The sequence below is a fragment of the Mya arenaria genome, chromosome 4, assembly GCF_026914265.1.
Source record: "Mya arenaria isolate MELC-2E11 chromosome 4, ASM2691426v1".
NCBI classification, from domain to species: Eukaryota; Metazoa; Mollusca; class Bivalvia; order Myida; family Myidae; genus Mya; species Mya arenaria.
The window spans coordinates 20,854,264-20,915,211 of record NC_069125.1 but is presented as its reverse complement, the minus strand read 5'-3'; the positions used below and the strand labels follow the sequence as shown (position 1 = coordinate 20,915,211).

General features: G+C 35.5%; 1 protein-coding gene across 3 annotated transcripts; it reads right to left on the bottom strand.

Annotated features, from left to right (window-relative positions):
- Positions 1-375: 375 nt before the first annotated feature.
- LOC128230404 (calumenin-like) lies at positions 376-60,636 on the bottom strand. 3 transcript variants are annotated; one of them, XM_052942633.1, is made up of 8 exons: positions 60,508-60,636; positions 52,881-52,992; positions 48,934-49,061; positions 40,218-40,408; positions 33,713-33,870; positions 25,222-25,282; positions 11,921-12,156; positions 376-4,246 (listed from the first exon to the last, which is right to left on the bottom strand). In XM_052942633.1, the coding sequence occupies exons 2-8, from the start codon at positions 52,980-52,982 to the stop codon at positions 4,142-4,144; spliced, it is 981 nt and encodes a 326-aa protein (XP_052798593.1). In that variant the 5' UTR covers positions 52,983-52,992; positions 60,508-60,636; the 3' UTR covers positions 376-4,141. The 3 variants fall into 3 exon arrangements, with proteins under 3 accessions (XP_052798593.1, XP_052798594.1, XP_052798595.1); XM_052942634.1 differs by lacking the exon at positions 11,921-12,156 and adding an exon at positions 11,470-11,666; XM_052942635.1 differs by lacking the exons at positions 376-4,246; positions 11,921-12,156 and adding an exon at positions 20,983-24,001.
- Between the last annotated feature and the right edge of the window lie 312 nt (positions 60,637-60,948).

The window sequence follows — 60,948 nt, the reverse complement described above, 5'->3', positions numbered from 1 at the left end:
TGTTCACTACCAATTGTTTACAGACGCATGGATGCACGGACGACGTACAACACGCCATCGCCTTTGCCCAGTAGAGCTACAAACAAGGATGGCAAAAAATCACCTAAATCCACTTACGATTCTCACCCTTGAAATTATGAAACATCTCCCTTCTTTGAAATGGATTAGAAAAGGCCAAGATGTAGCTAAATAACAAATCACAATGATATTTTTGACAACACAATTGCTATTTTCATAGGAACTGCAGAGGTTCGAGTCGCATGCATACATAAGGCCCCTGATTGATATGCCATCATTTCAAAGTCCCTCTGATCTGATCCGATGTTGTCAGTTCTTTCACATATATAATGATGACATAAAAGCAAACAAGTCAAAGAAAATGAGATTTTTATTAAAAATTAATGTATCATGTACAATCATTATTGACATTTAAGGTATCTGCCAAAGTTTTTGCTTAAAAAAAGCCAAATCGTAGCACCTGTAAAAGTCAATTAGGTGAGAAAGGTGTCCTTTTATCTCAAGACTAGCTCGAAGGAAAACTCATATCAAAAGACTTAAAATCATGACTAAGGAAAGATCATTTCCATAACAAACATGAAAGAATATCTGTTTTGGCAAAAACACTTGAAAAAAGACAAATGTAAATTTGGCACAACAAAAATACTTCCACAATGCCAGACACTCCTGGTACTAAATTATGCTCTGCGCCCCATCATGTACCATCAGACAATTGACTGGCAAAATGTGTATCCTTGGAAGTTCTGTTATCCCAACATAAGCTTTTAAGGTTCGAATCTCACCCAAATCAGATTTTTTTTGTCAATTTTATTTACTTTAAAATTCATAATACAAAACTTTGTCAGTCAATTAATTATCCAACGATACTTTGGTGGCGTTGACGATATTGAGAAAAAAAGCAATGAAATTATCTGAACCAAGTTCAATATTGATTTTGATCAAATATATCTGAATGGCAAAAAAACATGCGAGTAGTTTTGATTGAAATCCGCTGTGACCAGTGTATACTACAAGAGGGCATAGATGGCCATATATCACTCAACTGATGGGACAAAGGGTTATAAAGTTATTGATCAGACAACATGGTGGATACCTCTCGCAACAGGTGAAACTATAACACTTCCTGTTTTTTAAACGGGCTTATTAAAATATGAAAAATGTGTATTCAGTGAAAGAGTTACAAAGGGCCATAACTCTTACAATATTTAAGTTAGAGTTATATAGCTAGAAACAAAAGTGCATTTTATTACTTTGAATAAGTTCATGAAGTTTGAAGTTAAGAAAATAAAATAAATAATTTTGATAAATGGGTCACATTAGGACCATTTCTGTGAAATTATTTGTTTTATATTAATCAACATGGGGGGGAAGGAATTTGACAGTGAAACACCTATGAAATATTTCTGTGAAATTATTTTAAAATTGGTCAAATAGTTTCTGAAGAAAAGGTTTTAAAGTTTTCCATATAGACATAAAGTGAAAAGTAGCCACACCCCTGGCAGCCATGTTTTTTTTTTTACAAATCAACATGAGGTGAATGTGTTTGATATGGGGTAGCCTAAAGAATATTTCTGTGAGATTATTTTGAAATTGGGCCAAAAGTCTCTAAGAAAAAGACTTTCAAAATTGTCTTTAATATAGGGGCATACACTGAACAGTTAAGCCCCACCCCTAGCAGCCATTTTTTTACCTATCAACATGGGGAGAAGGAATTTGATAGAGGGTCACCTAAGAAAAAAAAAATTGTGAAATAATTTTAAAATCAGGCCAGTGCATTCTGAAAAGATTTTTAGTTTGCCATATAAACATAAATTTAAAAGAAGCCCCATCCCTGGTGGACATTTTTTTTTATAAACATATAGTGGAAAGATGCCCAACCCCCTGGTGGCCATGTTTTTTTATAAACATATAGTGGAAAGATGACCAATCAACATGGATCGAAGAAAATTGATACAGGGCCACCAAAGGAGTATTTCTGTGAATTCATTATGAAATCTAACCAGCGTTTTTTTAAGAACATTTTCATTTTATTTCTTTTCGGTTGCCATGGCAACCAGGGTTCTTTTTTAAATCACTTTTATTGAAATCTTGTGGAAGAGTACCACCCAAGGAACATTCCTGTGAAGTTTGGTTGAAATTGTCCCAGTGGTTTCAGAGAAAAAGTTGTTTGAAGGAAAATGTTGACGACAAACATACAACGGACAGTCACCCTATCAAAGTAGCTACGCTGAGCACTTTGTGCTCAGGTGAGCTTAATACAATAACATGCAAGCACATGTAATATAACAATCACTAACACTACAAAATAGCAAATATAAAACAAGTATGGCTAAGGAAGCTTTGTTCGGTAAAATAAGCTACATTGACAAATTGTAAAATAAACACAATAACATATCTGGTGGATAAATACATGGACTATAAATGTCAAATATATTAATAGTAAAAATTTTGTTTTCAAAGAATGCGCCTACCAGTGATAAAACCCTACAAAATCTCTAAATAGTTATTTCATGCTTGAAAAAAAAGTTGGAAAGTTAGTACATACAATTTAAAAAGTAGAAATAATACTTTCCCTACAAAAAAGCATGTTCATATAATCTATTACACAATGCTAACTCCATAACAATACTTATTAATGAAACCACATTGTTTACATATGTTACTGAAGTTTTCATCTTGATGCAACAATTTCAATTTTATTTCAATTCATGTTATCCTCTAAAACATGAACAAACCACCAGTCAGTGTATATGAAAATATCACAAAAATACCTGATCAACTACAATGTCAACTTTTAACATACCTATAAATAAAATAAATCATTGTCGGCAACCACGGTACTTTATTCTGTTATCCTTCATAAATACCGTGGGCCAATTGAATGACAAAATTTCGTTTTAATATTCTATACATGAGGCAGGGGAGAAAACTCTTCTTCCAATGAATTCGCATTTTACAATTTAATATCCTTCAATAGCACTGGAGTGTCAGTCATCTTCATTGCTTAATGCATAAGTAATGTAGCCTTTCAATCACAACTAAATACACTGTCAAATCATCTGAAGTTCTGATAAATAAATCTGGCTGTATTATAGCTATTTTGATAATTTCAAGGGCCATTATCCAGTCATGCATAAGCAAATCTGGCTGGTTTTCCAAAGGAACAGTCATTTAGTCAATATCTAACTACTGTTAAAGTTGAGTAAACATTGGGTTATAAATGGACTCTATTGTGTTCACAACCTCAATCATAGCAATTTCGACAATTTCAAGGGCCATAATCCACTCATGCATGGGAGGATCTGGTTAGTTTGAGCATCAATATTTAACTTCTGTATAAGTTTATAGAAGATCAAGATCTTTTAAACCAGTCATAGTTTTCGAAAGAAACTGAGCTCTCATGGATTCTAACTACTGTGTAACTTTGATTTAGATACAATTAAAACTAAAGACTTTATCGAGTTCAAAAGCAAATATTTATGGACTGATATATAAGGACACCAAGCCATGGCATAAGTTCTTCTGGCCTTTGGCTAGTATAGAGCTACCAAGTATAGACCCTGGATACATGTAACTGGCCATTGGTCAGATTTGACCCATAAACTTGGCTACGATCTTATGGTCATCATTTTCATATTAAATATTATAAGGATTGGTGAGAAATTGAAGGTACTTGTTCGAGTGGTAACAAATGTAAAATATGGCATTTTTTAGGTTCGGTGAATACATGAAGGTGCTAGAGTGTAAACAATGTTAAATATGGCATTGTTAATCAAGGGCAACAACTCTTGACCTACTTGTCATATCTGGCCCATAATCGAACTTGGCTGGGATCTTGTGGCCATATAAATTTTGAACAACTTTGAATAAGATATGTTCAGAAATGTTGATGTTAAAGTGGTTACAAACTAATTGTGGACAACGGACAAATGCTAACCTTAGACAACTTGGTCAGGTGAGCTAATAAATGATTGCATAGTACAGACAATGTACATGTATCAAGCCATATCTAAGTCACTTTCATAGCAATAAAGCAGTAGGCACAGTTTTCCTTGCAGCACTGAACACAATCATGTTTTAACTGGCTTTCACAAACTTAATCTGGGGTTGAGTATTCTTAGGCCTAAAACTCGTCATGTCGAGTCAAAGCATCACCAAAGTCTGTGGCCTGACTGCCAACAAAGATGTCATATTTGTCCAGAATTTCTTGTTTTGTGAGCTTGCCGTCCTGAAAATGAGAAAAAGACAGTATGTGACTATGTTTTAACAAAATGATACAGCTTTCTCAAATTATAAAAGCAAACTTGCAAATGTAAGACAAAATACAATTGTAATGTCAGAATGTAACACATGAATGATTATGATTGTAAACCAACAACAAGAAGCCCAAAAGGGCCTAAGCTCTACTGGCATGGCTTTTGTGGTCATATCAATCTACAGCATGTATGTATGGGTAAAAGGCAACAGACATATAGTTTATGTTTTGTGTTTGGGTTACCTGAAAACGTAGCACGTTCAACATCTGAGCCCAGAATTGTAAGCAGATTAGTTGCTGAACTATTTTAATATGTGCCAAGTAAAAGTCATCTGACAAAAAAAATGCTTTCAAAACTGTACTCATAGTAAAAATTTCTGTAGTTTTAAAAGTTAAAAAAAAGTTGGTCGAAAGGTCAAAGTCAAGGGAATCCTAGGACACCATTGATCAATTTGAACAAACATTCACAATCAATTGTGCTGAGATGGATGCACTAACACACAAAAATATTTTCAAACCTTTCCAGATTTATGTTTACCAAACCTGTGAACCCTGGGTTTGGCCAGTAATGACACCAGGTGCATAACTTAAACATTCACAACCAATTTTGTTAAGATGAATGCGCAAACTACAGAACTTAAAGCTAAAAAATGGCCTTTGGGCTTTTAACAAGAACAAGGCAGAGTAATTCACAAAATCAACTGCAGAAGCAATAAGCAAATTGTCTCTCAAAATCCTAGACTTGCAAATTGTCTCCCTTAACTCTAGACTTGAATTTACATGTACATGTAACCTTGGCTAAAAATAGAATTCGCTCATGCAGACCTGGCTAAAAATAGAAAGCATTTCTTTAAAACTTTCATGGCCCATAATCTAGGCATTTATGGGCGGATCTGACTGGTTTTCGAAAGGAACCGAGCTCTAATGGATATCTAGATACTGTACAAGTTTCATTGAGATACAATCAAAACTGAAGACTGTATCGTGTTCACAACCAATTGTTTACACAATAGCATTTTTTTATACTATCAAGGGCCATAATCTAGGCATGCATGGGCGGATCTGGCTGGTTTTCGAATGGAACCCAGCTCTAATGGATATTTAGATACTGTACAAGTTTCATCGAGATACAATCAAAACTGAAGACTGTATTGTGTTCACAAGCAATTGTTTACAGACGAAGGGACGCACGGATGCACATACTACGTACACATTACCATCGCATAAGCTCTTCTGGCCTTTGGCCAGTAGAGCTAAAAATGAAAGTGAAAAACTGGAAACTTATTGATCTTTATTATTTATCAAATGATTCTCTAAAGAAAGAGAACACTAAGTCCATTACTGTATAACAGTCTTCCCGAAATTGCAAATAGTCTGCCTGTCCACCGGACAAGCACGTTGGAAGTTTCAGCTGGTCCGAAAAAATATTTACCTGTCTGAACAAACATGTCATTAAATAGAACACAAAAAGTAAATTCGTTGAATTGATATCCCCCGCCTGATTGGGCTAAGTCAAGGAATGCAAATCAATTGTTGGTGAAATATATATATATAAGTTTGAGTTTGATTGCAACTGTTATATAATATATTGTTTACATAATGTAGCATTTAGAATTGACCAAGAAACCTAGTTTATGACTCTATTTGACCCAGTTCCAAACTAATCTAAGACTTCATTAAGGCAACCATTCTCATTAAGTTTCATGAAGAGTGGTCCAGATATATTGCAAAAAATATAGCCTCTAGAGTGTCCACAAGATTTTTTTAAGATTTGACCCAGTGACCTCATTTTTGACCCCACATGACCTACTAGTTTTAAACTATTCCAAGATATCATCGAGGCAAACATTCTGATTAAGTTTCATGGAAATTAGAGCAGATGTTTTGCCTCTAGAGTGTTCCCAAGATTTCTGTAAGATATGACATAGTGACCTAGTTTTTGACCCCATGTGACCAATTTTAAAACTCTTGTAAGATTTCATTAAGGCCAAATGTGAACATATCTGACTATTCAATACCATTGTTTGGTTCGGGACACAATTTTTCAGAGATTTCACCTACTGACCTGGTTTCTGACCCCATTTTACCCAGTTTCAAACTATTCAACAACAATCAAGGAAAACAGTCTGATTTAGTTTCATGAAAATCACATTGCCTCTAGTGTGTTCCCAATATTGTTTCTATGATTTGACCTATTGACCTTGTTTTTGACCCATTTGACCCACTTTTAAAACACAGTCAAAATTTAACATTCTGACCATGTTATAGTTAAATAGAAAAAATAGTTTCGGACAAGATTTGACCTAGTAACCTAATTTTTTATCACATGTGACCCAATTTAAAAGATATCCCAGAGTTCATCAAGAAAACATTCTGATCAAGTTTCATGAATATTAGACCAAACATAATGTGTTTAAAAAATTTTTTCTATGATTTGACCAAATGACCTAGTTTTTGACCCCATGTGCCCCACTTTTACAAGCGGTCCATATTTCATCAAGGGGTACATCATGACCAAGTTTGAACATAATCCGACCAATCATTTCCATTCCGGACAAAATAATTCTATTAGATATGATATAGTGACCTAGTTGTTGACCCCACATGACCATTTTTTTTAAGTGGTCCATATTACATCATGACCAATTTTAAACATTACTTGACCAATCATTACCATGATATGGTTCCGGACAATATTTTTCTAAGATTTGACCTAGTGACCTAGTTTTCGATCATATGTGATCGAGTTTTATTTACAATCAAGAGTTTATCAAGGAAAACATTCTGATTAAGTTTCATGAATATATGACCATGTATAATGCCTCTAGTGTGTTCCAAAGATTTTTCTAAGATTTGACCTAGTGACCTAGTTTTAGACCCCATGTGACCCACTTTTACAGGTGGTCGAGATTTGATCAAGGGGCACATTCTGACCAAGTTTGAACATTTTCTGATCAATGCCTACCAAGATATGGTACCGGACGGAAGGACAGATGGAATGACGGATTGACGGACAACGCCAAAACAATATCCCCCTCCCGAAACCTTCGATTCAGCGGGGGATAAAAAGACTTAAAAAATAATTTCCTGATTTAATTTACAAAAATCAACAACATATAAACACTAAATGGACATGTCGTTAAGTAAAAATATACCATTAGTCTTGCCAAAAATATTTCAACATCCCCGCCATTTAGGTGTTTTCCGGTTTTCCAATATTTCCACCAACCGTTGCCATTTTGACACCAAAGCCGAAGCATATTGAGTGCTGACGATTTTGATTGTGCCTTGTTGCAAACCAAGAACCAATCAAAACAGTTGTAATCAAATGCCGTTACAGATGGATCATATTTACTCGTTTATCTCCGACAATCAACACCATGATTCCATATCAGAAATGGTCGTCTTTTGGCAATGTTATGTGACGTCAAATATCAATGTGGGATCGATTAACTGCCGCTAAAGCAAATAATCAGTGAATACTTTTCACTTTTAGGTACCTTTTCGCTATTTATAGACGTCACAAAATAGGTCAGTCATCCGGACCGTGATTTACGAAAGAGCTGCCGGACCGGTACATTTTTGGCCGGCACATTTCGGGAAGACTTGTGTAATTTAGACTAGATAACAGTGTAAACCTGTCTTCTACACAGTTGTCCCTCCACCATTACGACCATTCAGAACCATAAACACCACAAACACACTTACACTTGACTGAGAAAAAATAAACATTAAGCAAAACATTGAATATATACATGTATATACATATGCAAACCTTCTTAAAGGTAGTCTGATTACATAATTCTATTTTTAGGTCCAGCGTTATATGGCTTGTAAATTTTGTACCTTTCAAATCCCAGTTCTCATGTTTTAAAGTATAGCATAGAAAACTGCACTGATCCACTTATTAAAATGATGGAAGAGTTAAATAATATATAGTATAGAATAAATCATGAAACTATTTGCATGTGAATAGTTTTGTACTACATTGACATATTGCTTTAACCTGCACATTATGTATAAATATTATGTATAAACAGGTTAAACAAGAGCTGTCACATTAAGTGGTGAATTCCCCCAAAGTGCCCTTCAGTTCAACGCATTTTGCAATTACTATTTATGCCTAAATTCAGGAAGATTTATCATAACTGAAAACTGTGAGGCTGAGGTGTGCTAATTTTTTTTAAATCCCTCTGTGCATAACAAAGTTACAAGCTGGACACAACCAACTACATTGTACGATAAACCTGTAAGTGTGGTCATGACATTTGTGGTAGGGACTTGGGTCTTGCACTTGACAAGTCATCTTAATGTACAAAACAAATATGCCATGTAATCTTGTCTCTGCATGACAAAGTTACAGCCCGGACACCTCCAAGCAGCATTGATGATGATAAACCTGCATGAGTGACCTTGACCTTTAAAGTAGGGACATGGGTCATTCAGTGACACGTCACCTTTATGTACTGAACACATGTACCAAGTAATTTTAACATTTCTCCTTGCATGATTAAGTTACAGCCTTAACACGGAAAACCAGACGAAAGTGCGATTTCAATAAGCCCTTCTTTGGCGGAATAATGAAAGATAGTAGGGTTGCCCTTTTCCTCTATTTTTCCTGCCTGATACATGGGTCTTGTGTGCGACACATATACATGCTATGGTGGACACTTATGCCGTATAATTTTAAAATCTAACCATGAATGAGAAAGATTATAAGTATTTTCCATGGCCGAGAGTGTAAGATAGGTTCATCCCCACCTGAGCGTAGGGTGTTTTGCGGAAACGAGGTTTACAGAGTTTCCGCAAAACACCCTGCGCGAGGGTCTGGATGAACCTATCTTACACGAGCAGCTATGGTAGATGCTTTTTCTCCCACCTCAGTTAAAAATTAAGTAAAAATGTATCTTTTGCTGGAACTCTTTTGTGCTTAGTAAAAATAATTGCGCATGGATATGCGATAATTGTGGTTGTCATGGATATGCGCGCAGCGATTTAGATGATGTTAACAGTCAAATCAGTCTTTAAATAGTTCTAAGGAGAGTGAAGCATTATTTCTTGAAAGGTGTGTGATAACTGATTTGTGGTGACATTTGAAGCGAGAAATAATTAATTAGCGTTCTAGATATTATCACAAGAAAATGTTTCCAATATGCTACAGACGACAGTCTTTAACAAGGGAGGTAACTACAATGTAAAGACCATTAAAAAGAAGTTCCATACGGGCATTTTATCTTCGCCCGTGGGCAAGATAAGGATTTCTAGCATAGCTAAATTATTGGATCTACTTATCTGATGTGGGAGAAATGGATATGACACAAACTATCATAAAGCTGCACACTCACAGATATACCATTTTTACAACTTTTTAATTTTTTGGCTTGGAAAGAGCAAATTTTTGCGTAAATATCTGCAAACCAATGATATAAGATTGCTGTCAAAAAATCAGATCGTAGATTTTCATATTTCCGTTCGAAAATTAATGTTTTATGGCTTAAACCGTTACTAATGGTTCAGGAAAAATGCATAAAACAACAATTTTTGAACTTAAATATAAAAATCTGCAATCTAATTTTTTGTCAGCAGATTTATATAACTGGTTTCCATGGATTTTTGCAAAAATTGGCTCGTTCCAAGACAAAAAATAAAAAAGTTGTCAAAACCTTCAATCTGTGAGAGTGCAGCTTTAAGTAAGGCTTTAATATATAGCAAAACATCAGACAATGAACAAGAAAGATATGGACCAGACTAAAACTGGGACAGACGACAGACCACACTAATTACAGAAGGTTGCTGCGACCCTGACCTTGAAGGTAGGGTCACGGGTATTGTGTGTAACATATCCTCATACTATGGTCACTTCAGACAAATAATTATAAAATCAGACCGTGAATGAGAAGGTATGGACTGGACAAAAAAAAGGATGGACCAACTGGTGGATAAACAGACGGACGTGACGACGTACGTGATTCTTATATACTTTAAAGGAAAGAGAATGACAATGTAGAAGGGTACAAACACAGCCATAACACGGCAATTAAAGCACCATGTGTACAGGGTGTATGCAGGGAAAAGAGGTTTCATCACATCAGTCAATATTATAAAATACAATACAAATTTACCACTAATCTTTCCAGTTAATGCCTCAGACAGTACAAAATATGCATGCCAGACCTAAGACAATTACTATAATACATTTGTCGCCATTTGTCAAGCCCGTCTAAAAAGCCTTTGACACAGAAAAAATACTCTTGCATCCAATTGCAACACAAAATAACATGGAGTAGAACAATAAGCAGATAATTTATATGATTATTATGACATAGCTGTTGGTTACGTTCTACTAAGTGTTATATTTTAAATAGACCTGCACCTCTAAATTTATCTTGTACTCAATTTATCAATGTACTATCAACAGTACTCATTTTGACTTCAAAATGTGACCTTGACCTTCGAGGTATAGTCCTGGGTCTTGTGCCAGACATGCCACTTTATCATGGTAAATCTTCGTGGCAAATTTTTGCAAGCATGGTCAACATACAGGCCAGACAAGCATCATTTTAACCTTTGACCTCTAAGCGTGGCCTTGACCTTTGGGGTACAGACCTAGGTCTTGTACGCTACAAGCCACTTCATTATGGTGAACCTGATGATTTCAACCTTTGACCTCTAAGCATGACCCTCACCTTGGTCTCGTGCATGACAAGCCATCTCATCATGGTGAACCTTCAAAGCAAGTTTTTTTATAATTCTATAATGCATGGTCAAGTTTAAGCACCGGACAAGGATCATTTCAACCTATGATCTCTTAGCGTGACCTTGATCTTTGAGGTACAGACAGGTCTTGTGTGCAAAACTCCACCTATCATGGTGGTAAGTTTTTTGAAAAACCTAAATGCATAGCCAAGATACAGCACGGACAAGGTTTGGTCAGTACAAGTTGACGCGTGTACAAAGAATTGCCATTGTGAGAACTATGTCTCTCTCACCACACACAGGCTTTACAATAAAAAAGGTATAAAAGGTCCTTATTGGAAGGTGCATGCAAATACTTTTTGTTTCAATATTCTCAAATTACTAAGTGACAATATTGTCAACCACTAGTTACATCCATGCAAATAATATCATACTGCAAACACCAGTTAACCACACAAACCTCTTTACAAAGCATTATAAAAGTATACTGTTGCACAAACCTTATTAGCATCAGCCTCATATATCAAATGCTTAGCTTCTGCTTCTGAATGGTCATAATTAGGGGGAATTATCCAGTTTTTCACTTCATCACGATCCATAACTCCATCTCCATTTGTGTCTCGGTAAGTGGAGAACTGAGTTCGCTCTCCTTTCACCCACTCAGGTTCCTCCTCCTCCTTGTTTGGCCACATGTCGCCTACAAACAACCCACACTCAACATGAAATCAAAACTCATTAATATCTCATGTTTTGGTGCATGTAGCCCATGCAAACAGTTACCTTCAGTTTGAGACATTGGTACAACTAACATTAATTTTGAAATGCATTTAAATTGCTAAAAAATGTTCTAAAATCCTAGCAAAAGCATCAAGACCAATGCCTAGACCTGAAGGAAACTGCTACACTTGACCACTGTGCACACTGAGCTAAAATAAGCCATAAATCACCAACCCCATCAGTGTCTGACACAGAGACTAGGTGTTTTGCCTCCGAGTCGCTGATATCATAATTCTCCGGAATGATCCACTGGCGGACCTCCTCTAGATCCAGATGTCCATCGTGGTCCCGGTCCCGGAAATTGATGAACTGCATCCGCTCAGACTCCACCCAGTCAGGTGTGCCGTCTTCATTGGCATCATCATCACCCTCATCATCGTCATCTTCATCATCCTCATCGTATATATCAGCTATTTGCAAGTCAGCAATGTTTATCAAATCACTATACAAATCAGTGATAATAAGTTAATTTTATATCTACCCGGTAATAAGAAACACCGCAATGCGGTTTTCAATACAGTCCTACAGTTTATGCCAGGTTTCTGGATTTTAGCCCATTTTCAAAGCCTCACTTCACAGCTTAGTGTTTATTATGCATGTAACTGCGATAAACAATTTCTGTCAGCAGGGGCCCATTAACCATTCTGCCCTGGTCAGTTTTGTGGTCAGAAGGATATTAATCAGAGTACAACTTCAGTGTGATTTCTGCACAAAAAGTCATGATGACTATAGAAAAGCAATCATTTACTTTAGTTTCAAACTATTCTTGGAAATATTTTAAAAAAAATACCATAACCATTGATTTCATGGCAACAAAATGAAACATTGAAGTACATAGAAAAAAAATATTCAGTGATGTATCATTTGATCTGCCATCAAATTTCAAATAGAACAACTTTATATATGGGATTCTTATTTATACTTCCATTAAAATAACATAAGCTGTCTACTTACTATAAAAATATCAATATTAACCCAATTATACTCATCTACAATTGAATGAAAGAATAGATATTTATGATTTATATAATGTATTACATGTACCGTATTATATCATGCATAGGACGCACTTTTTTTACCCCCAATTATCGTCTTAAAAATGGCCTGCGTCCTTTTTATGCTATTAGAATTTCATCTCTTTTTTCCAAGTCCATTTCAGGTCGAAAATATCGGACCGGGGAAGAACGCGGTAATAGTAAGTATCTGTACTGTGTGGCACCGACGTGAACAACTGACATAGGTAAAATCATGCAAGTTAACACACGCAGAAATATATTGAATGTTTACTTTAAAATGATTTATTGAGAAATAAATTGAAAACAAACACGAGTGTTTACTTTTTTACAAAAGGGACGCTACTCATAAAATCGATGTGAGTCAGCACTTTAACTGGATTGAGTTATAACGGCAACGGAAAATCGGGAAAGGAGGTATTTATCAATTAATCGTTGTTCATGATTTTAATGTTTCGATATTTTACAAAACATTTTGTTGTATGTTACTGTTTTAAAAAAATAATAAAGGAATGTGCATAACGCAAAGTAGCATTATTGTCACTATCAAATCTTTTCAAATGTGCGAAGGTGTGAAAAACACCCGCTGTCTGTCATTAGAAAAACATCAATAGAACGAACTATTGCGATGGTAATACCGTATTGTTGTTTGTTCGCACTTTACCCGAGGTGCCTTATGCTGGCAAGGCTAATTACCGACACGCAATAATTATGCTCACATGCTTTAATCCGCGCAGCGACAACCCCTATCAAAACAATCATTAGTTTTGACAATACACTGTTTTGCAACGGTTGACTGTCATTCAGAAGGCATGTCTGGAGATGCAACGGTTGACTGTCAGTCAGAACTAGTCTATTAAAGCATTTGTATAAGTCTTATATTATGCGTGAATGTTCTCAAAATGTCAAGACATATATCATTGTTGTGTACGTTTAATTACCGAAATACGACGATAATTATCGAAATACACAAGACACTTATCGAAATATGCCTTTTATACAATTTTTGTTTGTTTTATTACTTCAATATGTTATAAATACTTTACCAACCTCAATTTTTCCGCTCCGATTTTGACATTTTTCCGCTGCGTCCTATCTTATATATTAAGGGGTTTTACCCGTTTTCTCAACGATATTTTTGCCTGCGTCCTATCTATGCTAGCGTCCTATACATGATATAATATGGTATAAATATATTTATCCGTGTCAATCAAGCAGTTATAACAAAGTTTGTTATGTATAGGAGATATTATGATAGGACGCTTTTCTGGTGACCTGTATCATGTCGATTTCGATGTGTAAACACGGATACATGTTTACTCACGGAACGAGACGTGATGCAGGTCACCAGAAAAGCACCCTATTATAATATTCCATTTATTATATACCTGCCTATCTAGTTATTCCTTTTTATTTTTCGGTCAAAACATGGACTGGCTTATGTGTATGAATGTGTTACGTACTTTTGTGTATTGAAGTCAAGAGAGGCTACTACAGCGAAACGAAGTTAGAAGTTACAGAATTCACTTTAGGCCACAACAAATTGATCATTTGTTCTACGGATTTTGCCCAAAAAAAGTAGGAGCGAGCGAGCGAAAAAAAAATTAAAATACTTTTTTTTAAATTTCAGGCAATTCAGAGGCGAGCGCAAGGCGAAAAATTAAAAAAATATATAAAAAGTTTATTTCTTACCAAATATATCATGCAATATGTCAAGAAATGCCTTTTAATTGCAAACATAGGTTCTTAGTTTAAATATAAATTAAAAGGTTTTGATTGTATCACATGAAAATCTGTCTCAATATATAAAAAAATGGCAATAAGATCCAGTGCTTTACTATTAACTTCAATTTAAGCATGGATATATTGTAAAGACAACATTCCTCAAAGTAACGTGCAATTATTCGAAGACCAACAAGAAAACTATTGTATTCATCCCGTAACTTAATACTATCACAAAAGAATTTTTTTTTAGACTAGTAAGAGTAATTCATCATTTGAGCATTTTCAAAAATTGGGTCAGGTCTATATTTGAACCTCTTGAAGCAAATGATAAGGTTGTAGTGACTTTGACATTGAGAATTAAAGACTGAGAAATGCATTTTAGAATTTAAAAAATAACTCACCGAAACATGTTCATTTGTTGTAAGTCGAGTGTCCGTGTATTTTAATATAAGTTTTGCACTCAAAATCTGATTTAGTTATTATTTAACACTAAATTTTGAGTACAAAACAATGAATTACTTAAAACACACATAAATAATTATTGCCTTCGACGCTGTGAAACTGTTGTTGTTTACTGAAGACTATAATCCATTGACTATGACACTGATTTTCAATTAAAAATGTGTATTTTACATTTACGAAAACTGAAAGTATCCTGCAAATTAATACCGGAAATAAATAACAACAGTGCGTCCTGCAAAATATTCCCGACGAAAAACACTGTCAACATATATCGGCTGTTTTGCGGTTACCCGGACCTGATTTTGTCCTGACACGAGGAAAGTTTGCTCGCGGGGAATGAAAGCTGGAAATACCTCCAAAAAAGGGCGAAGTCGACGTTGCAGGTTTAAATTTTAAGTTAAAAAAAACTTCAGAAAATAGAGGAAATTCAGAAGTAAAAAAAATAATAATATGCGCGGCGCGGCCAAATAGTATGTGCGGGCGCAAAAAAAAAGTTTTTTTTATTTTTTTTTCGTTTTTCGAATTTTAGGTGCGGCAAATCCGACGAACAAATGATCAATTTGTTGTGGCCTTATTGCGCAAAACAAGAAGAAAATGTTTTAAATTTTAGCAAACTTAACAAATTGCTCTTATGAAAACAATTATTTAATGTCACAGCACAAAAAACAACAACAACCAAAAAACAGTACTTATGTTACGAGTATACAATAATCGTGATTTCCTGTTGATGTAACTCGGCCGTTTTTAACAAAGTGAACATTCGTGGGATTTTTTGACGATCATTATATGCAGAATTGAGGGAAGTTCTTGAGTCAATTGCTATTTCTAACGATGACACGAATTCGCCTTGTTCTTTGTATTGACGAGCTGCTCATGTTTATGATAATGGTACAATTCATTAACCTTGAAATGGTAAACATCTAGCTGTCTAGATACTGATAGATTGGAAGTGTTCTCTGCTAAGACCTTCGTGCTTATCTTCATGTTTCTTTGAAGAACCATGTTCCTGAATATTTACATGCCTCTGGAGCGCGAGTCAAGTTAGATAAATTTATCTATTTATCATAGCAATATCATCCAATTGCAAACAATCTCATAATTATGATGTCCAAAGTTTGTAAACTCTGAAGTCATCGCTTGGATTGAGGTTCGTATGTTTTCCTGTGAAATACATTTTTGATTAAGTTATAATAAGCAGAGTGGAATTCAGACTACCATATTTTTGATATGCATTCAATAACGTTGGGATTTATTATGGGAATATAATAATAATAATATTAATAATAATAATAACAATAATAATAACTATAATAATAACAAGAGATGTTTGTCAAACATTATGCCCCCCCTGAGCGCAATGTTGTCAGGATTATACGGAAATTGAATGAAATATGCATGGACCGAAATGACAGCTGATTTGTCACTGACATTGGATGCCGTTAAGGCAGTTTTAAGATAATGACCATTCAAAGTGTGAGGATAGAGTGTGTTATGACCATGACCTTTGACTCTATGACCTCAAAATCCATAGGAGTCATCAGCTGGTCACCAAAAACCTGAATGTCAAGATTGAGGGCCATGGGTGCAGGCATTGTCAAGTTATCACACAGACAAGCTTTTTTCGTTCAATGTCACTGTGACCTTGATCTTTGACCTGATGACCCCTAAATTCTTAAGGGGTCATCTACAGGTCAGATGCAACTCCAAGTCAAGTTTGAGGGCCATGGGTGCAGGCATTGTCGAGATATCACTCGGACAACCTTCTACCATTTAAGGTCACTGTGACCTTGACCTTTGACCCCTTAAATCAATAAGGGTCATCAACTGGTCAGATCCAACATCCATGTAAAGTTTGATGATCATAGATTCAGGCATGGTTGAGATATCACAAGGAGAAGACTGTGACCTTGACCTTTGACCCCTAAAATCAATAGGGGTCATCTACTGGTCAGGCCCAACATCTCAAGTCATGTTTGAGGGCCATGGGTGCAGGCATCGTTGAGTTATCACTGTGACAACCTTTTATCATTCAAGGTCACTGTGACCTTTACCTTTGGCCCAATGACCCCTAAAATCCAGGCCCAACCTCCAAGTCAAGTTTGAGGGCCATGGGTGTAGGCATTGTCGAGTTATCACTCGGACAACCTTATACCATTCCAGGTCACTGTGACTTTGACCTTTGGCCCTATGACCCCCAAAAACCCCAAAACCATAGGGGTCATCTACTGGTCAGGCCCAACCTCCAAGTCAAGTTTGAGGGCCATGGGTGTAGGCATTGTTGAGTTATCACTCGGACAACCTTATACCATTCCAGGTCACTGTGACTTTGACCTTTGGCCCTATGACCCCCAAAAACCATAGGGGTTATCTACTGGTCAGGCCCAACCTCCAAGTCAAGTTTGAGGGCCATGGGTGCAGGCATTGTCGAATTATCACTCGGACAACCTTTTACCATTCAAGGTCACTGTGACTTTGGCCTGATGACCCCCTAAAACAAAAGGGATCATCTACTGGTCAGGCCTAAGTTCCATATCAAGTTTGATAACCATAGGTCTAGGCATTGTTGAGTTATCACTCATACAAGCTTTAAAATTATTTTACCATTAAAGGTCACTATGACCTTGACATTTGACCAGATGAGGCCTAAAATCAATAGGGGTCATCTACTGGTCAGACCCAACCTTCATGTCAAGTTTGATGACCATACATTAAGGTATTTTTGAGTTATCACTTGGACAAGCTATGGTCTACCGACGGACGGACGGACCAACCTACCGACATGTGCAAAGCAATATACCCCTCTTCTTCGAAGGGGGGAATAATAATAATAATAATAATAATAATAATAATAATAATAATAATAACAACTATGATATAGAAAAATTATTCATAAGCATTCAATTCAATAATGATGTTATTATAATAATCAGATGTGCATAAGTTGATATCAAACTACTAAATTTATCAAGTAAGTGATGAAATACCAAGAAAAAACTTCTAACATAAAATAGCCCAAATCTCTAGACAAGAACAGCTATTAAGCTCAAATTAGTCAGGCAAACAGCTCCCAGCGGGATGGGGTCAAGTGATCAGTTTACAGCTATGGTAGATTAGTTCCACCAATAAAGCAGAGCATCATCTTGATGCTCAGGAGCGGCATAAACTGTAGGACTGAATAATTGACTAAAGAACTTCGGCCTTTGTTGTGAGATTCAGTTTCTACTGTTATTCTTATTTTAAGTAACAGTGACCTTGACCTATAGGCCCCAAATGCTAACCCTTGAATATAGACTCTTCTTACATACCAAGTTTGGTCACTGTGTTTTTTTAGTTAACAGTGACCTTGACCTTGACGCTATAACATGTTTCGTTGCAATATGTCAACCCTAACTTAAGTTATTCAGTACCAACAGTTTTATTTTTTTTAGCAGTGACCTTGACCTTGACCCTAGGGGCCCCAAACACAATCCCATAAAGTGCTCCATAAACTCTTCCTATATACCAAGTTTGGTCACAATATGTTGACCCTAAATAAACCCTAGGGAGCCCCAAACGCAATCCTATAAAAGGTCTCCATAATATCTATATGTCAAACCTAACTAAAATAATTTGATACCAAAGGTAAGTCTGATGCCGCCTGCCTGCCTGGCAGCCAGCCCTACCCCAAACATTGACATATGTCATTCTAATAACTTCGTGAAAACCTGGTCAAAATATTATACATCAGAACATGTACTTCTTTATTTTTAGTATTAGAAAATGTCGGTTTGCAAATGTTGATCGGTCAATAGACAAAGGGGGTCATTTTATTGAGAATCTTGGACTGTTGAAATTTGTTTCTAGGTACTCATTGCTCAATCGTTGGCAACCAAGGTACTTTTCTTCCGTTTCACTTCATAAATACCGTGGGACAATTGACTGACAAAATCACGTTTTAATGAATATGCATGAGGCAGGAGAGACATCTCTTCTTCCAATAAATTTGCATGTTTCACTCAAATATTGTACAATAACTGGACAGTGTCAGTAGCCTCCATGGCCATGTGGTCTTGACTACTGCCAATTATTATTGTATTGAGATGGCGGACACGGTTCAACTCTGGCAATCGCCAGAATATTTTTTAAGCGCAAAGCATCTGGTACTTTACGGAACCAATGAAACTGCCTCATTAATTATTCATGATTACGAGATTTTCCTAGCCAAATTGCCAACTGTACACAATGAAGCATAGCTGTGTGTATCGGGAGTACCAGAGGATGTCATTGCTCAGGACTTGATAAAACACCTCATAGTCTTGTCAGCTTAATAACTCAAAAAAACTTCAGTGGTAGGTTGCCATTGACCAGTAGATAACCCCTTTTATTTTTGAGGTCAGAATGTCAAAGGTCAAGTTAGGAAATTATGGTGCACACACTTAATCAAAAATGGTTTGACCTAGGACCATAAAACTTCAGAAGTAGGTTGTCCATGGCCAGTAGATGACCCCTTTTGTTATTAAGCTCAGCAGATCAAAAACAACAAACTTAGGACTTTTAACTTGATCCACTGAATAACTCAGAACAGTTTGACATAGGACCATGAAACTTCAGTGGTAAGTTGCCCCTTTAGATGAACCCTTTTTAGGCTGTAGGCTGCTAGACCTGCAGACTTTAATAACCGTATCTCGGAAATGGCATCGGCAGATCGACATTACATTTTTCACTTTTGGCGAATAAATGCGCGCAAGGGACGTATCAACCCCAGGGCAGTTAGAACTGCGTTGGTCAACAACCTAATTTACATTAACAGTTACGTCGAAAATAAGTAAGCAATCTGCTTCAATTGCTACGGACTGCGTTCTGCATATCAATGAGCTAACTAAAAGTAGCGCAGTTATGTGATTTCAATCTTTGTTATGCGGTTAATATAGTTTGAATAAGCTGCGTTTTGCGTAATATAACGTGATTAAAATTGTACAAAAAGCAATTATTTCAATATCGGCGAGTTACATGATGATGCAATTAAATGCTATTTCCCAGCAAGCAAGGATAAATGGGTCCCATATGGGATGAATCTGGGCAAAAAGCACAAATGGGGCCCATGTGGGACCCATATGGTTGAGAAATCCCAGATGGGACCCATATAGCTGCTCATCTATATTAATTGGATACACAAAGGGAAACGAAGATCATTGTTATATGAAAATATGTAAAGATCGATACTATGGGGAAAAAAGTGCATTAAATCATGCATCGGCTTCATATCTTTTGCCATGATATGCCCCAGATAGGTCCCATATGGGTCCCATATACTCGGTATATCATTATAGTAGGGCAGTGTTAGATGGTTAGGCACGATGTTGTGGCGAAGATACATAAATACACAAGGAACAGATATTTTTCCGTAATTTCATTTTTTTATAACTTCTTAAATATAAACCGTATGCAGTTGTGTTTTTAGTAGCAATTTAGTCACAAATTAAAAAAAAAATAAGCGGAAAATTTGACACGTGATATTTTATCAACGCGCGAATGATAAACGTGATTGAGTGAAAAACAATGGTTAAAAGGCATCTTTAAAGAAAAGGTAAAGGTTCTTATTTAACTTTAAAAGCAAGTTGTATATATATTTATAGTATTTTGATTTTAAACAAGTGAATTACTGATGACTTTCATGTAGAAGTATTGTTTGTGCTATGATTTTGTAACTTGTCATATAATTTCGCGATAATATCGATATAAATTATTAAGGCATTCGGGATGGCAGATGGCTTAACAAAACAAAACTAAAAAAAACGACAAATTAATGGTTCATGCAGCTGTGGGAAACCTATTTACATATAGACCTCCAAAGAGACTTTAACATATTCTTTTCTCTTGAATAGGTGGGTTCTGACAATCATTAATCTTTAATCCAATTTTAAAGCGCACCAAGGAGGCTGTACGAGGATGTGAGCGAGGATGAACAGCCTGCCACTGCTGCTAATGGTGATGATGAGGATGATGGCCAAGAGGGTAAATAGGAAATTTTAATGGAATGTAAAATGATTTTCATAATTGAACCTTGCATCTTTTTATTATTATAAACATTAACAAACAGCCAATCACATTATTGGTTTAATGGTTCACTATATATTACCTGAAGTGTCTTGTTTCAATTTTTATTTTTGACAGAATGTTATTTGTTCCTGATGGGGACACATGGATCTTTGTGATGTTGGAAGACCAGCAGGAGCAATTGCTACAGCAAACGCGGCTCCTGCATCTCATCCTGGTAAGAGGTTCAGCACAAGATGCAGTTCCAAGTGAGTTGCCAGAGGGGATATCTTTCCCCCTTAAAACTGTGGAGGATTTGGCAGCCTTGAAAGAGCGAAAGTCACAAGCGAATGCTGCAACATCCGTTGTAAGTTTCTCAAACATAGTTGACTGATTTTTTTTTTATTAGGTGTCTTTAAATTTAAAAATACATAATTTGAGCTTTAATATTCAGATTTGTTTTTGAAACGTGATATGATCAATATAAGGGCAGGCACAAAAACCAAGCCAGTACTAGGGGGCGCTGACAGTGCTTCAAATTTTAATATTTAATTGTACCACATTGAGTGTGATACTATGGTTCTGCTTGAAGTTTTTACTAGGGATGGAAGCGAATATCCGAGTATCCGGATATCCGAATATCACGCAAGTATTCGGATACCAAAATGGGTATTCAAATATTCGTTAAGAATTTCAATGAAATAGCTTAGCAGAGACATAGATGAAATATTTCAGGTGATCAACAGTGTCTGTCGCGAAGCGGGTATGTGTCACAAATCGTCTGCTACTTGGGTGTTTGCACAAGGCGTGATATTGTGTCCTTGTGCAGCACCCTGTGAAGTTCTATGACCTTGGTTACAATGACAAGTGTTGTTTTATGATCTCAGATGTGCTTAATTGACACTAATTGGCACTAGTTGATATTAAACGGATTGATCATTAATCCGTAGGAATTGATCGTCCAATCATGATGGACGACGACGTGCTGAAACGGGCTGACCAAGACCTCATTCTTCGTGACCACGATTGGGCCGTCGTCAGGGAACTCTCCATGTTCTCGAGCCATTCACGTCCGTAACTACGTTCATGGGTAGAGACAAGGACGTGTCCATCAGGGAGTTATTCCCGATAGTTTCCAGCCTTTTCAACAATGTCCTGTATCCGAACAACGATGACTCATCCCTGGTTGCGTCGGTCAAGAACACTCTGCATGACGAAATCACTGCGAGATTCCAGCCTTTCACGGAGTATGCAGCTGAGTCCCTCCCCATGCTGACTTCCTTATTGGACCCGCGCTATAAGAAGCTGAGTTTCCTCACAAGACAGTTGCGCCGGAAGACTCAACAGGTACTTGAGGGCCTGCTCGATGACGTTCCACTAAAGGTCATTGCTTCCTCGGCTCGACTTCATGGTTACGTCACCGGAGTCGGTGGTCGATGACGATCTTCAGTTGTACCTGGCAGTGAAGATCGACGGAGTCGTGGCGGCGCAATAAGGCCAGGTTCCCCAAAGTGGCGCACGTGGCGCGCAGTGTCCTCGCCGTAATGGCTACCTCTGTTCCATCCGAACGAGTGTTCTCATTCACCGGTCTGGTACTGAGCAAAATTAGAAATCACCTCAACAGTAACATGGTGGACGCTATCTTGTTTCTGAACAATGTGTTCGATTAAGTGCGACATCAAATGAAAACTGTTGTGAAGTATTCAAACATTTCGGACTTGAAAGTAGTGTGTGTACAGTGTTAAATTAAATTATCAAATATTTAAATGATTTATTTCCTGTTTAGTATTTATTCACGTTTTATTTTGTGTAGTGTATTTTATTTTTCATACGATATGTAAACATGTTTAGTTTATTGATGAATAAAAAAAGTACACCCATGTAAATAAAGAAAAATCAGATCGTCTTTTTGTCTTCTTATCTTTTTTGCAATTATTTCCTTCATTACAAAATACCGCAGAAATAGTAGGTATTGCATTAAATCAAACAATGTAATGAAATAAAATTACAATCGACTATCAAATAATCAAAGCGTCATTTAACATGAAACCTGCTGATAAATAACAAACTCGAAAGCACGTGGCAGTAACCAAGCAACCACCCCGGCCGAAGTGACTATCAAATTCGCGAGGTGTTTATGTGGTATTCATCATGAGTTTTATGACGTAAAATGAGTTGTTTAGCTTTGATTATAACATTATAAATTATTAAGACTGAGAAAGAATGAATGAAAAAGTGAAATTGCCATATGACGAATTATAAATTAAGTGGACAATTATGTCAAATAACAGAAGGTGGGTGACATATAATAGGAAATTTACTTATTATGAAAACAATTTGATATGAGTATCCGGATAGTATTCGAATACTTGATACAAATATCCGGACACCGATTTGGTATCCAGTTTCCATCCCTAGTTTTTACTGTTTTGCAGTTATATGTGGATTTACAGGTATTTTAATGCACAACTTTTTGTTCAAGGTAAAATACTTGGCAGAATATGGTGGAAGTGACACAGTGTACACGGTTTCCGGATAATGAAGACGGTGTTGAAAACAAATCTGGCCCGCCAATACAACCTAACGGGAACCAAACAAAAAAAGTTAACTGGACAGACTCCACTTGATAAACATCCTTTTCAGTAGGTGCTTTTGTTGTTGTATATATTAAGGTGTGCTAAATGAAACTAACTATGCTGTGCATATACATCAATGGATTTTTAAAAAAAATATAATGGAGTATTAGTATTAAAAAATGACAAACTTTTTAAGATACCTATGTAAATTTATCTGCCTAGCTAAAATTACCATATATAGTTGACGATAAAATGCTGCTTATTTATTACTAAACATTTGATAATCACTTTGATGAAATAACTGTCTCGCATATTCATCTATCCACTAACACTATTTACAGGATGTCTACAATTGAACCCAGCAACACGCTCTTCAGGTCTTGTAACCGCAAGGAAATGGAGGGGGCCATTCAGAAGTGGCTTTCTGAGCCGGTCGTGTGGTTGGCCGGTCACCCCGATGCTTCCTGAGTAGAATGTTGACTTATTTACTTACCAAAAAATTTTGGATTTACGACTCAGTTTAACCAACAAAAATTGTCAGAATCACTGTTTATTTTGTGACATAGGTTGAGGGCATTATTAAGATACATATACATCCAACATACAGGGGATAAATAGTATTTGGGTGATTAGATCCAGAGGTATTTGACGTTGTAGAAGGAAGTCTAAAACATAACCTAATTAATATGTCCAATGCATTTTGTTGGGATGCATTTGGTTAGGCTGGCATATCCTGGAAGTAAATTTAATATGCCTAAGTCAAGTTCAAATTGTAGAGTAGATTTAACTAAAATTCCTAAATGCTTTATCCGTGGCAGTGCATTTTTTTTGAAACCAAAGCTCCAGATAAGGTTTATATGATATTGAGAATTACTCCATACCTTATACGTATATATTTGGCGTATTACACATTTCAGGTAACTTATACTATATGATCTAATTGAGAAACAACATAAAACTCTAAAAGTTTTTCCAAAGGAAATTATGAGCGAGCATATACTCTTTAGATTTTTATGTTAATTATGCTTTACAATTACATGACTATACTCACAAAAACGTTGCAGACTGAAAGCCATTCAACGCTTTAAGCGCTTTGATTTATTTTTGGGGTCAGTAGGTTAAAGGTCATTGTCACAGTATTTTTTTTTCCTAATCACAGTAAATAGTATTATGAAAACTTTGTCTTCAAAACACACTTAGAACCGTTTCACATAGAACATCCGACAATCTGAAGATACCAAATATTTAAGTAGGTAAAAGGTCAAGGTCACTAACAGCATGCAGCATTGTGAAAAAAATTTGTCATAATAAATCAAAGAACATCATGACCTAGGATCATGAAACTTCAATGGTAGTTGCCCTTTACTAGTATAAAACCTATTTTGGGTGGGCTGTCAGTTCAGAGGTCAAGGTCACAGTCAACAGTCTTATAAAAAACTTTGACCGCACTCAAAGTTTAAAGTGTTTGTCTTCATGTTAATCAAAACTTTGTGCATCTATTAATAATTACTGCCTTTAAAAAAAAAAAAAAAACATCTTCATTAAATCCTTCAAGGTCATGTTTCTGAAACAGTGGCTTGGAGGGAATAATGTAAGACAAACATATCATGTTACAATAAACTGCAAACCTTCAATTTTGGTATAGGTTTGTTCTTTATAGAGTCCCTTAAATTGTTAAGCTTACCAATGTACTCCTCAAGACTAATTTTCCCATCTTTGTCTTTATCTATGTCTTCCATGGTTTCCTGAAATATAACACATACAGTTATAGTCATCCAACATCTAGCAGTTTGTTATAATAAGTCAGATAAACTATACTCAGTACATTTGAAATAGGAACAATTATAAATAATGCAATGTACAGATTGAATAGTGTTTTGTTATTAATTTTATAAAAATTTGACATAACAGTGTGCGAAATTAACCTTTTTACCCTGGTAGCCAATAGGGCTACAGACTTTGATATTTCCATAGTCGAGCCAGATTTCCGTAGCCCAGTGTTCGAAATTTGTGGTAGTCCGATAACCTTGGGCTACTGAATTTCAGCTTGGGCTACGGATTTTCTGCAGAAACTAGCCCTACCGGGCTACCAATTTTTCCCTATGCAATTTAAAAAACAACAACATGTCAATTTAACACATAAAGCATCATGATTTTTATACGCTTATTATTCAAGAATGCATCCTACCAGGCAACTTAAGCGACTATTTTGCAGCGAAAGATCAAAGCGAAGTCACAATGATCAAAAAGCTAATGATACAATTACAGTACAAGTAAATAGACTTGCATAAAAATATACAAAACATTATATATATAAAAAAAATACTTCTATGAAATATGATATATTTTGCTAGGGGAATGGGTCCGATAGTCGTTGGAACAGTTGAAAAAAGCCTGTGTCAACATATGCTGCTGGTGGTTAAAGAAACAGGATTTTACTGTTTAGTAATGCGATTTTGCTGTTAGTAACAGGATTTTTCATATTTTTCGGTGACTGCATAAGCAAAGTTTATTTAACCCTTTACTTCATGTAAACCTAAGCCATTTCAGGCTGCCAGTTCATGGCTTATCAGTTCATATCAGTACCCCTACTTCATAGGAGATTATTGATATTATTGGAATTTTAACCCTAATGTATTACAAACCTATTTTCTTAGTATTTCTTTTGGTTTAATCAATAAGTCATCAATGTAAAGTTTATAGAGAATTAAATTTCCAATCCAGTCATATAAATTTTATTTTGTTATCTAAATTATTTCCGCATGATATTCATAAACAAACAGAAAAATATGTCAAATTTGATGAAAATTAATTTTTATTACACTTTTATTTATCAAACACAACACGAACTATTATATAAACAACATATTTTTATAATTCATTTAATGCAACCTGAATTGAAACAAAGATGGACAGAATTAAAAAATAGTTCACAACAAAGAAGCACGGTATATTTATATATATGATACAGAAGAAAAAAAAAGTTGATCAACAGTCACAGTACGTATAACTTTTGGTTATTTAACACTACAATGAACAAATAAAGTTATTATTCAACTACTAAATGAGGCCTGCATGTTATTGTTTACTAAATTTATATCGTTTATTGCATGTCCATGTATTGTCATTTGGGTTTGATTTTAAAAATCCTCATTTCTCGTATCCTTGTGTGCGTGACGCCGAGGTCTGAATTCTCGACGTCGTACTCAATGTCTCAAACTCATTTTAATTGAAGCCAGAATGTTCCGATTCGTCAGACAAACACTGAAATATAAATGACATTATTCAGGAATGTTGTTTTAAACTGAAGTTAACAAGGGCAGAAATTAGCTCTACATTGCATTCTTGTGTATTCGAAAACACGTGTTTCAACAGCTGATCGATGTTAAATTGGGTCATGTCAAAGTTTAACAATAGGGATAGTCATTATTTTATAACACATTTGTACTTACTTTCAATTTGTAGAAGCAGATGCGCATTTTTATGACCGGATTAGCGAAACAGAAGTGACACATATGTCCCATATAATGATTTATGGCCTTTGTTTATACAAGCCAGATGATTTTTTGTTTATCCAACATGGCCGACATTTTGACACGTTTTCGAACCATGACCTGTGACGTCAGGCGCGTGATCAATAAAATATAGTTGTATTATTGGTAGTTAATTATAACTTGCAGTATTGTGTAAATTTCCACGAGGAAAACGAGACAGAAATGCCCACAAACCTGCGCAGTCAACGTTTTACGCATCTTTGATACCAGTGACCTTATTTCGCGATTTTCCGAAATTCTTTAAATAGTAACATAGTGTTTTTTTTAGTGCATTGTATTTATCGATGTTTATACTTCATGAATATGAATTTATAGCGCATAAACAAGCATCAGGTATGAAAATAAATGCCCCTACATTACGAATACGTAGGATTACGTATCTATGAAGCTATGGATAAAACGTTAAGATCCGTATCTATGAAGCTATGGATAGATAAGTAAAATTGCGTATCTATGAAGTAAAGGGTTAAATAAACAACAACATCAAATCTTCAAAATCTCCCTATATCAAAAAGAGTATTGATAGTCTGAAGTATGATGTCCATCAAAATAATCATTTTCAAGCAGTGTAGTATTGCTTGACAAGGGAGATCTCTGCTTCAGAAATTATCTGTACCGCTGAGAAATTATCTAGAAGTCGGTGAACTGTGTCGAGGTAAACATTGACCCGACAATTTTTTTCATCAAGCCCAGTGTTATAAGGTTTTTCCGTAGCACGGGTCATTTTTTCGTCACCTCGGGCCATCGGGCTTTAACCGTTAATTTCGCACACTGACATATTGTCAACTTTGAAAATGCTGTTTGATCTTCAAAGTTTCAACATAAATTGAGCAAAATCTTTCGATAAAATGAAATTTCAAGACAATTTAGATGTGATTTATCTTGCCTACAATGTAGTCAGCCAATTAAAAACATATTTATCAAATAGAAAATAAATCCATTTCTGCAATAATTTCAGCTTTTAAAGCTTTTAAAGATTGTCATCAATTATTCTTTTAAAGCTTGAAATAAAAAACTTAATTACTTGCATGAGAAGAGTAGTTTTTGAGGATTTTCAATTCTATTATTTTTTTCCTTGCATGATCAAGTAATAAAAGTTCTTTTTTGAAATTTGGTTTTACCTAAAGCAAGACCAAAACCTGCTTGTTATGAATAATATTCTCCTTATTCTACCAGTAGGTGAGTAGTTTTTGGACTTTTTTTTTTTTTTTCGAAATATTCTCCTTATTTTTGAAGTTGAAAAAAAACTTGTAATAAATTTCAGCTGATCTTATGTTCAAATAATGCTGAAATTAACTGGAGTTAAATAACTTTGCTTTCTTTGATTCCAAATGATGTATACAAAAAATATCAAATTCTAGCTTAACAGTACCGTAAATGACTGGGTATAAGACGATATGGGGTATTAGACGCAGGGAAAAAAATCTGTGAAAAATCCGAGAAATTTTTTTTACTGTATGTTTTCGTTAAAAGACGCATAGAAAAAATGTCAAAATCGTCCGGCATTTTCAGCCACCATGTTTGTTGACAGTGACAAAAAATATCTTTTCGTGAAAATGGCGATGGTTATCTTTAAAACCATACAACCATACTGTCGAGAATGAAAAGTTATGTTATGCAAAAAATATTTTGACAGTGCCCAACTTTGCTTTTTTATATGTAAGTTTGATTATTGTTTAATTCAATTTATTATTCAAAATAATATTGAATACCGTAATTCACAAGAGTTCGGACACTATAAATTAATTATTTTTTTCGCTCTCCGAATACATAGAAAATTATCATTTTTACATTTTATTTAAATGTTTGTTTAACCTGCCTTTTTTCTTCATGTTTGCTTTTTACCACTTATTAATTTATCCGTAGTAATCAATGGTCATAAACTTATTTATTACGCCTATAAGTGTAAATCCTTCATGAAGTTAATATTTGTAGCCCGGAATTATGGCCATTCTGGTTTTTCCGACCTAATCCCCCGGTACAAACAAAATTAAACCGTTGTAATATACCGTACACATGTAACTTAGGATACAATAGAGTCACTGGACGGTTACATGAATTTCAATAGCTTGAAATTCACCTTTTATTTGTACCGGCATGGGAAAACCCAGTTATGTTAATTCCGGGCTATATGTATTAAAACACCATTTTATACATGCACTGAACTGAATAAACACATTCTATCGGCTTCAGATCAAAGAGTCACACTGTGTGACGTCACATAACTTACAGTTATACCCACGAGGATATCGTGGAGAGCATGGACATTGCTATGCAGGATTAATGCATAACTGTACGATTATTGCTTCATATAGTCTATAAGTGTGGTACAAGTTTGAAATCCCTTGATTGCCCTTGTTGTTTGTTTAATCCTCAAATAAATATATCACACTTCCTTTTCAACAGGCAATAAATCGTTTAGGATGGGTAGTAACTAATTAAATAGTCACAGTGGTGTATACGGTTAGGTAATCTAGCCAGGCATTGTAAAGATAAAAATCAATAATCTTCGTCTGTGAAACTTGGTAACTATGAAAGTTATGATTGATGTCCTTTGGGTGTCCGAAAATTAGGTACGCAAAATAAATTATTTTGGGAAATAATTATGGGTGTCCAAATATTTAGAGTGTCCGAACTCTTAGGTTAATTACAGTAACTTTAATCGAAAAATATTTTTGTTGAAATTATAAACGTCTTACGATATACCGTATCCCGATCTTCAACTGCCGTTTTAACCCGTATATACTCGATCAATATGACGCGAGTAACATCCCTTCCTACATAAATCTAAAACTCTTGGCTTGAAATTGACCTCAGAAAAAAAGTTCAAAAAATTGTACTGGGTATTATACGCAGGCATTTTTTTGCATCAAAATCTGAGGGGAAAAAGTGCGTCTAATACCCAGTCATTTACGGTAGTTACAAATTGTCTGACACTTCCTTAACCCTTTCCCTCATGTCAAATCAGCCATATTAGGCCTGCCACTGCATGGCTTATCAGTACATTGATAACCAGTAACCAATAGATAATAAACCCCTATAAGTACCCCTACTGCATAGGAGATTATTGGAGAATATTGAATAATTGTCCCCTATGCATTTCTATCTTATTTTTCTAGTATTTCTTTTGGTTTAATCAATTATAGTTCAATATAAAGTTTGTAGGTAAATGAATTTCCAATCCAGTGGTATAATTTTTATTCTGTTGTCTAAATTATTTGGTTGAATATTTATAGAGAAACACAACTCCTGTGAAAAATTGAAGATGTTTCAATTGATTTCATATCATATACTATATTTCCATTGACACCTATGCATAACAACTTAAATATTTTGTAGTATTTCTTTTGATTAAAATAATGTTAGAAATTCAAATAATGAATATAGTATGTGTAGTGTATTAAATTTCGAATCTAGTGATCATAGTTTAATCTAAAAAGGTTTTGACAATAAACAAATATTCAAATCACAGAAATCATGCATTGTTAAAAAATAAACACAATTTAATTGGGCAAACTACAAATGTTATTTCAGATTCATTGTTCTCATAAATAAAATTTGCATGTCTGTTGTTTTGAAATGAATTGAATAAAATAATTGTAAATATCAAAATAAAAGGCTGGGTCTATAATACTGGCACAGTTTTAAAAACTTTGGGAACGTACTAGATATTGCCCTCAACAAGCCGAACAACTCGAATTTTTAATAGTCAGAATCGCTATTTAATTTAGTGATTCTGTAATAATATTATAATTAAAATCTGTCAACACAAGGCAATAAATCACGGTCCGAAATGCATGGATAATTACGACAACATTCTTGTGTATTTATCGAGATCGAGAGAACACGTGTTTTAACAGCTGTCAAACTGGGTCATATCACATATAATTTTATTATTATCCGTGTATTCACAACAAAATACTAACTTTGATTAACAGACGTAAGGGGACATTTTTATTACCGGATTAACATTCTATTTTGGGAAACAGAAGTGACAAATGACATGTGTTTATTCAAGCCAGACTCTTGTTTACTACATCGTAAATCAGCCATTTTGACACATTTCTAAACCATGATAGGTGACGTCATTAGCGCGTGAGCAATAGGATATATTTATATGATATAAATTATTGGTAGTTTTAAATAGCTAGTGACGTGTATGGGGATTTTCCATTACAAAAACGAGACAAGCACGGGTCAAGCATGCGCTGTGAACTTTTAAGGCGTGTTTGACCTCTGTCTCTTTTAGTCGCGATTTTCCGAAAATATTGAATAGTAACATCATCTTTTTTCATTATTTATATAATTATCGATGTTTATATTACACATAAATGCATTTGTTGCGAAAAAATAAGCAACAGATATGTTATTAAATGACCGTAAATAAGCATGGCACATTTTGGAACAATCATGCGGGAATCTATAGAGGGACATTTTGGAACAATCATGCGGTAATCGATAAAGGGACAATTTGGAACAATCATGCAGGAATAGATAAAGGGGCAATTTGGCACAATCATGCGGGAAAGGGTTAAATAAACACCAACTAGAACTCTGCAAGTCGGATGTGTTGCCTGACGAATTATTTACTGTCGACATTATACCTGTTAGCATGAAAATCAACAATGTGCAATTACTCTAAAACTAAGAAAGCAAGAGTTACTGTTCTTGTGCACTGCACTTGCCCTCCATGAGATCTATCTACATATGAAGTTTCAAGTTGATAACTCTAATATTCTACAAGATATGCCCCGGACAAAATTTAAAGCATGATAATTAACAAAGGGCAATAACTCTAAAAATATGGAAGCAAAGGTAACAGTTCTTGTGCACTGCACTTGCCCTCAATGTAATCTATCTACATATGAAATTTCAAGTTGATATCACTAATAGTTTACGAGACATGCCCCGGACAAGTGAAAACAGGACGTGACCGCAACCGCCGCCGACAATAGTAATACAACCCCTATATGTCGCCTAGTCAGGCGACACAAGGCAATCTTGTCCTTGTCTGTTCTTGATTTGATATGTGTAAAAAATGATTCATTAATCTAGAAACAAGAGATGTCACAGAAATGAAACAAATGCCCCCAGATGGCCTTGTTGGATAGCTAGCCATTAGTATTTTGACCTGTTTGTGCAGATACAATGTACTCCTAGCGAACTTCCACTTTTCTCTGTAACTCTAGGGTTTTACAAGTAAATCGCGGAATTATGCTGAGTACGTAAGCTGCTGAGGGTTTAATTATCGGTAGCGCCAGTGATTGCCCAGACGTATTGATTTCCACACTATTAAAATATAACTCTACAGCATGTGTCTGTCATAATTCTGAAGTTGTGATACATATCAAATGTCTTTCTGCATTCTAGATTAATAGTTTCAATGCATTGTTATTAAGTTTTAAAAGTATGTTCAGAGGTTGAAAAATCACTTTAACAAATTAGCATACACTTTGGTGCCATAATTATTTTTTATATATGTACTGAGCATATCATACTAGCATAATGGGACAAGTTTGAAGCATTTTAATATATTTGAAGTTTACATAGTTCATACATAATTCTTTTAGCTTGATTGTCACCAAAACTGAAAGCCAAGGAGTGAGTTGTATGGAGTATAGGTGTCAGGCTCTCACCCAACATAGGTCATAGGTTCATGTCCAACCAGTGACATTCTCTTGGCAACTCTAAAAGGACACTTAAGTGACTTTGGAGTCAGTACTGGTTTCTACCTTGACTTTGGAGTCAGTACTGGTTTCTACCTTGACTTTGGAGTCAGTACTGGTTTCTACCTTGACTTTGGAGTCAGTACTGGTTTCTACCTTGGTAAAAGGCTCAAGATGTTCACATAAGCTTCCAGCTGTCTACACAATTGAGTATAGCATACAGTTAAACTGTGATCGTTCGAACAGTCATTAAGAGAACTAGTTGATCGAGGTAAAGGATTAGTCCCGACCATTATTCCTTCTATTTTGATATAAAATATACTGGATCAAAACCAAATTAAGTTGAGGACTCAAACACCATTGCTGGTCCCAAAACCACAAATCATGTGCAAAATTTTATGATTACCTCGAGGTAATAATTTCACAAATTTTCCCGAAAGCGTGTTTCAAAATGAACTAACAATTGCCAGGTGTTTAACCCGTTAGCACTTAGGCAAGTGTCCAGATTACACCTCCCAGTCAATAGCCAACTTACTGATAAGCAGTCCTTATTTGTATAGGCCCTTTTTAGTGGTATTGGAAAAGTGAAAAATTATACAGCAGTATGACCTTTAGATCAATTTTGGCATTTCGATGATAGAGTTGTACCATTACTTTGAAATGTCATAATTTCATTCAATCAAGGGGTTAAAAAATGCTGGGATCAATCTAATTTTTATAACCCTTATCATAAAAAAGACCCATCTGGATTAAAAAGCAGACCATTGATGTTCTAGTATATAATACACAAAAATATGGCAGGAATAACCCGTGTCATCCTTTAACCCAAAACATAGATTTAAAGTTTTCTTTTCGGCTTTTTCACGGATTTTTTTGCCTGGGTCTTATACCCCTGATCGTCTTAAACCCAGTTATTTACGGTAGATACTATTGCACATTCATGAAAGATACTTACTGAAACAACAATATCTTTCATATGTTCATGTTCCTCAGGATGTAAAAATGCAGCAAATTCTTCCTTTGTGAGTTTTTCATCACCATCTGCATCAGCTTTCTGGAATTTACGTTCATCACGTTTCACCATATCATGAAAGTCCTGTTCTTCATCTGGATCTAAAGTGTCAGAAAACATTCTTATAAACATGCAATGATGTAGGTCTGAAAAGTTATAATATATTGCATGTAAAAATACATTAACCCTATAGCACATCGGCAAGTGGCCTGATAAGACCTCACTGTCAACAGTCAACTTCCTGATAAGCAGTCCTTATTTGTATAAGCCATTTTTTAGGATATTGGAAAAGTGCATATTTATATACCAGTATGACCTTTAGATCAATATAACTCGCAATAATTGTGGCCAAATCTTTTTTATGTGAATATATTTTTAACAGATAATTGAATAACCAAATGAATAGTGTCAATGATATTTATGTGAATATATTTTTAACAGATAATTGAATAACCAAATGAATAGTGTCAATGATAAATTCTTAAATGATTTTATTTCATCTGTAAATGTATTTTGAAGATGGACTGGTACCATTACTTCCAAATTTCATAATTTCATTCAATCACTTGGTAAAAAAATGCTGGGGTCATCTTAATTTAATACCCCCCCCCCCCCCCCCCCATAAAAATACCCATTTCCGATTCACCAGGGATGACCAAAGAAAGTCTAGTGACCACAAATGCAAACGCAAGTAGTATTTGGGCTTGATTGAATGTCAATCCAGGTAAGTTTCTTATTGATATTTTTGTTATTCGCGAGAGTTCGTTAAAGTGACATAGCACAAAAAAGAATGCATTGTTTTGTCTTTCGATAAGTGTACTGGTTAACATTCATGTTTGCATAGTTTCCAAAAACACTTGATACAAATAGTGTCCAGAAATGCAACTGCACAAAGCTAGTATTAAAATGTCATAGCTTTAGACAAAAAGCCACATTCTTTTCACATGTATTCCTTTTAATTGCTCAATAATAGTTTTTATTTGTTTTATGAATATTTTGTGCGATGCAATTTGTACAAAAATGCATTTTCTGAAGTATTTCAAATTTGGAAAACGCACGTTGGCATTTTCATGAGGCAAATGGCAAATGCACGTAGGCATCTTATAATAAGGAGTTAACGTATGTCGTTAGCCTTTAAAAACTTTCTAAAAAGTGTTCAAGATATTGAAGATTTTCATCAGCTTCATTATTAAATACCCTTTGTAAAGAAAGTTATATAAAATTATGATACGTAACAAACATTGGCACGATATTGTGCCCGAGTGTTGCGGGAAATATGAGTTTACGAACAAACTCACATCCGGCCATACCGGTGGTATACAGAGAGTCCAATAACTATGCAACTAAACAGTGCTTGTTAAATGTTAATCTCCAACATTTAGAACATTTGTTTTAATGTCACATTACAGGAACTACACATTGGATACGGAGAGTCGGTGTACAGTTAAGTACGGGACTGAAATTTATGCATTACGCTGGAAGCGAGCCAGACACAACGATTCTAAGATGCTCGTAACAGATCGCATGAGAATAAACGTTTAATTTGAACATTATTTAAACATGTTTTATTTTCCCATCCTTCATGTTATGTGATGATAATACTGTCATGATAATTGTTAATGATAGATATTGTGATAATGATAACCATAAAATGATATTGTGATGATACAAAGGCAATGTATTGCTTTACACAGAACAATGTTTATATTACTGAAAATATTCTGTCAACTGTATGCATATTTTAAGTGCTATATTACAGAAATAAAGACAAAATCATGATGGAAATGTTGTTCATTTATTCAATAACAGTTTATCTTAGATTAGTTTACACGAAAAGGCAAGTGTACAAAAGGCCATGTATATGCATACAAATAAGTTTCAAGAAACATCAAATCCATAGAACTACACTACTTTGTCATGATAATAATGAGACATGTTTCTGCTTGTTGCAGCTATACATTGAATAAAATGATTGACAATAAAAGCGATCACAGATAATCAGTAAAAATCACAGATAAGTAATCAAATAACATAATGAATATTTAATAAGCAATACTTTTGTTATGATCTGCCTGAGATTCTTCTTTCTCCTACCTAACATAAGTAGACCTAAAAATTTGGTTGTGCTGGAAATTCTTCTTTTGCCCACAGGCAAAGATAAAACAAGTACCCGTGTGGAACTCATTATTTATTGTGATCACACAATTACCTCTCTTGTTGACGACTGTCGTCTGTAGCATCATGGAAACCTTGTCTCGTGGCATTAATGCTGTCATCTTTTCAAAACTATCTAAAAACGGTTTGATTATTTACATAATCTGAATCACTGCGCGCATATCTATGACTACCACGAATTATTACATATCTATATGCACATTATTTTCACTATGCACAAAGGCGATCCAGCGAAATTTATTTTTTACTTTTTTTGTTTTACTGAGGTGGGAGAAAAAAACATCTACCATAGCCGCTCGTGAAAGATAGGTTCATCCCAAACATCCTCGCTCGGGTCGGGATGAACCTTGCACTCTCGGCCATGGACGATACTTATAATCTAAATTGTGATGTTTTATTTGCCTTTTGCTTGCACAAGCTACTTCTATGCAGATAACAGTTCCCACATTCAGCGCACTGGTATGATTTATCGCCAGTGTTGCCGTCCATATGAGCCTTCAGGTCTATTTTCTCCTTCATTGAAATTCCACACTTGTCATGCCATCTTCTCCTCGCCAATGCCTGTTTAGGTCTGTCTGTGTGGTGAACTCCTGCATGCTTTTTAGGCACAGAAACTATTTATCGGATCCATGTGTGGTGCACCTGTATAAATATGTATATGCCATTAAAAGTATATCTATTTGTATTTGAATTTAAAATACTTGTAATTGCAATATTTTGTTAACCTTTCATGAAAACGCCTAAGCTTGTGACTTGTAGATAATTGCTTAATTATAGAATAATACTATAATAATATAATACAAAAAAAATGTTATCATAGAAAACACAGAATACACTTACATCGTGTCATACTATCTGTGGTGTAAAATGTTTCTTACAGCATGCAAATGCTCCTACACCGTCAATGCTCCTACACCGTCATGTCGTTGCTCATGCAATTTCAGCCCCGATGCCGTTTTCAACACATTTCCACAAACCCGGTAAACAAATGACATCACTGAAACAGACAATGACATTCGTTAATTAAGCGTCACTTGATTTACTTCGCAAAATATATTACACAATTTGTAGTTTGTTAAAAGAATATCATCTGTAGAGGCATTTTCATATATAATATGTCTCATGCAAACACACACCTTTTTAAATCTTAATATGGTGGCTTATCTAGCTTAATGAAATTACACAAAGCGTTTCACTTTCCCTAATGCTTATGACCGTAAGCATTATGATAATAATAATGTATAAATTCAAAAATCTTACTGCAAAAGTAATGGATATTAGATCTAGAAGAAATAAAAAAAACTAAGTTTTAAAGGCTAATGACAAATACGTTAACTCCTTAATATAAGATGCCTACGTGTGTTTGCCATTTTAGATAGACTACGTGCGTTTGCCTCATGAAAATGCCAACGTGCGTTTGCCAAATTTGAAATACTTTAGAAAATGCATTTTCGTAAAAATTGCATCGGACAAAATATTCATAAAACAAATAAAAACCATTATTAAGCAATTAAAAGGAATATATTTGAAAAGAATGTGGCTTTTTGTCTGAAGCTATGCCATTAAAACACTAGCTACAAGCATTTGCATTCCTTGTCAGTATTTGTATCGAAGAGTTCTTGGAAACTATGCAAACATGACCAATACACCGATCGAAAGACTAAACAATGCAGGGTTAGACACTAACATTTTTCACAAGGTAGTCCCTCGGACTACTGGATCTAAAATCCAGGTAGTCCAGCAAAAATTCTGAAAAAAAATTCCACATTCTTCAAAACAATGTTTGGCCTTCAATTTTAAAACCTTAAAATTTCTAAAAACCATGCTAAAATACCCCAGAATAAAAATCTAAAAACCATGCTAAAATACCCCATAATCTGTCACTTTCAGGAAAATGGTGCAATAAATGAATTGACACCTCGACCGAGATCGTTGCTAAGTTACGGCACAAATGACTATTTGATAATTGATATTGGCATCCTAATATTCAGAAGTCTTTGTTAATCTATTAAAACGACATACAATAATGCTTTAAAAATATACTGAAATTAATTCCCAAAATGTTATTAATTAATTGCGAGTATATAAAGATAAGAGTTGTTATTGGCCCTCACTTCAATGTATAAAATGTTACGACCTTTTGGTGCGAAAATTAACGCACACAATTTTTGCCGTCGTCTGCACTTACACTGAATTAGACATTTTTGAGCAGTATGATTATTTTTTAAGCTGCTCTTCTAAAAGCCAGTTAAAATATTTCACAAGCCATACATAATGTTCCTTCTGTCTGCTTTATCAAAACACTGACAATTGACAATATTCTAAACGATAAAAAAATAACCAGAAAATCTAAAAATTGTAACAACCATCAAGTTTTTGCTAACATCGTATCTATCATTGTTTCTGTCTGAAAATGCAAGGGATCTAAAAATTCTGCCTCATTTTAAACCCAAATCTACCTCGCTGACACAGGCAGACTTTCACGTGTCTGACGATTAAAACACACCATACAGTGCAAAATGGTTTTTCCCTTTCTATATAAAGACATTCTACAGACTGGTTTAAATATTGATCGAAAGGCTATACGAATTGCGCGCGAAACTCGCTTAACAGTCCAGGTTGTCCGGAACTGCTCGGCCATCTTCGGCAAACTTTAGAATGAGTATTTACCGGTAATACTCGGCTTTTTTTTTAATTTTAGCAACACGTTTTACGCAAGTTTAAACGTAATAAATATTTTATGCTCAATTTCCTGATGTCATATTTACTTTTTCTAGTAGTCCGACGGACTATTGACTTAAAATTTCTTGTAGTCCGAACACAAAACTGGTAGTCTCGGACTACCGGACTACCGTTAGTGTCGAACCCTGCAATGCATTTTTTTTGCGCTATGTCACTTTAACGAACTCTTGCGAATAACAAAAATATGGATAATAAACTTACCTGGATTGACAATCAATCGAGCCATTATACTACTTGCGTTTGCATCTGTGGTCACGTGACTTTTTTTGTTCATCACCGGTGAGATTAACAAGAGCACCGCGAAACGGAGCATTATACGCCCGAAGAAGATTCGGCTTGAGGTCCTTTTAATGTAGTGATGTTTTGTTAAAGTTATTTGAAAATCGCTTTATTAGTTACCAAGTTATGGCCCGGACACGGAATTGCTAACGGACGAGTAACAAAGATGTGGCCCGGACACAGAATTGCTAAGCCCCCCCCATGGTGATTCTAGTCTTTGAGGTATGGACCTGGAAATTGCGCGCGACACATCCTTTTAATGTAGTGATGATTTATATAAAGTTATTTGAAAATCGCTTTATTAGTTACCAAGTTATGGCCCGGACACGGAATTGCTAACGGACGAGTAACAAAGATGTGGCCCGGACACAGAATTGCTAACGCCCCCCATTGGTGATTCTAGTCTTTGAGTTATGGCCTGGACATGGAATTGCTAACATCCCCCCATGGTGATTCTAGACTTTGAGGTATGGACCTGGAAATTGCATGTGACACATCCTTTTAATGTAGTGATGATTTGTATAAAGTTATTTGAAAATCACTTTATTAGTAACAAAGATGTGGCCCAGACACAGAATTGCTAACGCTCCCCCCATGGTGATTCTAGTGTTTGAGGTATGGACCTGGAAATTGCGCGCGACACATCCTTTTAATGTAATGATGCTTTGTATAAAGTTATTTGAAAATGACTTTATTAGTGACAAAGTTGTAACCCCCCCCCCCCAATGGTGATTCTAGTCTTTGAGGTATGGACCTGGAAATTGCGCGCGACACATCCTTTTAATGTAATGATGTTTTGTATTAAGTTATTTGAAAATGACTTTATTAGTGACAAAGTTGTGGCCCGGACACGGAATTGCTAACGCACCCCCATGGTGATTCTAGTCTTTGAGGTATGGACCTGGAAATTGCGCGTGACACATACTTTTAATGTAGTGATGATTTGTATAAAGTTATTTGAAAATCGCTTTATTAGTTACCAAGTATTGGCCCGGACACAGAATTGCTAACGGACGGACAGACGGACGGACAGACGATGGAGGCTATAACATAATACGACCCTTCGGGCGTATAAAAAGCTAACATTGATGTTCAAGTGTATAACACACAGAAATATGGTAGAAATATCCTGTGTCATCCAGCAAATTGATGGGCTGCGACGCCTTTCCCCTAAAGAGTGAGGACTCTGGGCATATACTGGTACTGGTATCTTATCTTTGCAAAAGAGAAATCTAACAAGAGGACCACATACTATATTCATATCCATAAGTTCTCTGCCTGTATGATTTCCAAGTGAGGGTGCCCTCCTCTAGGTCATGGTCCTTCCACATGCGCTCTGTATCCTCTATAACATACTTCTTCTGTACATACTGTATCCACTGCTGTAGCTCCTCCTCAGACACAAACCCATCATGATCTTTGTCTATCTTATCAACAATAATCCTGTAAATATTCATACTCTAAACATGAGTTGACATTACATCAAAACTTGTATCACAGCATTGTATTCCTACAGGCATCCATATATTATATAATAGTATCTATGAATCTTAAGTATTGCTTTTCCTATAAGGTAACTTCTGACTGACTTACAATTTTGAAGTTATATACATGTTAAATTATATATATATATATATAAATATATATATATATATATATATATATAGAGATTATTATAACATTACATGTAGGTAAGAACCAGTGAGTGGAAAAGAATATTTCTTAATGAGAAAATAACAAGAATCATTTTTATATACCGTAAATGACTGGGTATAAGACGATAGGGGGTATTAGACGCAGGGAAAAAAATCTGTGAAAAGTTTTTGGTTAAAAGACGCATAGAAAAAATGTCAAAATCGTCCGGCATTTTCAGCCACCATGTTTGTTGACAGTGACAAAAAAATTTTTTTTTCGTTAAAATGGCGATGGTTATCTTTAAAACCATACAGCCATAGTGTCGAGAATGAAGTTATGTTATGCAAAAAATATTTTGACAATGCCCAACTTTGCTTTTTTATATGTAAGTTTGATTATTGTTTAATTCAATTTATTATTCAAAATAATATTGAATACCGTAATTCACAAGAGTTCGGACACCATAAATTAATCATTTTTTTCGCTCACCGAATACATAGATTATCATTTTTACATTTTATTTACATGTTTGTTTAACCTGCCTTTTTTCTTCATGTTGTATGACATGAGCTTACTGAATAAACTTGAAACTTGTTTACTTTTTACCACTTATTAATTTATCCGTAGTAATCAATGGTCATAAATTTATTTATTACGCCTATAAGTGTAAATCCTTCATCAAGTTAATTAAAACACCATTTTATACATGCACTGAACTGAATAAACACATTCTATCGGCTTCAGATCAAAGAGTCACACTGTGTGACGTCACATAACTTACAGTTATACCCACGAGGATCTCGTGGAGAGCATGGACATTGCTATGCAGGATTAATGTATAACTGTACGGTTATTGTTTCATATAGTCTATAAGTGTGGTACAAGTTTGAAAGCTTATTGGCAGATCGTTTTACAAACATGTCATGTCGATGTTTTCTTAATCCCTTGATTGCCCTTGTTGTTTGTTTAATCCTCAAATAAATATATCACACTTCCTTTTCAACAGGCAATAAATCGTTTAGGATGGGTAGTTACTAATTAAATTGTCACAGTGGTGTATACGGTTAGGTAATCTAGCCAGGCATTGTAAAGATAAAAATCAATAATCTTCGTCTGTGAAACTGGGTAACTATGAAAGTTATGATTGATGTCCTTTGGGTGTCCGAAAATTAGGTACGCAAAATAAATTTTGGGGGGAAATAATTATGGGTGTCCAAATATTTAGAGTGTCTGAACTCTTAGGTGAATTACGATAACTTTAATCAAAAAATATTTTTGTTGAAATTATAAACGTCTTACGATATACCGTATCCCGATCTTCAACTGCCGTTTTAACCCGTATATACTCGATCAATATGACGCAAGTAACATCCCTTTCTACATAAATCTAAACAAACTCTCGGCTTGAAATTGACCTCAGAAAAAAAGTTCAAAAAATTGTTACTGGGTATTATACGCAGGCATTTTTTTACATCAAAATCTGAGGGAACAAGAGATGTTTGTCAAACATTATGCCCCCCCTGAGCGCCATGTTGTCAGGATTATATGGACAATTGAATGAAATATGCATGGACCGAAATGACAGCTGATTTGTCGCTAACATTGTATGCCGTTGAGGCAGTTTTAAGATTATGACCATTCAAAGTTTGAGGATAGAGTGTGTTATGACCATGACCTTTGACTCTATGACCTCAAAATCCATAGTAGTCATCAGCTGGTCACCAAAAATCTAAATGTTAAGTTTGAGGGCCATGGGTGCAGGCATTGACAAGTTATCACACAGACAAGCATTTTTCGTTCAAGGTCACTGTAACCTTGACCTTTGATCCAATGACCCCTTAAATCATAAGGGGTCATCTACAGGTCAGACACAACTCCAAGTCAAGTTTGAGGGCCATGGGTGCAGGCATTGTCCAATTATCACTTGAAACATTTTCACATTCAAGGTCACTGTGAACCTGACCTTTGACCCAATGACTCCTAAAATCAATAAGGGTCATCTCCTGGTCAGGCCCAACTTACATGTCAAGTTTGATGATCATAGATTCAGGCATTGTTGAGATATCACTGGGAGAAGATTTGTTAACTTTTTTTGCGTTAAAGGTTACTGTGACCTTGACCTTGGCCTGATGACCCCCAAAGTCAAGAGGGGTCATCTACTGGTCAGGCCCAACCTTCATGTCAAGTTTGATGACCATAGGTCCAGGAATTGTCAAGTTTGCTTTCAAGGTCACTGTGACCTTGAACTCTGACCCCTTAAATCAATAGGGGTCATCTACTGGTCAGGCCCAACCTCCAAGTCAAGTTTGAGGGCCATGGGCGCAGGCATTGTTGAGTTATCACCCGGGCAACCTTTTATCATTCAAAGTCACTGTTACCTTGACCTTTGGTCCAATGACCCCTAAAATCAATAGGGGCCATCTACTGGTCAAGCCCAACCTCCAAGTCAAGTTTGATGGCCGTGGGTGCAGGCATTGTCGAGTTATCACTCAGACAACCTTTTACCATTCAAGGTCATTGTGACCTTGACCTTTGGCCCGATGACCCCCAAAAACAATAGGGGTCATCTACTGGTCAGGCCCAACCTCCAAGTCAAGTTTGAGGGCCATAGGTGCAGGCATTGTCGAGTAATGACACAGACAACCTTTTACCATTCAAGGTCACTGTGACCTTGACCTTTGGCCCAATGACCCCCAAATACAATAGGGGTCATCTACTGGTCTGGACCAACCTCCAAGTCAAGTTTGAGGGCCATGGGTGCAGGCATTGTTGAGTTATCACATGGTCAAGCTTTTACCATTCAAGGTCACTGTGACCTTGACCTTTGGCCCGATGACCCCCAAAAACAATAGGGGTCATCTACTGGTCAGGCCCAACCTCCAAGTCAATTATGAGGGCCATGGGTGCAGGCATTGTTGAGTTATCACTCGGACAACATTTTACCATTCAATGTCACTATGACCTTGATCTTTGACCCGATGAGCCCCAAAAACAATAGGGGTCAGCTACTGGTCAGGCCCTACCTCCAAGTCAAGAATGATGGCCGTGGGTGCAGGCATTGTCGAGTTATCACTCAGACATCCTTTTACCATTCAAGGTCACTGTGACCTTGACCTTTGGCCCGATGACCCCCAAAAACAATAGGGGTCATCTAATGGTCAGGCCAACTTCCATATCAAGTTTGATGACCATAGGTCTAGGCATTGTTGAGTTATCACTCGGACAAGCTTTAAAATTATTTTACAATTAAAGGTCACTGTGACCTTGACCTTTGACCCGATGAGCCCTTAAATCTATAGGGGTCATCTACTGGTTAGGCCCAACCTTCATGTCAAGTTTGATGACCATACGTCCAGGAATTATTGAGTTATCACTCGGACAAGCTTTGGTCTACCGACGGACCGACCGACTGACATACCGACATGCCTGTGCAAAGCAATATACCCCTCTTCTTCGAAGGGGGGCATAAAAAAATTGTTCTGAGACTCATCTATACAATGTATATTCATTATACTATACATTTTTGTTTATTTGAAAAAAGCAAAAAGTGTAAAGCAAAAAAAACTTCTATCTTATTTACAACAACAGTTATTTTTGCACACAAGTTTTTTTTTTCTGTTCATGTGGGTCAACTTAAGAAATTAAAAAATCAATAGGGTTCATCTGCTGGTCATGACCAATAAGCCTACCTAGTATGAGGTCCCTGGGTCAAAGCGTTCTCAAGTTATTGATCGGAAACCGTTTTTCATGTTAAGGTCACACTGACCTTGACCTTTGACCCACTGACCTCAAAATCAATAGGGTTCATCTGCTGGTCATGACCAATACACCTACCAAGTATGAGGTTCCTGGGTCAAAGCGTTCTCAAGTTATTGATCGGAAACCGTTTTTCATGTAAAGGTCACACTGACCTTGACCTTTGACCCACTGACCTCAAAATCAATAGGGTTCATCTGCTGGTGATGACCAATACACATACCAAGTATGAGGTCCCTCGGTCAAAGCGTTCTCAAGTTATTGATCGGAAACCATTTGGTATTCCGACCGACCGACAGACAGACCGACCGACCGACCGACATGTGCAAAACAATATACCCCACTTTTTTCAAAAGGGGGCATAAAAAAGTGCGTCTAATACCCAGTCATTTACGGTATAAAATAATAATAATGAGAAATCGGTAACTTTCCAAACAAACAGACACATATTTTGTTTATTCAAATGCCTCAAATTGTTCATTAATTTATTTGTTCACAATGTTGGTTCACCAATATTGGTTTTATTTATAGTTTTTGATTCATTTTACATTATCTTGGGTCCCAGTATAGATCTACACCCATTTCTTTTTGCAGTAGTCACTTGCTTTTGGAGTTTTGTTTGTTGTGTGTTTTTTCTTATAATTGCAAATGATGGCAGTGGATACCGCAGGGTTTTTGCCAGGATTTTCTGAAGGCTTGTCGAAACTGAGTAATTGGGTGGGTTTGGGAGGGATGTCCACTCCCTATGTTGAGATTTTTTTATAACTCAATTTAAATCATTTTCCATGATATCCAGACTTGAACAAAATGTTGTTGTTTTTTCAAAATTTAGAAGGGTGTGTTTGAATATCAAAATTAAAATTTGTCTGTGGTAGTATGATTGTACTTGTCTGGAGTCTTCTTTAGTGCAATGTCACATTTTTCTCGTAAAATCATGTAAATTGAAAAAAAGAAAAGAAAGTGCAACATCTGAAACAATCATAATGGCATAAATACACAAACAAAAACAAATATGTAGGGGACGAATCTTAGTTTGGTACGGGATAGATGGGGTTAATAGAGCATTTGTGAAAAAGGCACTACCCAACAAGAGTGACACTCACAAAATACGCCCATCAATAATTTCTTGGATTCTAAGAAAACTTACTGTCACATTGGCCCTTTGAGAAGCAAGCTTTTCAAGCATTTTCAGCAAGTTTGGTGAAGGTCAGATGAGAATTGTTCAAGTTAGAGAGTAGACAAAGCTTAAATGGCAAGGGCAGTAATCCTGAAGTGCTTCGGGGCATTTGGCTGATTATCATACTTGACCGATTTATTTTACCAACAAATATTTTCAGCAAGTTTGGTGAAGATCAGATGATAACTGTTCAAATTAGACAGTGGACAAAGCAAAAATGGCAAATTTTGACCAATTCAAGGGCCATAATCCTGAAGAGCCTGGCTGGTTATAGAACTTTGCCAAGAATATATACCAACAAACATTTAAAGTAGCAAGTTTGGTGAAATTCGGATAAAAACTGTTCAAGATTGAGAGTAGACAAAGCTAAAATGGCCAATTTTGATAAATTCAGGGGGCCATAACTCTGGAGTGCCTAAAGCGATTAGGCTGGTTATCGAACTTGACCTAGATATTTCACCAACAAACACTTTCATGAAGTTTGGTGGAAATTGGATGAGAAATGTTCAAGTTAGAGAGCGGACAAAGCTAAAATGGACAATTTTGACAAATTCAGGGGGCCATAACTCTGGAGTGCCTAAAGCGATTTGGCTGGTTATTGAACTTGACCGAGATATTTCACCAACAAACACTTTCATGACGTCTGGTGGAAATTGGATGAGAAATGATCAAGTTAGAGAGCGGACAAAGCTAAAATGGCCAATTTTGACAAATTCAGGGGGCCATAACTCTGGAGTACCTAAAGCGATTTGGCTGGTTATCGAACTTGACCTAGATATTTCACCAACAAACACTTTCATGAAGTTTGGTGGAAATTGGATGAGAAATGTTCAAGTTAGAGAGCGGACAACATTGTGGAGCCGCCCGCCCGCCATGGGTGTTCCCATAATACGGCCATAGTAAGATGGGCGTATAAAAAGGGGGCAGGGTGGTAAAAAGAGCCACGGGCGGAATGCTCTCAAAAACGGGCTAGCTGGAGCACTGGATAGTCAATTGCAATGTCAGGGTAAGGAATCACGTGACATCAATGGTAGTGATGGGCCTATGCTCGATTATAATTGAAAATTGATCGGAAAACTTCAAAATTGGCGATAATCAATTGTAATGATCATAATCGATTAACGCGGAACATCCGACAAATTTATCAAGGGAGGTTACTCAGCATTCATTTACAATTTTTTTATTTTGCTGACATTTCCGCTCATTTTTCTTTGGGTTCAATTCATAAGAATGGCAGCAAAAAATGACGATGTGCTGTACGATTATCCGGGTGGAAGATCAAAGTCTGGCTCTTCTTTGCATTTAAAAAAATCAAACCAGGACCTCCAACCAAAGAAAACCTTGACATTAGAAAGGCGTATTGACGCCTTTGCAAAAAGGCTTACGCAAACAAAGGTACAGTGACTAGATAAGTAAGCTCATCACTGATTTTTGTCATGACTGTTCAGATTTATTTTTGTTTAAACTTCGTCATCTAAGGAGTATGATGGGTTTTTTTTTATCTTGTTTGATACGAAAATATCACTTAACAAATTAATTTTGTAAAAAAACATTTTGCAAATAAATTGTAGAATACTGAAATGGTCAGGTGACTGTGTTGACACGAAAATGAAGTTGACAATATAATTAAAATGATGAAAAATTATTTGTTTATATGCTTTTGACAATAGAAGATGCTTTAGAACATTTCATTTTCATTTCAGGCAATACCACAAACTTTCAGTTTCATTTACAACATGACCATCCCCATGATTCTTCTGGTGAAATGAAGAAAGCTACAAAACAACCAGTCCATGCAAAGTTGTGTTTCGCGCCCCCGAGACCCAACTCTGATAGACAGGCCATTATAGATGATGCATTGCTGAAACTTCTTGTCGCCAAAGTGGACCCCAGTCCTGGGGTCATGAAGATTCATTCCCAAGATTGTCTAAGTTGGCCAAAAAGTATCTATGTTGCCAGGCTTCATCTGTATCAAGTGAGCGAGTTGGAATTTCTGATGTGAACATTTCAGTTTAATATTTGTGCTTTTTTCCTTAAAAATAGATTTATTTCTGTTTTATGTTTGTTAGTTTCCTGAAAATAAATATGTTAGTTCTATTCTTTGATTTATACATAAAATTCAGCTTACAGAGACAAAGTGATACCCATTACCTTCAAGTATATCACTAGCAACCACTGCTCTATAATATCCGATTAAAGCCGATGTCTATTGGTTTATGGTCTCCGATTGTAACCGATAATCAATTGTAAAATTCAACAGATTGCCCATCACTACTCAATGGGCTTCTCACATGGGTCACCACGGGTCATGTGATGTGAACAAGCAAGAAAATGACATAAATTTCTCAGAAAAGATATGAAAATATTCAGTCTATAAATAACTACGCTATTTTCTGCTTCTAAACGAGTGAAATATTTTAGATTTTCATTGTATTGTAAAGATGCAATGCCATTTCAAAATTTCAACTCGAGAGAATTTTGTAGAACGATGCAAAGCTGTTTGCAGCGTGAAATTTTCGCGCTTAGATTAAAAATTGAGTACACCCATCAATTAACACATAATTGCTTAATTCAAAATCGAAGGCCAATAATATTATTGATTGAAAAGATGAAGTTATTTACCCCCTAATGCCAATTTATTATTGGAGGAGTTGGTGAGAGCCACGAACGGAAATGGATGATGCATCAAGTGAAATATTCCCGACACGCCTTCTGGCGTTCAGCTAACCATTATGATAGCAGATCAGCACTTGATTATATGGCCAACACGCGTTCTTGCTATCGATCAACTATTAGGTAAACATAAACTGTGTATTGTCAATATTGAGGACTATTTTGATAAAGATCGTCCCTGCGGGAAAGGAGGCATGGCGGTGTCATTAACGTGTGTCGTTAATTAGCCTTGTCGCATGAAGGGCATCCGCCCCCAAATGTCATAAATATCTGACGGAAACCCTGGACTACGGATTGACTGCATTTGAAACAGCATGAAACACACTCTATGAAACACCATATATCATTAATTATTTGTATATATAAAGTTGATCGATCCGTATATTACAGTATTTTCATAAAAATCCAGTTTTATGACGTCAGCAGTCCATTTCATAATTTGAAAGTCCGGATCTTGCCAAAAATGTAATATGGACAGCTGACGTCAAACAACTGGTAAGTGCGGCTTGCTATTTTCACAACAGCGATAATTTGTCTGAAGTTAACATTATTATCTTTGTTCAATAAAACACATCTAAAGCACTTTAAAAATATTGAATGGTAATATAAATACACTATCGTTGGCTGACTGGCATGTCCCTAAAATGCCATATATGACCCTCAGTGGTGTGTAATATAATTTCTTAAATAGGATACTACAAAAGTATCATACATTTTTGTAGCTTACCCAAGTCTTTTTTGGCTCTCTTCTTGAGTTAGATCTTCAAATTCACTGGCTTCTTCTCCCATGAAGGCGTCATGGTCATAGTCGTTGTTGTGTTCACCATTCAGTTCATGTTCTTTATCGCTCAATTTCTGTAAAAGAAGAAAGGTTGAAAACATTGTCTAAATTAATGTGATTTCTTAGATATGATCTTCATTCATAAAGATCAGATTAGAGGGACAGGTTCTTCAGTAACTCGCACATTTGTCATTATAGACTTGCATACCCTAAAAGAAGTGACAGGGATTCATTTTAATAGATATTTTGTCTGATTTTGGGACTAAAATGCTTAACCTGATTAAAAATTTGTAAACCTCCCGCTCATTCCATCAAAATAATAATACTGGCCACTATTTTGCTACCAGTATTTTACATTTATAACTGACTACCTTATTCGTAATTGAACTACTAAGGGTAGCTTTCACAAAACTTAATCCATGAACAGAGGCGATTTTAAACAAGAGATGTTTGTCAAACATTATGCCCACCCTGAGCGCCATGTTGTCAGGATTACTTGTACAATTGAATGAAATATGCATGGACCGAAATGACAGCTGATTTGTTATTGACATTAAATGCCTTTGAGGCAGTTTTAAGATTATGACCATTTAAAGTGTTAATATAGTAGGTACAGTTTTAAATCATATTCAGATGATGACTGATATTTGCAGATATCACTGTGACCTTGACCTTTTGCCCGATGACCCCCAAATCAAAAGGGTCAACTACTGGTCAGGTACAAACTCCTTGTCAAGTTTGAGGGTGCACTGGCATTGTTGAGTTATTGCTCAGACAACCTTTTATCATTCAAGGTCACTGTCACCTTGACCTTTGACCTGATGACCCCTAAAATCAATATGGGTCATCTACTGGTCAGGCCCAGCATCCATGTCAAGGTTGATGATCATCGGTCCAGGAATTTTCAAGTTTGCCTTCAAGGTCACTGTGACCTTGACCTTTGACCCCTGAAATCAATAGGGATCATCTACTGGTCAGGCCCATCCTCCAAGTCAAGTTTGAGGGCCATGGGTGCAGGCATTGTTGAGTTATCACTCAGACAACCTTTTATCATTCAAGGTCACTGTGACCTTGACCTTTGACCCAATGACCCCCAAAATTGATAGGAGTCATCTACTGGTCAGGCCCAACCTCCAAGTCAAGTTTGAGGGCCATGGGGTGAGGCATTACTGAGTTATCACTGGGACAACCTTTTATCATTCAGGGTCACTGTGACCTTGACCGTTGGCCCGATGAACCCCAAAACCAATAGGGGTCAACTACTGGTCAGGCTCAAAGTCTTAGTAAAGTTTGAGGGCTATGGGTGCAGGCGTTGTCGAGTTATCACTCGGACAACCTTTTATCATTCAAGGTCACTGTGACCTTGACCCTTGGTCTGATTACCCAGAAATTGTTAGGGGTCATCTACTGGTCAGGCCCAGCCTCCATGTCAAGTTTGATGACCATAGGTCTAGGCATTGTTAAGTTATCACTCGGATAAGCTTTGACAACCTTTTACCATTCAAGGTCACTGTGACCTTGGACTTTGACCCAATGACCCCCAAAATCTATTGGGGTCATCCACTAATCAGGCACAACCTTCATGTCAAGTTTGATGACCATACATCCAGGAATTGTCTAGTTATCACTCGGACAAGCTTTGGTCTAACCCACAGACCAAACGACATGTGCAAAGCAATAAAACCCCTCTTCATCGAAGGGGGGCATAAAAAAAGTTGGACCAGTGGATGGCCAGTTTTGCCCCAGGGGCATATTTTGAACCAACTTGGTACAGGTTTACTTCATGAGTGGTGCCAGTTTTGACCCCAGGGGCATAATTGGAACAAGCTTGGTAGAGGACCACTAGACAATATATATATATATATCACCAAATATCTAAGCTCTAAACCCCATGGTTTTTGTCAAGAAGATTTCTAACATTGTTTTTCTCGGTTGGCATTGCAACCAGAGTTCGGCATGGAATACATTTTTTTTAACAAATTTGAAAGGGTACCACCCATGGAACATCCCTGTGATGTTTCATCAAAATAAGTTGGTTAAGGAGATGTTGTCAGTGATTTTTTTTCGTGAAATTTACCGCCGAATAACGGCTGTTTCCCCTCGCCGAAAATCATCCAATTTTCCCAAAAAATAGTCATATTTTCCCAAAAAAAGGTTATCAATTCCCCTCAGAAATGAATAAAAAATACAATTATGAATTGTCAGGGTTTTTTTCGGCAATATTTATAGCCGGTATTCATGTCATAAAGTATCCTTTTTTTTCCCCATTACTGATTACAAATTCCAAATCTGGAGTTCTCCAACTAAAAATAATAAGAATAAAAGACGATGGAAATGTAAACAAAACAGTTATTTCCCTTACATGCAAGCGTCTATTCAAAGAGACATACAATGATGTAACATCCGCGTCATGGTGAAAGGTGGATTTTCATTGGTTGAAATATATTTTTTTATCCATTCAGAGAGTATGTAACAAATTAAGAGTTAAAAACATTGTGTTAAAACATGTGTCATTGTCAACAAAAGGATTTATAATTCAAAAGTGACAGTAAATTATTCGGTGCAGGAGGGGATTAAAATAACTAATTAAATAGACAATGCTGTTCTTTGTCATGCCTCACCTACATGTTTACATACATGACATTGACCTTCATTGCCAATATCGGAAAATGACAGAACTGAGAAATGAAATTGAAAGTAGACAACTGGGTGAAATGACAAAATATTTATTTATTATAATGATGGTGTATTTACTTTTTGATGAATGCCGAAGGAAACATGTTGATGAGATTTTACAAAATTCATTCATTTTTGTGTTTTGATCAATTGCAAACAAGACTATAAATAGTCTTGTTTGCAATTGATCAAAACACCAAATTTGGAAATTGGAAAAAATAAAAATATTGATATATTAATTCCATTCTCTCTATGAGTGTGAAAGTCATCATTTATATTAGACAGCAGATTTTGTATCCAATTTAAGAGGAATTAAGAAATTGTTTATTTCAAAGAGTTAAAACAAGGGATTAAACAATGTAAGGTGTTAACAGAGTCAGTGCATATTATGATGAAAATACCAATGTAATTCATTAAAGTATTATATAAATTATATCCTTTGTTATTATTTATGAAGAATTTCCCAACAGGGTCATTTGGCACAAAAATCATGTTTTACATGTTTTTATGATAGTAACTGTCATTAAAGAGAGTTGAAACAGTTTTAATAGGTTTCTTTGTTACTGGTTATTTTAAATGACCATTTTAATGTTCATTGTATTTTCCCAATTTTGGGAATTAACGCACTTATTTTCCCAATTGTAAAGCCACAGGTGGTTTTGAAAATTTAAATAAAAATCACTGACCCATTTGAAATGCAGTCAAACTCATTTACATCCAGTAGTCAATAGAGTCGGCCACCTGCGTTTACATGCCGTAATGGGCAGTTTTGGCAAAAGGGTTATTGTAATTTTGGTAAAATCATGGTTGGTACGTTTCCATAGCAACCTTTTCTATTTCATGTCTAATACATAATAGTGGAATATTTAATTTTTATTATTCAGTTATAATGTAATATCAATTTCATACTTGAATACTGTTTGGCGATCCTTTTTAAAAACAATTGCTAACTTTCTATGGCTTTGTATCACTAAAATAACTGTGAGAGGTTTGTTTGCTGAAAATTATATCATTATGACATCAAATATCATAACTCAGATAAACAATCACAAAATGTTGTTAATTTAGTCAATTTAAACCTGAACCCGCTGCATTTACGCAGTGTTCCTAATTCTTTGGTTCACTGATTAGCCGAAGAGGGTAAGAGAAAAAAATATTCCCGCATGATCATCTTTACTTTTCATCAAAACAGCGAATAAATATATATAAACTTTGACCTGATCCATCACCCTGTCTTTGTGTTCCTTGTTTGGAGGAAGGGCAGAACAGCAGCTGCTGGTCAGCAGAGCAAGGGCCAGACTGGCGGAACTTAGTTTCATGGTAAGCAGCCTGAAAAGATAAACCAATCATATTCCAAGGTGCTCAACTTTAATTTATAATTTATACACTAATTTAGATATTTATTATCTCTGTTCTGACAGCTGACAACATTATAATAATAATGATAACAGTGGTTAATCAATCAATTTGGGTAAAATAACCTGACATTTACAGAAAATGCACATACTGTCCAAGATCCAGTGTGTCTTTTATCTAGCCTGCACAATAAAAGGTCCAGTTATCGCTATGTTTATAATTATCAGTAAATTAACTTATAATCAGTAATTTGCTGATCAATCAATGATATCCTGAAGCATCCTGGATCTGCTGGACCTGCATATAGGCAAGCAGTAGCCCTGCTTGCTGTTGAACATCAGTCATGGTGAAATTAATGTTTATTTGCATATATTATTCCTTTATAATACATGTATTTTGTTGGATTTGTTCATTGTCATGCAGACGCCCATTGATGTGGAAGAGGCGCATTGGGAGCATAATGACCGCCCTAGCTGCTCCATACAATAGTTGTTAGAGCGCAGTAAGAAAAATATAACTCCTTGTAAGCGCCATAGACCCGCTGTTTATGCACATTAGAGACGCAGTGTCATCACAGAAAATGCTGTACGAGGCAGGGTTAGTGCTACCAATTACCATTATGTTCGCACTGCAACCACTGCAGTGATCCTGTGGCAGTGTAGGAGACCTTACTAAACTGCTACGGTGACCTCAAGGCGATCACACTGCACTATTATCAGAACGCCGAGCGACGGTGTTTGTATAGGGCATTTTCAAAGTGTGCCCCGTCGCTCAGCATTCTTTGCAATCCGAAGCCATTGTGTTGCTGCAGCAGGGTTCATACAGCAAGTCAGGCTTAAAATTCAAGGAGTTTTTAAGGACTAATAATTGATTTTCAAGGACTATATCTTTACTCGTTATCAGTTACATAAACGACAAATGTTTAAAAGTTTTGGAACAAAATATAAAATTTCCACTTTTATTTCAATGTTTTAGAACATACAATTTCACCCAAATTGTCAACAGAAGGGCTATTTCTAATTGTCTTTTTTTCTTTTGCTCTTCTCCTATTACAATTTGCTTCCGTTAACAACTTTAAGTTGCCTGTATTTTCGGCTTTTTCAAACAGACAATCAGCATTTTTTTCCAAATAATCTATGTCATTTGCAATTGTCACTTTTTTCTTCTTTATTTTTTTCAATTTCAATGGAAACATTGCTTTAAATACATCACTTATATTTTCATTAGATTTGTAGCTGCAATGAGTCACAACTGTTTGCAATGTCCACAAAATCTCGCTTTTCAATATGGTGTTTTTGTTCAAATAGCTTTTCAAATTATTATTATTGCTATTGGTCAATTGCTGTGTTGGTGGTGGTATAGAGGGAAAAATGTTTGTAGAACCAGTAGAACAGTTCATCACTTTTCTTAGTGGTAAACATGTCCAGCATACAAGTTGACGGCAACATATTCCGTTTATGTTTGTCTGATTTCGCGTGGCTTTTGATCGCAGACTCGCCCATAGAACTTATATCAATGACTTTGGAGCAAAGTTTGCACATTGCCTTGTGCTTGTTGTCCTGATCTACCAACCAAGGGTATAAAAAAAACCATTTCTTATAATAAGAAATGTTGAAGACGCACGCCATCTTGGAAACCAAAACGGAAAAGGTTTTATATAATATTTTATATTGTGAAAATAGCAACGCAGGCAAAGCCCCGTACACTATCCGTACCGATACACTGACGTAAATTCTCTTTCTTTAAGCGAGACCCAAACTAAACCGAACTATTTATGTAAAGTTTTTACTTTCTGTCTTTCTTACTACGAACATAAAATACACAGACAAACTGATTTTTAAGCTTGAAAGGAAATTTAAGGACCATTTCTTACTTTTTAAGCACTTTTCAAGCAGTTTTCAAGGCAACAATAAAATTCAAGTAGTTTCAAGGAGTTTTTTTCAAATTTAAGGACTTTTCATCTAGCAGCCCAAAATTCAAGCACTTTTCAAGTCTGTGCAAACCCTGTGCAGTGATGCTTGTGATTCCACTGCGTACAGATAGGTTTTCTTGGAAGACGTAGGAACGTGGCACTTAGGTGACAGGGGTTTATACTTAATAAAAATAAAAAGTGAATGTGTGTGTGAAGAACTTCATCAATATGGCTTTTTTGAAATGAAAATTAGGTTGATATTTAGCAAGAACTAAAACAAAAGATATATGAAAATGAGTTTATTGCACAGCATGAACTAGTTCACATGCATTGTAGTCATTCTAAAATGCTATCCAGGCTTTTTTTTTAATGATGGTTAGCCTGGACTTCATTCATAACAAAATTCAAAAACATGTAAAAACTGTCTATGAAATGAAATATTCTTCATTTGTATTCTGTGGCTTAAGACTGCCAATAAATACCTTAATTCTTATCAATAACCATATCCATTTTGCAAATTCACAAGCTATTTCTTCAAAAAAAGTAATTAAAATACCAGATTTCAGTTGAAAGGAGCTTTCTTACTGCCAAAAAGAAAAAAGGTTACACACAACTATACTTTAGGGTTTTAATCTGAAGTAGTATTTTTAGTCTGGATTACCTTCCCCTAACACTATCATTATCAGTTACCACACTTTTGTATTTAATGAATTTGAAAAACATTTATCGTCACATACAGGATTCAAGATTTATTTACAAACTATTCTAAGGGCAATGTGGACAATGCATACTATTATACATATGTATATAAAATAAGACTAAATATTAAAAAAGACATGTATATCAACAGCATTGTTACACTAAGTGAATCAAAATGTTTTATTGTGTAACCTATTAATCACAATTTGACTTCAACACGACAATCCAAGTTTACAATAATCAGAGATATTACGTTTTTGCTGACTTATTAATTTATTCTGTGTATATATATTATATAGTTTCGCTAGAACAGATGTTTTATGATGATATTTATATTAACAAATACCTTACTCCTCACATCAGAAAACCTATACAAAACTCAACTAAAGGGAATCTTCAGGAAATTACTATTTTTAATGGAATTGATAGAAAAACGTAATTGCAGAACATTGTTGTTTGCTTTTTTTCCGACTAGAGTGCGTTTTATCGTCAAGCTTAAAGCTTATAGGAAAACAACTAGAGTAAGAATTGTTGTGTGTGTTTTTAAAAGAACTATATTGGTAAAGAGGTTAAAACATGACAAAGCCGGGCCTCTGCGTGATAATTGGCCTTCATGCTCGTATAGAATATGCCTCGGGCTGATATGAGACACTTGTGCAATCTTTGCCGACTAAACATTTAAATTGTCAAGGTCAGATGCCCAGTTAGTGACGTGAACGTGCCAGCGGTTCAAAGAGACTCTATGAAATTTCACAAAGCTTGTAAAGGCAAACCGGTAATTTTCCCCAGTATTCTCATTTCTGTCATACAAAGTAAAAGCACACCTTTAGTATTTATAATGTATGGTCGTGTTTGGACGGGAGGCTAGGTGCGTGGGGGAAAGGGGAAAGAAATGTAGAAATGTTTTTATGTCAATAGATGACAATTAAAAAATTCCAAATAATTGCAGAATTTCAAACCGTCATGGCAGGTTTTTGTCACCATACATACACATGGTCGTTCACTGGGGACCACCAGAAAACTAACTCACCTTCTGGTAGGAAGAAGGTAGGGAGGAGAGACCTCATACAGTCACCAGTTTGTACCTGAGGTTGCTCTTACCACAAGTTTGTGACAAGTACTTGAAAAAAAATTGTTGTTTGTCAGAATCTGGATGCTTTAAAGACACCAAACAAAGGATATGAAGCATACAAAAGTCCAAAGACATCCAAGTGAGCGCAGATGAGGGGTAAATTACAAAAATAGAAAATAATAAAAACGAATTGAAAAAAAAATGCCATGCATGCAAATGAAAATTCTTCCCATACTTTGATAACATTCCACAAACTGAATGATATTGCTATTTGATTCATTTTGCAAAAACTAAATGCCTTTATTCCAATTCCAATATACTAACAAAAGTAATTAATGTTTGAAAACACTTCATTCTTATTCTATTTTGAATATTTTACAGGTTTACAATACAGCATTTAAGTTGCCTAAACAAAACTACTGCCAAGGACACTATCAGCTCATACTTAAGGTATTAGCCGCGTAATACACACTTTTTTAAAAGCTTTAACCGACAACATAGTTATAATCACGGTACACTATGGGACTTTTATCCAAATTTTGAAGATTTTTTACCGTGAATTAAAAAAGTTATTTATGTTTTATTACACCCACCCCCAAACTCCAAGGGCTACAAAGAGCGACAAGTAAATATTTTGTCTATATTTGATTTTTTTTCGCATTATCAGAGATTATGAAATAAACACAACAGTTTCTGGTAAAATAAACTTCAGTTAACAGAAAAATAAAGTTCAAACGAACACATTATTGATACACATGGAAAAAATTCATTTTGATTGATCTTATGATTCTTCGGAAAAGAGCAGTTTTTCGATGTTTGAAAATATATAGCAGTTTTATAAAATTCATAAAAAATAGTTAACTATAAGGCAAGCTGCTGAAATCATTTTAGATATTATCTATGATGTCTATTGAACAATTTAAAACACAATTTATGATAGTTTACCGTCCAGTTTTGAAGAAAATATACATAATGTCATGTGACCATACATTTTTATAGCTAATAAAATACTTAAAAATCAACCTTTATCTTGTAAAAAATTATAAAGCTTAATTGGACTTATTCATAAAATGTACTCTTTGAAATAAATGATTTTTACTCATAATACTAACTCAGAATACAGAGTTTAAAACAAATAAGTGTACTTTTAAACTAAAATATGTGAAGAAACAAGAACACTAAGTGGGCTTGCCCCTCCAACACTCCAACATCAGAGTGAAAGTTCTCAACTAATGTTTTTTTTTAATATTATAATATGTAAACAATCTCTGTGGGTAATTTGATGAATATCTGTTTTATTTTGTCATTGGTATTCTAACAATTAGTGTTTTTTTCACAATAATTCTTCACTCTTCAACATTTGAAGTTTGGTCTGTTCCCATGCTTTGTACTTGTAGTGTGTGCACAGATGATAACTACTCAATGCTGAGTCAATGCTGATTTGGTTTTCATGCACCTTCAGGTACTTTACCCATCAAGAATGTTTAATGCTGTAATGGAAAAAAGTTGTACTTTAAAGCCTTTCTAACTAATTAGTATAGATAATTATACTGCCATACATATACAAAATAAAATATAAACAGTTTAATATTTCTCAACATTATTTTGAGAAAAAAAGAACAACAAGCTGATACATACATGTATATATATAAAGAAAATTATTAAATTTATCAATAAAATTCATCATCATCATCATCATCATCATCATCATCATCATCATCATCATCACCACCACCACCACCACCACCACCACCACTTGACCACCATCACCACCACCACCACTTGATTATTGAATACAGTAGGTTTATAAAAACAAAAACGGCAAGTCAGATATGTTTTATATGAAATACTCACATCATCTCGATCAGATGCGACTGCCTTGTGGATGGACATGGCTGTCAAATCCGCTCTCAAGGATCCAACATAGTAATTAATGCAGGCTGGAATTCTTCATAACCCAGTGTTGTTGACTAAGTAATATTCAGTCATTTTCCTGCCTGGAAGAAATTATACTTCTGATTATCAACCAGCAGAAACTACCACCGTAAAATACAAATGCACAAGTATTATACATTCTGCACTAATATCTGTTTTAGCCAAGAGTAATGGTTGGTAGGCACAAATGTGTAGTTGTTGGGCATATGGTTAATAATGATTCACAACAGTATGGGGTTTTAACGAGACCTACACCAAGCCAATGAATGTCAATAGTGTCCTAGCAGATGCGGCTTCAAGCCCCAAACCACATACAACTTTTTTTCACAGGTTAATTTTGAAAATATGCATTTTGTTTACAAATAACGGGTATGTACATGTATTGTGGTATGTTAGAAATAGGTCACGTACCAAAACACATCATTTTAAACAAAATTTTAAGTCTAATATTTTTCTAAGATAAAACAATCAATTTAAAGATTACATACTCATATTATATCTTAAACATAAGTTATGTACATAAGTACATATAAAAATATGCAACATGTACATAAGTACATGTAAAATATGAACATGCTGTCTAAACATTTAGCTAATAAAACTGATTTAAGAATTCCAAAGATAAATTAAAAAAACAACGTTTTTGAACACATCAACATACAAAACTACTCAAGGATACTTACATTCAGAGCCCTTTGATACGAATATCCCAGTTCCATGCCGATTGTTGACAGTTCGTTTTTTCGAGAGAAAATCTTCTCTTACGCGTATATTTCACTTATAATCCATGTTTAACTGTAATGACTCAAATTGTTAGATGTATCGTAATCAACTGTCAGCGTGTACTTTTAGTGTTTATTTATTTTAAATGTATATTCATGAGAAAAACATCACAATGTTTCCAAATCCTACGATGTAGAAATTCCATTATTGACCTATAAATAGCCGGGAAATACCTTCTGTTTCTAAAAATAGCAACATCCGGTACAGGCCGAATACGCCCGATGTTCGTCGCGATCTGTTACAGCGAGTGGCGATATATGTTGATGTTACCCGATGTTTCCCGAGTTGTATTACATGGCTAATACCTTAAGTAACTAATAGTCATGTGTAACCTTAACCAGCGAAAAGAAAATGCATTTGGATATTCTCGGCTACATTCGTTAACAAAAACAATGGTGTTTGGTGAATTTTGATGGTGTTTGAAAATGCATGTTGTTTTAACAATTCGGAACATGATTATTTTATGATATATAGTGCAATTGATGTAAAAAGGATTAGTTTTAACAGGTAAAGTGTTCTTTTTTTTGTTTTAATAGACTAAATTGGAAAATTCTTGATAAATGTGCGACCAAATTCTGATCGGCATTTTGAACATGTTTACGAATTTTGTTATGAATGACGTCCAGGCTAACCATCATTTAAAAAAAAAGCCTGGACAGCATTATAGAATGACTAACATGCATTGTACATGTATTTTATCACAAGCTCCTTTTTTATGTTATTGCCAATCCCCTTGTCATGATTAAACATTTCAATGTTAGACACAACTCTTTACAAATCATAATATGATTTTGATTAATGTCGAAGTGCAAACTTTGAAAAAGTGCACAAATTATTCAAAAGTTTGTTTGTTTTAAATTATTTTAAAAACGATTTTTTTTTAAATAAAATTCAAATCAGTGAAACTACTCTTGTTGATTAATCAGTAAAACTACCACTTTCGTGGACAATTAATGGAAAACTCCAATAAGCGTCCAAAGATTCAGATGATTTTTGACAGATAAATAAAACACATTATTTCGCTAATGTACTAATGAATAAATCTCTCTAACATCCAATCCATGCAATTATAACATTAATCACCAACCTGCACTGAATATGAAGAGAAAATCTTGTTGAGACGGAGAATAATCCAGAAATGATTCTTTAAGTCGGCACAACTCACTTTCTTGCCACTGACACTGATCTATTATCGACCAATCATATCCGATAATCCATATCATGTGATCAGATCAACCAATCGTATTTTGTCAACGTGGAGCGGAAGTGAGCTGGTAAATATTGCGGTTATGAGGGTGCATTCGTGGCATGAAATTTGATACAGATGGTGCTTTGTTTTACCGAAATAAGTCGACGCTAGTCTGAATTGCATCACAACCTTATTCCACATAAGCTTGGACTCAAACATAGCGTTTACTGAGTATATTCTATTAAAATGTATTTTTAGAAAAATGCGAGAAAGTGGTGCCTCACGGACTTGGTTTGTACGTCCGTGCGTGCATACATAAACACTATAATTTTATTTGCT

What these genes read in the sequence shown, in the direction of transcription:
- LOC128230404 (XM_052942633.1), bottom strand. Translation starts at nt 52,982, where the DNA reads ATGAAACTAAGTTCCGCCAGTCTGGCCCTTGCTCTGCTGACCAGCAGC. An exon ending in GAGAGCCAAAAAAGACTTGG is followed by an intron (nt 40,409 to 48,933) that starts GTAAGCTACAAA and finishes GAATATTTACAG; the next exon opens with GATTATTGTTGATAAGATAG. An exon ending in TAGTCTTGAGGAGTACATTG is followed by an intron (nt 12,157 to 25,221) that starts GTAAGCTTAACA and finishes ACTTGCAAATAG; the next exon opens with CTGATATATACGATGAGGAT.